At 37.9% G+C, this 72,089-nt stretch overlaps 2 protein-coding genes across 3 annotated transcripts in view; one reads left to right on the top strand and one right to left on the bottom strand.

Annotated features, from left to right (window-relative positions):
- JCHAIN (joining chain of multimeric IgA and IgM) overlaps positions 1-29,372 on the top strand; it is a 37,437-nt gene extending 8,065 nt beyond the window's left edge. The window contains exons 1-4 of one of the 2 annotated variants that reach the window (XM_052642194.1): positions 19,889-19,952; positions 23,279-23,405; positions 27,879-27,959; positions 28,809-29,372. In XM_052642194.1, coding sequence (XP_052498154.1) covers positions 19,889-19,952; positions 23,279-23,405; positions 27,879-27,959; positions 28,809-29,013 — 477 coding nt within the window. In that variant the 3' untranslated portion in view covers positions 29,014-29,372. Of the gene's footprint in view, positions 1-19,888; positions 19,953-23,278; positions 23,406-27,878; positions 27,960-28,808 lie in introns of those variants that run through there. The other variant, XM_052642195.1, reaches the window with a different exon arrangement.
- Positions 29,373-38,776: 9,404 nt separating this feature from the next.
- On the bottom strand, positions 38,777-56,489 carry ENAM (enamelin). Its single transcript, XM_052642358.1, has 8 exons — positions 56,439-56,489; positions 52,237-52,305; positions 52,069-52,119; positions 50,871-50,912; positions 48,794-49,072; positions 47,677-47,739; positions 46,205-46,255; positions 38,777-41,674 (listed from the first exon to the last, which is right to left on the bottom strand). The coding sequence occupies exons 1-8, from the start codon at positions 56,487-56,489 to the stop codon at positions 38,777-38,779; spliced, it is 3,504 nt and encodes a 1,167-aa protein (XP_052498318.1).
- Positions 56,490-72,089: the final 15,600 nt, after the last annotated feature.

Raw genomic sequence — 72,089 nt, 5'->3', positions numbered from 1 at the left:
TATATATACACATACTCCAAGGCTTTCCTGGTGGCTCAGAAGATAAAAGAATCTGCCTGCAATGCAGGAGACCTGAGTTCCATCTCTGGGTTGGGAAAATCTCCTGGAGAAGGGAATGGCTACCCACTCCAGTATTCTTGCCTGGAAGATTCCATGGACAGAGGAGCATGGTGGGCTGCAGTCTCTGGGATTGCAAAAAGTTGGACACAACTGAGTGGACAGACACAGCTAAGCAGACTAACACAATGCATGTCTGTCATATCTTCCCAAGTCAGTTGTCTGTCGATGGGCATTTGGGTTGTTTCCATGTCTTGGCTATTGTAAATAGTGCTGGTATGAACACTGAGGTGCGTGTATCTTTTTTTTTTTTAATGTGTATTTTTGAATTAAAGTGTTCATCTTTTCTGTATGAACATATGCCCAGGAGTGTGATTGCTGGATCATAAGATACCTCTATTTTTAGTTTTTTTTTAGGAACCTCCATACCATTTTCCTTGGTGGTTACACCAATTTGCATCGTCACTTATAGTGTAAGAGGGTTCTCTTTTCTCCACACCTTCTCCAGCATTTATTATTTGTAGACTTTTTGATGATAGTCATTCTGGTGTGAGGTAACATCTGATTGTGCTTTTGATTCCCATTTCTCTAATAATTAGCAATATTGAAAATCCTTTCATATATCTGTTGGCCATATATCTTTGAAAAAAATGTCTATTTAGGTCCTATTTGGGGATTTTAAAGTATTTTCTCCCTTGTGTTAAGACTTTATATACTTATGGTTCTCCCAGATATATCACCATGCATCTCTGTCACTTTTATAATATCTAGTATAGTTACATACACATACTAGGTACCAATAAATAGCTAATCAAATACAGAGTTAAATTGAGTTCTGTTAAATTTCAGTAAAGTATTAGAAGTTAATAAAAATAACTTAAGAATTTGAGTTGAAAAATGTGACATTGATCTGTGTCTTTTTGATATTAAGAGATAAACAGACTTTATGCTAGGATCAAGGGGAACCATTGGAAGGTTTTAAACAGCGTAAGACTAGAGAATTGATGGGAAAAGGTAAGATTATAGAGGTTAGTATGACGCTGCTACAGTCATCTAGGTGATGAATTTTAGTGTCTAAACTAGGACCTGGAAATAAAGATATGAAAAATACACAGTTTAACAGCTATTTAAGAGATGGTTTTATAGGACTTAGTGTCTGATTAAGAATGAGGGGGTGAGGAGTTATAGTAACTCACAGATTTTCTTGTACAGTTGAGTGGATAATGGTACCCTCCACTAAGATAGAAAAGTCAGCAGGAAAGAGGTTAGCAGGGGCCAGTAAACAAGGGAAAATAAGTTTTGGACATGCTGCATTTGAGATTGTCTGTGAAGAGGTTTAAGTGTCTAATCTCTTTTGGACAGTACGATATATGCTTTTGAAGCTTGGGAGAAAAATATGAACTAGAGCAAGAGATTTGGGTGTCTTCAACATGAAAAAATACTAAAAACAACAATACATCTGAATAAAGCTTCTGTGTGTGCTCAGCTCACATTTTTATCATGCCCCGAAGTTTTAATCCCTGTCTGGACCTGGATTCTCCACTTGGTATTGTCAGTAACATTGAATATTTGGAGTGATACTAATTATGTATCAGGTACTCTGCAAAGCATTTTAAGTATATTATCTTATTGAATTCTTATATCTATGATAAGGGTGCCATTAGTATCCTCTTTTCACAGATGCAGCTCAGAGATGTGAAGTAATTTGCTTGAGATTGTCTAACTGGTAGTTAAACCCAAGCCTGTCTCATTGTGAAGTTAGTTTTCATGACTATTTTATTATACTGTCTCTTAGTCTACATTTTATCTCAGTGAAAAACTTATAGAGTCTAGACACATGTATTTCTGTTTCAATATATCCTGAAAATACTTGAACCCTCAGATTTATAGACTAAGATTACTCAGAGATATGGTATCAATTTCAACCTATACAATGGCAGAAAAATGGGAAAATCAGGAGGCATCAGCCATATTATATCTCTATTTTGGGGCCTGGGAAAGCATGTTTAGTAGATACATTCATAGTACTGGGAAATATGGTCAAATTATAATTAGAGGATATCATTCAGAGATTGATCTATTTTTCATTATTTTGTGGTAGGTTTATTCTGTTTTTGTATTCTGTGATTTTAGTAAAATTGTTTATTTACTGTAGATTGCTTTATTTCAGTTTATTTTTGTTTCTACTAATTGCCATATCAGAGTACTACTTCACATTGTGATTACTAACTATTGCAATTAATGTTTTATTATACTATATTTAAAATAACAATGAACTCATTTATTTTTCATGTAACTGTAAATCACTGATAATATTGTGTTGTTATATTTGGAAACTTGTTTCATGTTGCTTAAGAACAGAATTGAATGAAGATATTTAATAATCAAATGTTATATAATTATCTATACAAAGTCATTACTCTACAAGCATATCTTATAATAATGCTAAATTTACATCCATGTAAACTATTTTAATTTTGCTCAGCATACAGCACTGTACTAGGTGCTTAAGGGTAGGTATGTTGAATCGTATATAATATATGGTCTCTGGACTCATACTGCCGTATTGAACTTTCATTTCCTCCAATAGTTATGTTTTCTCTCAGCTCCAAATTGTTGACATTTTATTTTTTCTTAGACCATCAGTCAGTCAGTTCAGTCACTCAGTTGTGTCCAACTCTTTGCGACCCCATGGACTGCATCATGCCAGGCTTCCCTGTCCATCATCAACTCCTGGAGCTTACTCAAACTCATGTCCATCAAGTCGGTGATGCCATCCAACCATCTCATCCTCTGTCATTCCCTTCTCCTCCAGCCTTCAATCTTTCCCAGTGTCAGGGTCTTTTCCAATGAGTCATTCTTCATATCAGGTGGCCAAAGTATTGGAGTTTCAGCTCTAGTATCAGTCCTACCAATGAATATTCAGGACTGATTTCCTTTAGGAAGGACTGGTTGGATCTCCTTGCAGTTCAAGGGACTCTCAAGTGTCTTCTCCAACACCACAGTTCAGAAGCATCAACTCTTAAGCACTCAGCTTTCTTTACAGTCCCAACTCTCACATTTGTAGATGACTACTGGAAAAACCATAGCTTTGACTAGATGGACCTTCGTTGGCAAGGTAATGTCTCTGATTTTTAATATGCTGTCTAGGTTGGTCATGGTTTTTCTTCCAAGGAGCAAGCATCTTTTAATTTGTGGCTGCAGTCACCATCTGCAGTGATTTTGGAGCCCCCCAAAATAAAGTCAGCCACTGTTTCCATTGTTTCTGCATTTATTTGCCATGAAATGATGGGAGTGGCTGCCATGATCTTCATTTTCTGAATGTTGAGTTTTAAGCCAACTTTTTCACTCTCCTCTTTCACTTTCATCAGGAGGCTCTTTAGTTCTTTGCTTTCTGCCATCAGATGGTGTCATCTGCATATCTGAGGTTATTGATATTTCTCCCGGCAGTCTTGATTCCAGTTTGTGCTTCATCCAGCCTGGCATTTTGCATGATGTACTCTGCATGTAAGTTAAATAAGCAGGGTGATAATACACAGCCTTGGTGTACTCCTTTCCCGATTTGGAGCCAGTCTGTTGTTCCATGTCCAATTCTAACTGTTGCTTCTTGACCTGCATACAGATTTTTCAGGAGGCAGGTCAGGTAGTCTGGTATTCCCATCTCTTTAAGAATTTTCCACAGTTTGTTGTGATCCACATAGTCAAAGGCTTTGGCATAGTCAATAAAGCAGAAATGGATGTTTTTCTGGAACTCTCTTGCTTTTGTGATGATCCAGCAGAGGTTGGCAATTTGATCTCTGGTTCCTCTGCCTTTTGTAGAACCAACTTGAACATCTGGACGTTCACAGTTCACATACTGTTGAAGCCTGGCTTGGAGAATTTTGAGCATTACTAGACCATAGTCCTCCCCTTTTTGTCCATTTTGACCATTCCTAGACCATAGTCCTCCCTTTTTTGTCTGACTTCTACTCATCTTTCAATCTCAGCATAGATAGTACTTCCTCTGGGAAGCTTTCCTTTGACCCTGACTACCTCTCTCTCAACATCTGTGCTCCTGTGGCACTTTGTACTTGACTCATGTAAACTTGTTTGATCAATGGTCCTACCTATTTTGTTCACTTGTATCCCTACCATGTAGAGTAGATGCCAAAAGATACTTGTTGAGAGAAAGAATAAATGAATGAACGATCATTTGAATTAGGGGCCAGGTAGGCAGCATTGGGCTTCCCTGGTGGCTCAGATGGTAAAGTGTCTGCCTGCAGTGTGGGAAACCCAGGTTTGATCCCTGCATCAGGAAGATTCCCTGGAGAAGGAAATGGCAACCCACTCCAGTACTCTTGCCTGGAAAATTCCGTGGATGGAGAAGCCTGGTAGGCTATAGTTAATGGGGTCACAAATAGTTGGATACTACTAAGCGACTTCACTTTCTTCTTTCTTTCTTAGGCAGCATTAGCCTTGCAGACCACATATGCATATTCGCTATAATGGCAACTCAATTGCAGTGTCATGGAGAGAAAATAAATTTAAATTTTATTTTAAAAATTTAAAATATGTGGTTCTTTCCAATTATATGAGAAATTATGAGCCAAAACGATAGCTATATTAATTTCCTGTTTGTACTGTAATAAATGTTGGTGCTATAAAAATGTTATTTGGGAAATAATTATTGCACACCTTTTGGATGAAAGCAACTTATTTGAAACTCTGAGAGAGATTCAAAAGAATTATATAATAGTCTTGAAAGACTATTTAAATCAGACATTAAAAAATTTTTTTTGACTAGATATTCCTCATCATGAATTTATGCTTTCTCCTTGTTATTGAGGGAAACACACTTAGTACAGCATTTACATATGATGTAAAACCTCTGAGTAGAAGAGCTAGAATATGAAAAAATTCATTTTCTCAAACATTTTCCTAACTGAGCCTCTATAGTTCCTTTTGGTGCTTTCTTATATCCTTTTATGGGGGTCCAATTGCTACCGCTCTTTATTAACCCTCTTTGCATCTAGAAAGTGTTAATTTAGTATGAGATAAATTGTACACAAATGAAGAAGAGTGATAACAATGCAAAGTAACATGCCAATTTGTGTAAAATGATAAAAAATTTATTAGCAATGAAGAAACAGTAGTGGAGTGAACAGAATGGGATGACATTAAGCAGGGAAGACTTATAAAATTAGTTTTAAAGATTTTAAAATTTTCTACAAAGATTGACAGGAAGAAAATCTAAATTTTTGGTGAGGAAAAACAGAGTGAAAAAAGATTCTGAAAGAGGAATTAGCAAATCATATATAGGGAAAAGGAAAGCAGACATATTTGACTAGATCAGAGGCCCCCCGTGAAAATAAATTAGACTTTCCTTAAAGCAGTGAGGGACCAGACCACTGGAGTTAATGGATTAGAAGGAGCATATTGTTTGAGGGGTTTCCTGGAAACCCTGTTTATTATTGCATCTCTAAAATTATCATGAAATCTAAACCATTTTTTTCAAATGACTTTTTGGAGTTAGGCTGTTTGTAAATCAGGACCAGGCCAGAAGGTAGTGTGGTGAGGAGGAAGTGTTCTGTATTTGGTCAAATATCTGACATGTAGTATCCCAAATAGCAGTTCTGTGAAAAGCAACTGCAGGTGCGAGTTTATTTTAAAACAGACCACATCACAGGTGCAATTTTCTTTACAAACATTTAACCACAAACCACCACCCTAAAAGTCTATGTGGAAAGATTGGGAAAAAAATTTTGTTTGTTTTAATTTTTAAAAGAGTTGAGGATGAAATTTCTTACTCATATTTTGAATTCTTTTTAAATTTAGTTTTTGCCTCTGATATCTAAAATGTAAATTTTTCATATGCTGTGATTGGACAAAGATCACAATATTTGAAGAAATTCTGTATGCAAGAACCAAAAAAATGTCAATTAGAAGAAATTTCTCCATATAGTTGTAAAAAAAATACTATTGATGACTTTTGGTTTTGTGGGAAGTGAAAGAGACTGGAAGTTAAGAGGCTTAATGCTCCACCACCATTAGCTTTAGAATGACTAAGATTGATTCAAAAATTCAAAATAGATTCTAAACTTGTACAATTGAAGTAGGAAAAAGTTACTCATGTAAGGAAGTGTATGATGTCGTTACTATGGTTCTCTCCTTCACTTTGCTATGGCTCCGGGGGCCTTTTTTCTGCTATTTGTCCTGTGCAGCCCAAGCTCTTTTCTATCCTAGGCCTTTTGCCTACTGTTCCTTTCTTCTTGGAGTAGTGTGTGTCTGAGTCTGTGGAAGGCAGAATAAGGTCCCCTTAAAAATGTGCATGCCCTAATCCCTAGCACTTGTGAATCTGTTACCTATTACGTAGCATGTGTGCTGTGCTCAGTCGCTTCAGTGGCGTCTGAAGCTTTGTGACCCTGTGGACTGTAGCCTGCCAGGCTCCTCTGTCCTTGGAATTCTCCAGGCAAGAATACTGGAGTGGGTTGCCACGCCCTCCTCCAGGGGATCTTCCCAACCCAGAGACTGAATCTGCCTCTCTTGCCTCTCCTGCATTGGCAGGCGGATTCTTTACCACTAGAGCCTCATGGAAAGCCCATTACATAGCAAAGGGGCTTCCCTGGTGGTTCAGGCAAGCAGATTCTTTACCACTAGCACCACATGGGAAGCCTATTACATAGCAAAAGAGACCTACAAACGTGATTAAAAGTATGGGCCTTACAATGGGGAGACTATCCTCAGTTATCTGGGATGGGCCCAAGGTAATCACAGGAAGCCCCTAAAAGCAGAGAACTTCCCCTAGCTGGAAGCAGGAAGGCTATGGGCAAAGCAGAGGTCAGAGACGTTTTGAAGCACGAGAAGGAGTTGACCCGCTGTTGCTAACTTTGAAGATCCAGGGGACCACTCGTCAGGGAGTGCTGTCAGCATCTAGAAGCTGTGAACAACCTCAGGCTGACAGCAGGCAAGGTTCTGGGGACTTGAGCTCTAAAAGTGCAAAGGACTGAATTCAGCCAACAACCTGAATGAATTTGGCAGTAGATTCTCTACCAGCACCTCAAGTTAAGAGTTGGGCTGGCTGACCCATAATAGGTTTCCACATTGTGAAACCAGAGCAGAGGAGTTAGCTTACCCAGACTTCTGACTTACAGAACTGTGAGATCATTCATTTGTGTGTGTTTTTTTTTTATGTGTGTTTTTTAAGCCACTCAATTTGTGATAAGTTGTTAATAGCAGCATAGAAAATTAGTACAGGCTCCTTCTCACTTGTTCCTGTTTCAGCCTAGATGTGACCTCTTCAAGAGAGCCCTTTCCAGACTGTCTCTTCTAAAGCAGGCTACCTCAGCCCTCCACCAGGTTCTGTCACACTACCGTTGTCCTTCAGTATCCATGGGGGGTTAGTTCCAGGACCCCTTGGGGATACCAAAATCTGCAGATGCTCAAGTCCCTTATGTAAAATGGGACTTATATAAAATGAGTCTGTGAATTGCAGATGTGGAACCTGTGGATATGGGTTGTACTTTGGTTATCTGCTTCACTGCATTTATCACAAGCTGTGATTATTTCATTTATTTTCCTTAGCTGTCTTCTCCACTACAGTATAATCCCTGGAAGGCAGGGCCAAGTCAGCTATATTTTAACACCAAGGATGCAGCATACTGGATACATATTACATTGGCCACATACATTTTTAAAAAAAATTGTTTTTGGTGTATAGGCATGCCTTGTTTTATCATATTTTGCTTTATAGTGTTTTATTGTGTTTTCTACAAATTAAAGGTTTGTGGCCACCCTGCACTGAGAAAATCTATTGGTGTCATTTTTCCAATGTTTATTCATTTTATGTCTTTGTGTTACGTTTTGTTAATTCTCTCAATATTTCAGACTCTCCACCAGTAAAAAGATTACAATTTGCTGAAGGCTCAAATGCTGGTTAGTACTTTTTTTTTAAGCAATAAAGTACTATTAAAAAAAATTTATTTTGGCTGCACCATGCAGCATGTGGGATCTTAGTTCCCTGATCAGAGATCAAGCCTGCATTCCCTGCCTGCAGTAGAAGCTCAGAGTCTTAACCACTGGACTGCCAGGAAGTCCCTAAAGTACTTTTAAATTAACGTTAGTACTTTTTTAAAAGACATAATGCTATTGAACACTTAATAGACTAAATGATAGTGTAAACATAACATATTTATTGGGAAACCAAGGCATTCATGTGACTCACATTTTTGCTGTGGTCTGGGACCAAAGCTGCAATGTCTCTGAAGCATGCCTATAATAGGAAACGAAGTAATTCCAGTGCAGTAGTAGAGAATTTGTGACAAACTATAATATATCAACGTGATGGAATATTTCATAACTACTTCAAAGGTTAACATGTATTCTATATCAATTTTTTGGAAATTGGTATATGAAATCGTCAAGTGACAAAGAGGTACACAAAATAGTTTGCACAAATGTTTGGTCATATAAAAGTGAGTTCATATAAGCTTTTAAAAATTAGAAGTTAATTTTGGAAATAAAGTTTAGTATTCTTAATTCTGTCCTTAATTCTAAGTATTTGCTTAACCTCACATTAAGCAAAATGTGAAGCCATTATTTAATTCTTAATCTGCAAAGTAGATCCAGCATTAAGATTCTGAAAGGGAAGAGATGAGCATGCACTGTTTGGAGTGATAATTGGTCTTTCTTTGGCAGTGAAAATATTTTAAATTTAATAGGAATATATAAGTTTTCAAGGATAATATAAAAAACACACAGATACTACTACTTATTCAAGAAGTAAAGCATTGCAAATACAATTGTGGTTGCTTGTTTACTTCTTGCCATTAATAAGCATATCTTTAAAATTTCATTGATAACGATTCTCAGTAAGTTACAGTTGCTTTTGTAGAAGTGCTCTGCAAGTGTTCTGGGAAGTCGAGAACAACCCAGCTTGAAAGGCTTTCACCTTCCATGGGAGAAACAGACGACAGTGGATCAAGGGCTTTAGCTTGCATTTGTCATAGAAAAACTCCCTCTTTAATCTTTATGAGTAACTTTATATACAATGAATTTATGAAATCTTGAGTGACTATGGGATGTTTTGGGACTTCTCAGATGTTTAAAATTAAGGTGACAACAATTATATATTTATTATTTATAAATACACAAAGAATTTTCCACTTTTGAATGCTTTATCCTGCTTTGCTTCTCTTAGAGATAATTTTTGTAGTCACAGTTAGTGATTCTTGGATCTTTCCTTCAGGGATAATAGGATCTTCCCTCAGTTTAGTTTCCTATGTTGATTCAAAAGTTACTTTGGTATTGTCTAGTGTCTCAAAGGTAAAGAAGGTAGATATGCAATATATAGAGAGAAGGTATAAAGACTGTGTTGCTGATAACTATAACATATTTTAGAAGTTATGTTTTTGGAGCTGATTGGGCAGTACTATTCATAACCAAGACTTGTTCTTCAAGTTCAAGGACAAATGGGAACAATGAATTGTTACACTGAATGCAGAATTCAATCCTTTAAAAGGAAAATCAAGAGAGTTCAGCCACTTCTTGGGTTTAAAGCCAAGAAGCCTATTAAAAAATACCATCATCCTTTTAAATGTTTAACTGGAAAAATGCCAGGATATCAAGGCTCCTTTTATGTTATGGAAGACTTTCAAGGAGAAAATATTAAAGTTAGAGGCAAAGGAGAGATAGATTACTTATGGTAAGTATTCATGCTGTCCTTGCGCTTCCCAGGTGGCACAAGTAGTAAAGAATCTGCCTGCCAGTGCAGGAGATTCAAGAGATGTGGGTTTGATCCCTGGGTCAGGAAGGTCCCTTGGAGGAGGAAATGGCAACCCACTCCAGTATTCTTGCCTGAAAAATTCCATGGACAGAGAAGCCTGGTGGGCTACAGTCCATGGTGTCACAGAGTCAGACATGACCGAACGATTGAGCACTGTGTTATCCTTATGGATGAAATGGAGAATTATAGTTCGTGTGATAGTATGGTGTAACTTGATGGTATGAGTTAACTTGAAATTAACTACTATACCCACAATGTGTTTATTAATGGATTCTTGTAAGCTTGGAAGTGGGACTTTAGGTGTAAGCCATAGAAATTTTTTTAGCAGTATGCCATTGTACGTTTTTATTAATGACTTAAATGAGGATTCTGATGGTGTATGTATCAAGTTTGTAGATGCTGTGAAGCTGAGAGAAATAATAGATGTGCTAGGTTTCAAAACCTGGATGCAAGAAGAATCTAGTTGGTTGTAATGTTGGTTTGAGTTTAGTAAGAGAAAACTTAGGGACTAGCGCCAAATCTCATACCCAAATCCCAGCTGTTTAAATGTGAAGAAGTCATTACTTTACAGAAACACTGAAAACACTTTTTTAAAAGATTTTAGTTGATTGTACTGGTTAATAGAAGCCAATAGTGTAACATAGTTGTCAAGAAAGAGATACTGTAATCTTAAGTAGCACTTATTGAAAAATGTTATAGTCCTTCTATGTTTTGTACTTGGTCAAATAACACTTGGACAATTGTATACATTTCTGGAAATCACAATTTAAAAAGTGACATTACAATAGAGTCTGTCCTAAAAGAGACTAATAGTAGGAGAAGACTTAAAATTAGACACAGTTTTCAACACCTTATGAAGATGTTCTCCATTCATCCTTTGTTCAGTTAATATATTTTAGGCATTTGTGCTTAGTTCTTGGAAGTGAGCAAGACAATGCAGTTCTCAAGGAGCTTTTATTCTAATGAGGAGGAGACAGATGCTAAGTAAACTAAATAAGATTTTGAACAATGATAAATTCTATGAAGAAAATAGAGTAATATGACAGTGACTAGTAATTAGGATGATTAGCAATCAGGGAGATTCTTTCTAAGGCAATGACATTTGACTTGAGACTTGACTGGTAATGAGGGGCCAAACATGCAAGGATATGGCAAGTGTTTACTGCAGAGAGACCAGAGTACAAAGGTCCTGACCAGGAGTGACTGGAGGGTGATGGGTAGAAGGGAGAGTTATGGGCAATCGAGGGAGATAATGAGTTTGAATTTATTCTAACTGTAATGAGAAGCCAGTAAAGGGTTTTAAGTCATATATATCTCATTTACCTTTTAAAAAGGTCACTGCTCAGTGGACAATGAGTTATGGCGGTAAGACAATGTAGAGAAAAGTTTCGGGCTATAAATAGTTTAATGAGTTATAAACATGAAATCACTTTTTTCTCCCAAATCATTGCTTCCAGTTACCATAATTAAATTTTCTTTGCCTTACAAGGTTTTAAGAAGATTCAATAAATTTGATCATTTTCTATTATTAAATGTGTAGTTAGTTTGCTGTGAAACTAAAACAGCTCTAAAATGCAGTCTATTAAAAAAAGTTTGTGCATGCATGCTCAGTCACTTTATTATGTCTGACTCTTTGTGACCCTTTGGATTCTAGCCTGCCAGGCTCTGCTGTCCACAGGATTTTTCAGGCAAGAATTCTAGAGTGGGTTGCCATTTCCTTCTTCAGGGGATCTTCCCAACCAAAGGATTGAACCCATGTCTCCTGCATTTCCTGTACTGCAGGCAGATTCTTTACAGGTAAACCATTGGGTTAAGTCTAAAAACTTACATCTCATACTTTACAGAAATCCATATTTTTTACAAGAGGATGTTAGTTGGCTGTACAATTATTAGAAGCCAATAGTGTAACATAGCTGCCGAAAAAGGATACTATAATTTTAAGTGGAATTTATTGAAAAATATTATAGGCCTGTTGTTCAGTCACTAAGTTGTTGTCTAACTCTTTGCAGCCCCATGCACTACAGCTTGCCGTGCTTCCCTGTCCTTCACTATCTCCTGGAGTTTGCTCAAATTCTTGTCCGTTGAATCAGTGATGCCATCCAACCATCTCATCCTCTGTCATCCCCTTCTTCTCCTGCCTTCAGTCTTTCCCAGCATCAGGATCTTTCCCACTGAGTCAGCTCTTTGCATCAGGTGGCTAAAGTATTGGAGCTTCAGCATCAGTCTTTCCAATGAAAATTTAGGGTTGATTTCCTTTAGGATTGACTGGCTTGATCTCCTTGCTGTCCAAGGGACTCTCAAGAGTCTTCTCTAGCCCCACAATTCAGTTCTTTGATGCTCAGCCTTCTTTATGATCCAGCTCTCATATTTGTATATGACTGCTGGAAAAACCATAGCTTTGACTAGATGGACTTTTGTTGGCAAAATGATATCTGTCTCTGCTTTTTAGTCTAGGTTTGTCATAGCTTTCTTTCCAAGGAGCAAGCATCTTTTAATTTCATGGCTGCAGTCACCATTTGTAGTGATTTTGGAGCCCAAAAAAATAAAATTTGTCACTGCTTCCACTTTTTTCCTTTCTGTTTGCCATGAAGTGATAGGGCGGGATGCCATGATCTTAGTTTTTTGAATGTTGAGTTTCAAGCCAGCTTTTCCACCCTCCTCTTTCACCCTCTTCAACAAACTCTTTAGTTCCTCTTCACTTTTTTCCATTAGAGTGCCATTATCTGCATATTTGAGGTTGTTGATATTTCTCCCAGCAGTCTTGATTGATTCCAGCTTGTGATTCATCCAGCCTGGCATTTTGCATGATGTTAAATAAGCACAGAAGTTAAATAAGCAGGGTGACTGTATACAGCCTTGATGTACTCCTTTCTCAATTTGGAACCAGTCTAGTGTTCCATGTCCGGTTCTAACTATTGCTTCTTGACCTGCATACAAGTTTCTCAGGAGACAGGACTCTGAGGTAATAGGCTGGTCCTCTATCTCTTTAAGAATTTTCCAGTTTGTTGTGATCCACAGTCAAAGGCTTTAGTCAGTGAAGCAAAAGTAGATGTTTTTCTGGACCTCCCTTGCTCTCTCCATGATCCAATGAATGTTGGCAATTTGATCTCTGGTTTATCTGCCTTTTCCAAACCCAGCTTGTACAGCTGAAAGTTCTTGGTTCACAAACTGCTGAAGCCTAATTTGAAGGATTTTTAGCATAACCTTGCTAGCATGTGAAATGAGCACAATTGTATGATAGTATGAACATTCTTTGACATTTCCTTTCTTTGGGATTGGAATGAAAACTGACCTTTTCCAGGCCTGTGGTCACTGCTGAGTTTTCCAAATTTGCTGTTATTGAGTTCAGCCTTTTAACAGCACCATCTTCTAGGATTATAAATAGCTCAGCTGAAATTCTATCATCTTCACTAGCTTTGTTTGTAGTAATGCTTCCGAAGGCTCACTTGACCTCACAGTCTAGGATGTCCTGCTGTAGGTGAGTGACCATGTTTTCTCAGAACCCTTCAAAATGACCTATCTGCCTTGATTAGCCCTGTGGTATGGCATGGCTCATAGCTTCATTGAGTTATGCAAGTTCTTTCACCACGGCAAGTCTATAGTCCATGAAGGGGGTTATAGGCCTGCTTTTTTGTTAATTTCAAGTCTTTGACATCTAATTCAAACAAAATGGAATAGTAGAGACCAGATTTATCCTCCTGCTTGGAACAGCTGACAAAATCTATGAAAGTGATTTTTAAGACATTGGCCATTAGGCCACAAAGGACAGTGATCTCTGAGAAATAGAAAACAGATGAGGAGACCTTTGCAGTTGCCCCAGCTTGCTTTCATGAGAGAATTTCTAGACCATGGCTTCATTGGTGAAATCTGCCTAACATAGGGAAAATATTGCTAATTCTATAAACCCTTCCAGAAAATTGAGAGGAGGAAATACTTCTAAACTTATTCTGTTGGGCCAGCATTATCCTGATAAAACCAGGCAAAGACATTATAAGAAAAGAACATTTCAGACTAATATCCATTACGAACATAAAAATGGAAATTCTAAGCAAAATGTTAGTGAGTTGAGCTCATCAGTTTATAAGAAGGATATTACATCATAATTAAGAGGGTTTTATACCAAGAATGCAAGTTTAGTTTAAACTGTCAAAATCAGTGCAGTTTACCACACTAACAAACTAACAAACGAAAATCATATGGTCATCCAACAGAGAAAAAGCACTTGAAAAAAATACATTATACGTTTCTGATAAAGAAGAAAAGTCTCAGCAAACTGGGAACAGAAAGGAACTTCATCACCTTGGTAAAGGGCATTCAAGGAAAGCCTAACATCATACTTAATGTAGCAACAGCTCATTCACATTTGTTTTAAAGCTGCATTCACAGGCAGTTTTAAAAATAGACATTTAGTTTGCTTCCAGTTTTAGGCTATTACAAGTAAAACACTTTTCCCAAGTGTCTTCTGCCTCCTCCTCCAAGTCCGAAAAACTCTAGATATATATTCTTTTCTTCCTTCTGGCTTCACTGAGAAATAATTGGCATATAATGTTGTGTAAGTTTAATATATTTATCACATTTCTTTATCTATTTGTCTGTGTGTGGACACTTAGATCATTTCCATGTCTTGGCTATTATGAATAATGCTTCAGTGGACACGGGTGTGTAGATGTCTTTGAGATCATTGTTCAATTTCCTTTGGATATATACCCAGAAGTAGGCTTACTAGATCAAATGATAGTTTTATTTTTAATTATTTAAAAATCTTCATATTGTTTTCCATAGCCATTGTATCAGTTTACATTCTCAGCAGCAGAACACCAGGGTTTTCCTTTTCTTCACATCCTTACCAGCATTTGTATCTCTTATCTTTTTGATAATAGCCATATTTAGCAGTTATGAGGTGATATCTCATGGTTTTGATTTACATTTCCCAGGTGATTAGCAATCTTGAGCACCTTTTCATGTACTTGTTGGACATTTATATGCCTTCTTTAGAGAAATGTGTATTTAAATCTTCTGCCCATTTAAAAATCATATTTTTTTTGCCATTTAGTTGTATGAGTTCCTTCTTTATTTTATATGTATTAACGTTTTATGAAATACATGGTTTGTAAATATTTCGTCCCGTTCATTAAGTTGCATTTTCATTTTGCTAATTGTTTCTTTTGCTGTGCAGAAACTCTTTAGTTTGATGGTCCATGTTTGTTTTTTTCTTTTTTTTTTTTGCTTGTGCTTTTGGTGTAATATCCAAAATACTATTGCCAAGAACAATTATAAGGAGTTCTTTTCTGTATGTTTTATTCTAGGAGTTTTAAGGTTTAAGTCTTACATTTAAGTCCTTAATCCATTTAAAATTAATTTTATGAGTGGTTTAATACAACAGGTCCAGTTTCATTATTTTGCATATGAGTACCCAGTTTTCCCAACACTATTTATTGAAGAGACTAGTGTTTCTCCATTGAGACTTACTGTCTCTTTTGTCAAATATTAGTTGACCATATACGTATGGATTTATTTCTGGGTTCTCCCTTCTGTTCCAGTAGTCTCTGTGTTTCTTTTCATGCCAGTGCCCTACTGTTTTGATTACTCCTATAGATTTGTTGGATATTTTCATGCATACCGTATAAGGGTCATGTAACCGAAGCCCATATCAGTTTCCATGTTCCTACATGCCTGCAACCCCAAGGGGATGTGTCAGACTCTCCCAGGAGGGTTTTCCTTAAATTTCATTGCAGTCAATAGCCCCAAGTTCAATTTGCATTTTCTTCAACCCAGCAAGTAGTGACCAACATAGTGCTGGTGATAATGGTTATGATGATGATAATAATCACTAGTACCTATATAGCACTAAAAAGCAGAGACATTTACTTTGCTGACAAAGGTCCATCTAATCAAAGCTATGGTTTTTCCTGTAGTCCTGTACAAATGTGAGAGTTGGATCATAAAGAAAGCTGAGTGCCGAAGAATTGATGCTTTTGAACTGTGGTGTTGGAGAAGACTCTTGAGAGTCCCTTGGACTGCAAGGAGATCCAACCAGTCGATCATAAAGGAAATCAGTCCTGAATATTCATTGGAAGGACTGATGCTGAAGCTGAAACTCCAATACTTTGGCCACCTGATGTGAAGAACTGACTCATTTGAAAAGACCCTGACACTGGGAAAGATTGAAGGCAGGAGGAGAAGGGATGACAGAGGATGAGATGGTTGGATGGCATCACTGACTCGATGGACATGAGTTTGAGTAAGCTCTGGGAGTTGGTGATGGACAGGGAAGCCTGGTGTGCTGCAGTCCATGGGGTTGCAAAGAGTTGGACATGACTGAGTGACTGAACTGAACTGAACTGATATAGCACTTAGCAGATGCCAAGATCTGACTTCTTTATATGTGGCAGTATATGTTAAGTCTCACAACAATTCTGTGAAATATGTGTTATGAATTATTATTGTCCCCATTTTATAGAGAGAGGAAATGAAACATAGAAGTTGAGCAATTTGACCAAGGGTTGCCTCGTGTCACACAACTACTAAGTGGTGGATTGTGTGGTGAACCCAAGCAGTTAGATTCAGAAGCTTTTCTCTGAATTGTTATATGTATTGTTTCTCAATTTCCCCTTCTTGCAGGGTCCCTGATTTCATTATTTTCTTGATCCTCTCCCTCACTTTACTTTGGGGAGAAAAGAAAACCTTATCCTGCCCTCTCTCAAAAGTAAAAGGAGGAAAGTCTCTTACCACAAACCATGCTATTTCCATAAGCTTTTTTGATAGCATTCCTCTTTTCCCTCCAAAGTTCTCTAAGGACTGGAGGAGGTAGCTGGGAGTACTGGGGGCAGTGATAGCAGTAAGTTGAGTTCTGTTGCTTCTTGTTAAGTCTTGGAGGAAGCATCTAACTCCCTCTAGAATTTAAGGTACTTTAGCCTTTTAGCTGTGAGCCCTCATTGCCAATTCTGGGGCAAAGGGAAAAAAATAACTTTTTATTACAAGGCTATTTTAATACTTTTAGGAAACAGGATGGAGGCTTGAACTAGGGTGGCAGTGAAAACGGAGAGAATTAGATAAATTTGGGATGTATTTTGGAAATAAAACCAAGTAAGACATGGTGGCAAATTGAATGTGAGGGAGAAGAACAGAAACGAATTAAAGAAGAGGATTTTGTCTTGAGCAACCTAGATGGAGGTGGGAGATGGAGGTGCTATTTACAGAGATGAGGAAGAGCAGAGACAGAAAGGCTTCCCTGGTAGCTCGGAGGTTAAAGCGTCTGCCTGCACAGAAAGAGATTGGAGTGGAAGTGTGAGGGTGGCTTGGTCATCAAGAGTACTGTTTTGCCTGGTGAAGTTTTAGATACCTGTTAGACTGCCCAGTGAAGAAAATTGGATACAGGAGTTTGCAGCTCAGTGGGCAAGATAAAGTCTACAGTCACACATCTGAAGATCACAGCATGTCATTTCAAAGCCATGGGGTAAGATAAAATCAGTTAAGGAGAGGCTAAGAGAAAAGAGAAGGCTGAGGATCAACCTTAAGACTCAAAGGAAAATTCAGCAAGATCCTGAACAGGAGTTGTCAATGAGATAGTAAGACAAGAAGAAGTGTGTATTTTCTGTCTCAAGAGAATCAAGTGTTTTTTCACGATATGAGTATCCTAAATATAAAAAGCTATGAACAGAGGAAGTGAAGCCTTGACCTTTTTCAGATGGTTTTCTAAACTCAGCCTGTCTGCTGTATAGGAAATTGAAACAAAACTTGAGCTGGATGAGAGAAGGTGGAACTAAATTACCATAATATCTCTTTCATTCAAATGAATCTATCACTGAAAATCTTACTGTAAGAATTTTATATATAAATGTGGAAAAATAAACCATTTTTGGTGAAAAATTGAGAACATTGAGCCAAGCTCCCAATTATTTAACTTACTTGAATGAAACTAGTTACATTTTTTCAGTGGGAAGAACAAAACCAGAGATGAAGTAGTTTAAAAATTAAACCAGACCTACTGAAAAGGTTATGAGACAATTCACCTGTAAAACATAGATACAGATAAATAGAAGCCTCAGCTAAGTGATTTTCAATGTAAGCCCATTTGTTACAAAGAAAATACCTTTATTAACTTCTTGCTCTTCCATAGTTAATGCTGCTAGTTGCTCTCCTCCTCCACAGGCTTCTTAGTCTACCAATTTTCAAATTTTAGTGTACATCCAAATCAGCTGGAAGGCTTTTTAAAAATACACATTTCAAGGCCACATCTCTGAAAATTCTGGTTGGGTGTAGCCAGAAAGTATGTATTTTGACTAATACTTCAAGTGATCCTATACCACACTTGACAGAACACTTGTCCTGACCCTAGATTACATGTGTAACTCTTGACTGGTGGCAAAAGTGCTACTTGGCACTGTCCACACTTTTTAAAAATAATTTCTTATAGATGCATGGTTTATATAATAGAATTACAAAGCTATCAGTTTGAAAGAATAAAAATATTAAATACAGAGTGCCTCTTTAGTTTAGTAATTATATGTCAATATTTGCTCTTATAAAAAATACGTTTCTGGTGGTGGGGGGGAGGGTTTAATTTGTCTCCAGGGATTTATCCAACTTCCTTTGGGAAGGCAGTCTACCTGAGTTTATTTTTCAAGGAAATAATGGCTTAAAAACGTATCCAGCTAACTTCTATTTACTGTGTATTTTTTTGTGTGTGTTATAATAAATCAATTATTTAGATGCCAGCACAATTATCAACCACTTAAGACTTTTAAGTGGTTGATAGTTATTTTGACATCCTGACCATGCACTAAAATAATGAGCTTTCATATGTTTCTTTTTCTAACAGATATAATTATTCATATGAATTTGGTATATTTTTCTTAACCCTGAATAGTTTCTAAGTCTTATGCAGGTAGAAACTAAGATGAGAGTAAGGTTTGACAGTACAATAATATTGTGTACTCTAGTGCTTGGCACTTTGTTCTTTCTAGTCGTTTAGTACGTGTTAATTAAAGGAGTACAGTTGTGTGCTAGCTTTTAATAGCATTCATTCTGCTAGTTTTTTACTTCTAGCTCTTAAATCCACTTGCCTACTTCTGGCCCTGAAGTATTTCTTTAGTAACTCTCAAAATTCTAGGAGATCCTTAAAAAATCAGAGAGCTGAAAGTCAAAAGTAACATAGATTTGATATTGTATATAAACATAACCAGCATGTTCTTGGAACCGACCCTGCCCAAGAGGCATTATTCTAGGCTGTTGGGGTAGGAGGTAGGGAGATGCCCTATATGAAAGATCACAGTTTTTATTTTTCAACATTAATTAATGAAAAAAATTATAAGAAATACTGCAGTGATTCAGTTTTCTGTTGAGACATCTCAAATGAGCGTTTTTTCATGGGTTTACAATTCTGAAAGGTATGATTGGGTAAGCAAATACAGGGTCTGCTTTAATACTGTCAAATTGAAACATGGCAACAGATATCCAGCATCCAACAGTTTCTAACTGCCAGTTTGAATTTGTGAAATAACTGAAAGTAATGAGATAATGTATATATTATAGATATAATCTGTAAGTTATATGTTAAACCTGGTAGTTCTGTTAAGTAAGGACTGAAAGAAAAAGTTGACATAAAATACAATTGGAACCTTAAAGGGCTTTAATTATTTCCTTTTCCCTTCTCTCTGCTTCATTAATTTTTCCAGGTACAACAAACACCGTATTATATATCATTTGAATATGTTATTATCTAGGTAATAACGTTGAGAATCCCTGTTTGAACATTCTTAATGGACTCATGCTTTGAAATGATTAATCTTTTGATTTAATTATATAGAATAAATGTAAAATAAAAAGTGATTGCACCAGAACATGGCTTTGGGGGATATTTTGGAAGAAACTACATAAATCTGAGCCATAGTATCTTTCCAGTGCAGCATTTAAATTACAGAGTTCAACCGCAGTTGTGATCTTAGTTTGTTAGCTGCCTGGAGTGTTATTTTAAGAAAGCAGAAGCCCCATCATTTGCACACTCCTTATAGATCACACACCTTAACCCTGACTTCTTAGCTCCAGTTTTTCAAAAGAAGTGAAGTCAAGATGAAGAATTGTTTGCTTTTTGGGGGAGTCCTGGCCATTTTTGTTAAGGCTGTTCTTGTGACAGGTATGTGGTATTTTGAGCATGAACCCAGATAAAAGAAAAATAGAATACAGATCTGTTCTTCAGATTAAACATTTATGTTTGTGTTTTGGTTGGACAGCTAGCTGGCTATGTTCTTCTAACATGTCTTAATCTTTGTATGGGCAGTGGTCTTTAACATGGACAAGACTCACTGTAATTCTTTTCATTCTTTTTTCTCTTATATGTCTGCCTATTAAAACCTAGAAAATAAGAAAATAGATAATTTTTACATAAGTATAGATAGTTATACTATACAAATACCCATATTGAATCTTGAAAATCAGAATTCTCTCCTTGAGTGTCTCAAATTAATAGTCTGGAGAAATGAAGTAATAATTGTTGTAAATACAGTATAGAGTGCATTGGGATTTTATTTCCCCAAAGAGGCTGGTATTAGTTCTAACAACTTTCCTGGATCCAAGCCTACAAATTTATTATGACCCTTTAACAATGTTTAATGTTGTATAAATTTCCTGGAACTTGATGGCTGAACTTCAGTTATCTTGTTTATTAACTTTTCAAACTTTTGTAGAAAATGGATTATTTTCTGAATATAAAAGTATAGTTTTAATAATTTTCATCTAGAAAGGTATGTGAATTAGAAATGATATAACTTGATATATGTTGTTTTAAGACTTACTGAGTTTATTCCTTTTTTGTTTTGAGCTTATTTTTCTTTCAGGACAGTATGATGTAATTAAGAATAGTAATTTTACATATACTTTTCACTGATTTAGTATTAAAAATAAAAGATAGCAGTAGTAAACCATGTATAATATATGTACCTATATATAAAAATACATGTGTTTATGAACATATTTATATACCTATAAACATATACATGGAACATATATAGCCATTTATATATAAAAGAGCTGTAACTTATTGAGCACATACTATAGTTTAGACATTATGCTAACTGCTTTACATATTCTATTCCATTTAATTCTCACAGTAACCATTTGAGGGTAAGTACTATCATTATTTCTGACATATCCTTGAGCCCATTTAAGTTTAAAGAGGTGAAGTAACTTAGCTCAGGTCACACAACAAGCAATGTGGTAGGTGGAACTCAGGCCATCTGACACCATAGCCCACACTCCTATCTAGTCTCCTATTCTGCCTGTATAAGAGAATCACCTTTTTGGTAAACTCATTACATTCATAACTAGTATGTGTTAAGTCTATTTTCTTACTTGAACTGAATTAAGTTGCTTAACAAATACTTATTGAGCCACCTCTTCTGTCTCAGGTGCTCTTGGAATAAAGTAAGGCATAGTCTATAATAACAGGTGTATTAGGAAAAATATTTCCTGTTGATGAAACAGAAGTTAGACTCTTAATTAAAAGTCTTGGTGAATTAAATGTATTTTTAGATTTTCCTGGTAGGTATCTTAGGCTACCTAGTATTCTTATATAATAACAGTAGAGATACTTTCCCACTAGGTTTCTGGCAAGAAAATATAATATGTGCCATAAACAAAACATATGTATTTTCTATTTAAGACTTAATAGTTATCACATACTCAACTCCACCTATAGTTTTGGTCAGGTATTGCCTGCTTATTTGTATTTTAATGAGAAAAGCATTTAAAAGTCACTAATACAGGAGTAGGGAAGAGGACACCTTTTAAATCATCTTACTCTTTTCCAAAAATTAAAAATTATATCATTATCTTACATTGGCTTCATAATGGTTTTTCTCCAATACTGTAAGACTTTTATCAGAAGATTTATCAAGGACTTATGAATAAGGACATAATAATGCATTATAAAGTACTTAAAACAATTATAAGTACAATAACAATGATCTTAAATTGTTTTTGTAATGACTGTATCATTAAGACTGAAATACTGCAGTTAGGTCCTTTCTGCTCTGAGATCAGGAATAATTAGATGTCCAGTTACAATTTATTTCCTTATCATTTAACCTGTATAACTTGAATTAATGTGCTGTCTTTTTTTTAAATTGAGATTTGATGGAAGGAAATTTTAAAGGTCACTTAGCTAAAATTATAGGAATAAAAAAGATATTTAACATCATTATTATTGTTTAATTATCACTGTCAAATAAAGCTATTTATTGTTACTTCCTCAAATATCTGTTAGTTGATCTAAGTACAGATAATAAGAAATTTTGTTAATTCTTTGCAGCACTTACCAACATTTTATCTAATATTCATGTTGGACAGTAAATGTTGACATTTACAGTTATGGCTTTAATAGTTATTTGTGTATTCGCTCATTTGTTATTTTTTTCTGTACACATGCATATTATATTAAATAGAACTTGTACCTAACAACATATTCTAGACTGTTTTAGCAAGTTTATAGCACTTTATGTCTATAGATACTATATCTTTAAATATAAGTCTTATAAGAAATATTAATAAATATTGCACTTAATGGATTAAATCATTATGCCATGATAACCTGATTGTTATTATGAAAAGAAAGAATATAATTAAGTTTAGGGAAATTTTAATGGAGAATTTTAAAGTCTTACAAAATAAGGTTATCTTGGGGAAAATGTTCATGTTCTTAGCATAGGGAAAAAAAGTATGAATGGGTGTTTAGGAAGGGTGTTTTTATTATAAAAAACTGGTTTATTTGTTCACTTTTGAATAAATTTCTCTAGTCTGAGAGAAATTTAGTCTAAATGTTTGTTTTCTCTCTCATTTTGGCATTTGGCACTAATTTTTTTTACAAAGCTCTATCATTCAGAGGGTTGTGCCTCCATTAAAAGCATTTGGTTAAAACCAGAATTCTTTCAGTTCCAGGTTCCCATAGACTGGTCCAAGGGAAAATGAGAAACTTCCTTTTGGAGTTCATTTGTATTTCCTTCACTATGCTGTACGATTCCACTTAGCTACTTTAGGTTGCTGCTGCTACTAAGTCGCTTCAGTCGTGTCCGACTCTGTGTGACCCCATAGATGGAAGCCTACCAGGCTCCCCCGTCCCTGGGATTCTCCAGGCAAGAACACTGGAGTGGGTTGCCATTTCCTTCTCCAATGCATGAAAGTGAAAAGTGAAAGTGAAGCCACTCAGTTGTGTCCGACCCTCAGCGACCCCATGGACTGCAGCCTTCCAGGCTCCTCCGTCCATGGGATTTTCCAGGCAAGAGTACTGGAGTGGGGTGCCATTGCCTTCTCCGACTTTAGGTTAGGAAAGAGAACAAATGGAGAAAGCTGTAACTGATCAGCCAAAACACTTGAGTTTTCTGTTGGGGAGGGTGATAAATTAACTTGATACAAAATATGAAATTAGACTTTTGGTTACCTTTCTTCTTAAAATATTTATCTTTCAAGCCCAAGATGAAAATGAAAGGATTGTTCTTGTTGACAACAAATGTAAGTGTGCCCGGATTACTTCCAGGATCATCCCTTCTGCTGAAGATCCTAGTCAAGACATTGTGGAGAGAAACATCAGAATTATGTATGTGGTATTTCATGCTTCATATTTTCATTTTGTGAGCAGATACTTTCTGATATTAGTGGTTGTTTGCATGTGATACCTATATCTTTGCTCCTCTTTCTGGTGGGTAACACCTTGGTGGTAGTTGTTTAGTTGCTAAGTCATTTCTAACTCTTGTGACCCCATGGACTGTAGCCTGTCAGGCTCCTCTGTTCATGGGATTCTCCATGCAAGAATGCTGGAGTGGGTTGCCATTTCCTCTTCCAGGGGATCTTCCCGACCCAGAGATAGAACCCAAGTCTCTTGTGTCTCCTGCATTGACAGGTGGGTTCTTTACCACTAGCACCATCTGGGAAGCCTAAGAGTATAACAGCTTAAGTGAAGTCACTCAGTCGTGTCCGACTCTTTGTGACCCTGTGGACTGTAGGCTCCTGCGTCCATGGGATTTCCCAGGCAAGAATACTGGAGTGGGTTGCCATTTCCTTCTCCAGGGGATCTTCCTGACCCAGGGATCGAACCTGAGTCTCCTGCATTGCAGGCAGACCGCTTTAACCTCTGAGCCACCAGGGAAGCCCGTATAACAGCTTACATGAGATTAAACCTGGGTAATGGACTTAAGCCAATTATGTAGTTGGGAGCAGAGACAGAGGTCTCCAGGCAACCTAAAACCAGTCAGCTACATCAAATAACTGAAGGTTCGGATCTAGTCATCAACATGCCCTGTTTGTATGGAGTTATTTCAGTTTGAATCAGAACTTATAGTTGCCCTTGATCAGTTCAAAGTGAAACTTGAGGTAATTATAAAAGGTTTGTTTTGCACCATATATGGACCACGAAGTACTTCACCTTGTATTCAACTTCATCTGTCTGCATAAAAGTATGGTAGACTAATTAAATTTACTACATTGATTTCATCTCTACTTGTATGTTGGACTTCAGCTACTCATTTCATTTCACACATAGTCTTAAGTTATAAGCTATGAGTCTTATTCAACAGCAAGAACATTAATAATATTTAAGAACTGAGATTTCTATTGGTCCAGTCATTAATGTCTCCCTTGTGAAGTACTTCTACTACTTTAAATAGTTTCCCTCCTGAATCAAATACCTCTTATTGAAACAGAACATAGCATTCAATCCCATGTAATCAATAGGAGAAGTATAATATACTTAAGAATTTGTTTTGAGTTCTGGCTGTCACTAAATATTAGTAGCTATGTGCTATGGTATGCTAGTTACTTAACCCTTCTAAACTTGAACTTTCTCATCTCTAAATATTAATAGGAAAATAATGTGTATCCGTTGGGTTATTGTAAAGATAAATTGAGATCTATTCCTTTGAAAGACTATGTAGTTCTTGGCACATTTTCAAAAAATACTTACTGTTATTTATCCATCTAACCTATGTGCCAGTTATCATTATGCCGCTACCCTTCCTAAAATGCTTTTGCTGGTTCCCCCAATGTTGTTACTGGGATAAATTACGAATGTTTCAGCCTAACCTACAGTGCTCAGCATAACTCTTAAGCTCTTCCATGGCCACTTCTTTTTCATCTTAGGTTTAAAAATTCAGTATGTTGCAGTACCTTTCTTCCTCTTCTGTTTTTGCACAATCTAGTTCCTTTCCTTGAAGGACTCTTTCTTGCACCCCTCTCAGCCTGGTTAACTGTTCAGCCTGCATGTCTCAGCTTAGACATCACTTCCTTGAGCAACTTTTCTTTGACCACTCAAGTCTATACCACTTAGTCCCCTCTTAAGTAAGTAAGTATTAGTCACTCAGTCGTGCTCAACTCTTTGTGACCCCATGGACTGCAGCCCACCAGGCTCCTCTGTCCAGGGGATTTTCCAGGCAAGGATACTGGAGTGGGTTGCCATTTCCTTCTCCAGGGGATCTTCCCAGCCCAGGGATTGAGCCTGGGTCTCCTGCACTGCAGGCAGATTCTTTATTGACTGAGCTACAAGGGAAGCCCCAGTTCCCTGTTAAGGATAGAATAATTGGAGAAGCGTGTATCTTAAGAGAATGGCATGAATGACACTGGCACCTAATGACACTAATGGCATCAAGGACACTGGCAACACTCTTCACAGTGTTGAAGAGGAGTATCTCTCTTAAATTTAAATCTCCAAGGGTAGATTTAAAATGGTACTCCAGGATTCTCTGATTTATCTTTTTTTTTAATGACATGATCCTTTTTATGATATTTTATTTTTCTGAAATCAGGCAGTTCAGTAACTTCATGCCATTTCCCTGATGTATATTGATGCTTCTTTTATCTTCTTTCTAAAAGTTCTATTATCATTGCTGTGTCATTATGGCATTATCCCCAACTCCATCACTTAATGATGTTATGACTTTGGGCAAGTTACTTAACTAATTTGAGCCTGTTCCCTAAACTGAAAAAAAAAAAAGGGATATGTATAGGTATGTATATATACACATATACTTCATAGGGTTGTGAGGATTAAATGTGATAATATATAAAAGCACTCAGAACAGTAGTCCCCAGTGAAACTCTCCTATGTGTCTGTTCTCTTACCTTTCTCATTATTTAAAGCATTTTCTGATATTACTAGAGATTTTGTAATATAATAAAGAATAGATATGTTCATTCATTCATTTATTAGTTTGAGAAATATTTATTGAGTGTTTCTGAAAGCCACTGAGGATTGGAGCTGGGGATAGAATAATTTATATAAAACACAGCCTGTGCAATCAAAGAATTTACAGTCTAGTGGGAAACTATAAATAACGGAAAAGGCGATTACAATGCAATATTGTAAATGCAGTGACAGGAATAGGTGTAGGATGTTACAGGAGCACAAAGAGGGGCACCAAGGCCAGTCCCTGGGGAAAGTGGAGAGAGGCAGGGGGAGGAAGGAGAGGGTATTTGGAGTAAGTGGTAGAGATGTGTGTGGGTGATGACAGGGTTGATAGGGGAAGCAGATTATTCCAAGAAAAGGAATCAGGGTTTCTGTGACAATTGTATGAGATCATGAGGTTAACATGTTCACCATAGTACCAGGCAGACTATAAGTTTTTGGTAAATGTTAGGGCTATTACTGTTTTAGTTATCTTTAACACTTAGAGATGAGAAAATCCTGGTTAGTTTTGTACCATAGCAAACAGTTGTTTCCATCTGGCACATGGTGTAATGAGGGTGGTGTGGTGAGGTTTCCATCTGGCACATGGTGTAACGAGGGTGGTGTGGTGAGGTTTCCATCTGGCACATGGTGTAACGAGGGTGGTGTGGTGAGGTTTCCATCTGGCACATGGTGTAACGAGGGTGGTGTGGTGAGGTTTCCATCTGGCACATGGTGTAACGAGGGTGGTGTGGTGAGAGGTGAGGCTGGAGAGTGAGAGGTAGGTCATGCGGTGCCTTCTATGCCATCTTGATGATTACCTTGTTTTCTGTGGGGAGACACTGTAGGCTTTAGGCAGAGAAGGAAGTTAGGCTTGTAGTTTAAAAAGACTATTTTGGCAATGATGTGGCCAACGCATGGGAGGGGTCAAGACTGAAGGAAGGTATTGCTACAAATTAGGAGAGAAGGGTGGTGTCCTGAATCAAGTTCAAAGATGCAAAGTATTAGAGCCAGTTGAACTGTGAGACGGATTTAGACCTAGGTGGTGACAGAGAGAGAAGACTGAGGGACAGAATCCAACTTTTTAGCTTGGATACATATGTGGATAATGTTGCTAAATACTGAGTTAGGAAAACCTGAGGTTTGGGGGGATCTTTTGGTAGGGAGCAGTGCATGTGAAGAGGAATGATGACATAGATGAAAAAAATGTAAAAGTTAATGAAATCACCTGAACTAGTCGATATGTTATTTAATTTTTCATGGAAAACCTCCAAATCAAAAGGTCTGGATTCCAGTTCCAGCTTTACTACTTAGTACTTGTGTGAATTTGGATAGGTCACCAACCCCTCTGATTTGTAATTACTACATTTCTAAAATGTGATCTTTAGTATCTGTCTGTCCATTCATTCACAAATATTGGACATATTCCATATGACACACCTATAGCAAGGCACTGGGATGTGTAAGTGTTTTTGGCTCAAGGAATTTATAGAATCTAGAAACAGCTATTCTGTAGGTAAGCAACTATAATATGGCAGTATAGTAAAGGTATATGAAACATTAATGAGACTACAGATGAGAAGTTTATTGAGGGGTGGAAATGAGATCGAGGTAAAAATCACAGAGAAAGTAAAACTTGAGCTTATTTTTAAAGGAAAAGGAGGGATTTACCAAGTTATAAAAGATAATTGACAGAGGAGTTGTTGTGAGGTTTATTTTGAATGCAGTTGTTTAAAATGTAGCAATTACTGTGAAATGTGAGTAATAGTGTTACTGAAGAGTGTTTATAGAGTGCTAAATGTCCTAAATGTCTGAATGAAATAGTAAGTACTGTCCTAGCAATATACCTATTACCAAAAACAGCAGTATCTGCTAATTTCATTATTCTTCGTTTTCTTTTTTTCTTTTTTCTAGTGTGCCTCTGAACAGCAGGGAGAATATCTCTGATCCTACCTCACCAATGAGAACCAAATTTGTGTACCATTTGTCTGACCTGTAAGAGATTTTCCTTCACACTAATAAAGATACCTAAGTCAATAACTTTTCATTAAGCTTGTCAGTAAGAATGTTTTTGAAAACATATTGGGGTATAAACATTTACCAATATCATTTGAACTTTTGAATACATTAATTCATATGTTAATTATTGCTGTGCTGTCCTGTCCTTAGTCACTCAGTTGTGTCCGACTCTGCAACCCCATGGACAGTAGCCTGCCAGGGCCCTCTGTCCATGGGGATTCTCCAGGCAAGAATCCTGGAGCGGGTTGCCATGCTATCTTCCAGGGGATCTTCCCAACCCCGGAACTGAATCCAGGTCTCCTGCACTGCCGTCGGATTCTTTACTGTCTGAGCCACCAGGGAAGCCCATGTTAATTATTAGGCATCATAAATGCATAAAATTTTATAAATAAAGGTTAGCTCTAAATTTATTCTAAAGACAAAATTATTTTCATTAGTACAAGAAGGACCAATTTGTCTTTTTAGTTCAATAATTCAGACCCGTTAACATGCAGTTGTTTCTTTGGAAACCATAGAATCCAAAATTTGAAAAAACAGCTTCCTTCATTACTGTAAATAATTAATTTCACCCTGCAATACAGTTGGGAATAAATTTAACAGAGTGGAAGTGACGGAATAGTGTACACAATCATATATACTAATTCTATTGCTTACTTTCAGTTAAAGGTGGAAAAATTACATAAATGATTCTGGATTATAGAGAAGTCGGTCTGAAAGGAGTCCTGCTTTGCCAGAACTAACTGATTTTGGATAGCAATGTATAGTCGCTCGGATTCTGAGACAGCACTTGATGGGGAGTGTCTAACGCGTGTATTTGTTTTTCAGGTGCAAAAAATGTGACACTAGAGAAGTGGAGCTGGAAGATCAAGTAGTTACTGCCAGCCAGAGCAATATCTGTGATAGAGACACTGAGACCTGTTACACCTATGATAGAAACAAGTGCTACACAAACAGGGTCAAACTCAACTATCATGGTCAGACCAAAATGGTGGAAACAGCTCTGACCCCGGATTCCTGCTATCCTGACTAATTCAGGTCATGCTCACTGCACAGCTGCTTATCTTGAAGGGCTCTCCATTTTGATCCCAGGTAGTTAGTATATTTACTCCTGATGAATTTGAAACCATGATTTTTTGGGGGTGGGGATAATATAAAATTAACTACCGCACCCCTATCACTGGCAAATAATTGAAATAGTAACACTGTTAATGTTTTGAAGGTAAATTTCTAGCATTTAAAAAAATAGACAAGGGGAGAAAATAAAATTCAAAAAGTAAAAAAATCAGGAGGCATAATTAAATTTTGCTCTTTTTTTTTTGGCTTTGCCCTGGAGAGCCTGAGCTTTTGCACTTTCCTTACTATTCTCTTTAAAAAAATATCACTGTGCAGAGAATATTTATATATAAATATAGGTCAATTATTGGTCTTCACTAGAAAAATAATATTTGCAAAACATGTTTTGGAAATATTCATAAAATAATTTAAAATCAGATCTCTAATATTTATGAAATAAATTAGCTGAAAGTGACATAATTAAATGTATAATTCAAAAATACACTTTGACATAACAGATTTGGGAGCAAATGATAAAAGTTTTTTTGATAAGTAGGACAGTATAAGAAATTCCCATTGAAATCACCTCTGTTGTAACTAAATCTAACAAATTATGTACTCCAAAATATGTATTCTCTAGCACAGTTTGAACAATTAAATAGATTCATAAGCATATACCTGCGTGAAATAATTTATTGGTAAAAAGTTTGCTTGTGTTAACTTTGCTGTATGTAAGTTAAAATATCATTTATTGCTGAGAAACAGGTTATAAGTATGATCTAATTATGCATTAATCACTAAGTTCAAACATGATATTTGAGATAGCTTTGTCATTTTATACCTAAAATTAAATAAAAAGACAAAGTCCCTTCTGACAAATGTGTTTATCATGGCACATATACTTTATGTCAGAAAGTCAAGACCAGTTGGCATAAATATGTAAGGGTACTATGGAAAGTAAATGGCTGACTCTGAGTTTAAAATAATGAGAGGCTGATTAGTAAATCAGTTTCTTGAAGAGACATTGTTATGTTTTCTTTTTTTCCCCCAAGGGTAATAGTCATTTTTAATAACTTCCACTGTACTCGTACTGATTAGTGTTTTCTTTTAGGGATAAGGCTCTGACACTGGTGCTTCAGTAGGAATCATAGTTTTGACATGCTAAAGACAAATCATTCTTGTCCAGTCTTCAATTTGGTATGTTGTTTTAGATAAGACCTTGAACTTTATTTAATCAGCACACAATTATTGATTATTTACCACATGCAGGGAACTCTGCTAGATTTTTGGTGATTGAGCTGTGATAGTCACTATCACCACTCACCTTCTAGAACTCTGCTCAGTTGGACCCCAGTTCCTTTTGGTAATGATTTTCTCCATGAAATTCATCCTGACCACTTAAAAAAAATTGTGAGCCCTATTCCCTTATCTTGGTTTATTCCACCCCTTGGGCTTATCACCCTCTGGCAGACTACATAATTTACTTATATATTATGTTTATGCTGTCTACCCTAACAACTACATAAGCTCCACAAAGACAGCTATTTTTATTTTGCCCATTGATATGTCCCCAGCACTGGGAAGGGCGGAAGGGTGTCTGGTGTGTAATGGAGCTCAATAAATATTTGTTGAATGAATGAATGTGAATACAGCTTAGATGAGGAAAAAAGACATGTACATAATTACAGTCACTTGGCAGAATTGCATAAATCAAAGAAATAGGTTTCAGAATGTTCTGAGAATTTATGGGAGACTTCTCCCCCAGTTTTATTGAGATATAAGTTTTAAGGTATACAACAGAAGGACTTCACGTACTTACCTATTGTGAAATGGTTACCATGATAAGTTTAGTTAATATCCAGGAGAAGGCAATGGCACCCCACTCCAGTACTCTTGCCTGGAAAATCCAATGGGCAGAGGAGCCTGGTAGGCTGCAGTCCATGGGGTTATGAAGAGTCAGACACGACTGAGCGACTTCACTTTCACTTTTCACTTTCATGCATTGGAGAAGGAAATGGCAACCCACTCCAGTGTTCTTGCCTGGAGAATCCCAGGGACGGGGGAGCCTGGTGGGCTGCCGTCTATGGGGTCGCACAGAGTCGGACATGACTGAAGTGACTTAGCAGCAGCATCACCTCATAGAGTTACAGTTTTTTTCCTTATGATGCAAACTTTTAGAGGAAGACTGTTTCTGAAGAGGCTTCTCTGTTTTATTTCCATCTTGGCCTTAGTTTCTCTGCATACCCAACAGAAAAAGTTTTTGGTGCCATGTTGAAGATTCTTATAGAAGAGATCTCTGTGCCAGTATAACTGCCTCATTAAATGCCAACTGGAAATCTTCCTTCTTTGTGAAATTTAATTATACTCTAGGATTGTCATATTAATAACAATTTCACACTTATGCCAACTGCTAGGTACTAGGCTAAGTGCTTTATTAAGAAATAACTCATTCAGTATAAATCTAGAGTAGTTGGTGACTCTTAAATGAAAGCTACTAAAGAGTGATTAAAGCCTTTTCTGTTTAGTTACTCAGTTGTGTCCAACTCTTTGCAACCCCATGGACTGCGGCACACCAGGCTTCCCTGTCCTTCACTATCTCAGAGTTTGCTCAAACTCATGTCCATTGAATTGTTGATGCCATTTAACCATCTCATCTTCTGTCGACCGCTTCTCCTGCCCTGAATCTTTCTCAGCATCAGGGTCTTTTCTAATGAGTCGGCTCTTCACATCAGGTGGCCAAATTATTGGAGTTTCAGCTTCAGCCCAAGTCCTTGTAATGAATATTCAGGATTGATTCCCTTTAGGATTGACTGGTTTGATCTCCTTGCAGTCCAATGGACTCCAAGAGTCTTCTCCAACACCACAGCTCAAAAGCATCCATTCTTTGGCATTCAGCCTTTTTGATGGTTCATGTCTCACGTGACTATAGGAAAAACCATAGCTTTGACTAGACGGAACTTTGTTGGCAAAGTAATGTCTCTGCTTTTTAATATGCTGTCTAGGTTGGTCATAGTTTTTCTTCCAAGGAGCAAGCATCTTAATTTCGTGGCTGCTGTCACCATCTGCAGTAATTTTGGAGCCCAAGAAAATAAAGTCTCTCATCGTTTCCATTGTTTCTCCATCTGTTTGCCATGAAGTGATGGGACCAGATGCTATGATCCTTGTTTTTTGAATGTTGAGTTTTAAGCCAACTTTTTCACTCTCCTGTTTCACCTTCATCAAAGCTCTTTAGTTCTTCTTCCCTTTCTGCCACAAGGGTGATGTCATCTGCATATGTGAGGTTATTGATATTTCTCCTGGCAATCTTGAGTCCAGCTTGTACTTCATCCAGTCCAGCATTTCGCTTGATGTACTCTGCATATGAGTTAAATAAGCAGGGTGATAATATACACCCTTGACACACTCCTTTTGCAGTTTGGAACCAGCCATTGTTCCATGTCTAGTTTTAACTGTTGCTTCTCTCCTGCATAAAGGAGGCAGCTAAGGTGGTCTGGTATTCCTATCTCTTTAAGAATTTTCCAAAGTTTGTTGTGATCCACACAGTCAAAGGCTTTAGCCTAGTCAATGAAGAAGAAGTAGATGTTTCTCTGGAATTTTCTTGCTTTCTCTATGATCCACCGGATGTTGGCAATTTGATTTCTGGTTCCTCTGGCTTTTCTAAATCCAGCTTAAACATCTGGAAGTTCTTGGTTCGTGTACTGTTGAAGCCTGATTAAGGGAATTTTGAGCATTACTTTGCTAGCATGTGAAATGAGTGGAATTGTGCAGTAGTTTGAATATTCTTTGGCATTGCCCTTCTTTGAGATTGGAATGAAAACAACCTTTTCACATCCGTACGTGACTATTGGAAAAACCATAGCTTTTACTATATGGACTTTTGTCAGCAAAGTGATGTCTCTGCTTTTAAATATGCTGTCTAGTAGTTTCATTCATACATTTAAGTGAGAAATTTAGCAGGAATTCATAAGGAGTCAATGCAGATGAAACAGCAGTGAAAGGAATCTCTGCTTTGTCTTTGCCTTTGTATGAGGTTCCATGGGCTGCTCCCAGTCATTGATGATTGAGTGTGGCAAGAATACCAGGCTTTGGGGGGTGGCAGTGTGGTATAGTGGGTAAATCCATGGCCTAGCGTAGAGTACTCTATGCTTAGAGTACTTAGAGAATAATAATAAGTCACTAACGGTCAAGTTTATTCAATGTAAGGTTGAAAAATGGAAGTAAAAATAGCTCTCTCATAAAATATCTCATAAGATAACTGTCTTATAAAAATAAGGATATATGCCATTGTATATGTTTATCATTAAGCACAGCTTTATATATCACTCACTAACCTTCTGTAAATTCTAGTTGGTATTGTGTGTTAATTGTCTTTTGGCTTTTCTCTGCCCAGGCAACAAATGAGAGAAAAATGTGGACATGTATTAATTCAATGATTCTCAAACTTTAGTGTGTGTGAGACTCACCTGGAGAACTCTTTAGGCCAGATCATTTAGCCCCACTCTCAGAGATGCTGATTAAGCAGTTCTCCGATACCACAGGAGAAATTAGAGGGTGCAGAAACTTCCCAAATGCTTCTGCTGCCTGGGAATTGCTTTAGAACCGCTCCTTTAGAATTATTAATATAAACCTTCATCTCCACCTAGTGGTTGATTTATGAAATACAATGTATATGCATTTTATTACATTTCATTTAATCCTTGTAAGTGCCTTGTGAAATAAGTACTCTCTTCATTTACAAATCATGAAACTAAGATGCAAAGAGATAAAGTGATTTTATTAAAGTCTGACAAATAGTACATGAAAAACTTATCATTGGATCCAGATTGTGAGGCTCCAAAGCGGAAGCTCTCTTTCAGTTTGTTATGTCTAAAATACATTTTCCAGATCACTTCCTCCAGTAATTCCACTTCTGAGGAAGTAATCAGAAATATGGACAAAGAGGCATAAAGATATTTATCACAACATTATTTATTATACTGAAAATTCGTAAGAAACTTTAAGTCCATCATTGAAGGGAATGATAATATAGTATATACTTCAGAATATTTTACAGACAACAAAAATGAAGCTTTAAATATTTTTAATTGTATGGAAATTTCTTGCATAATGTCAAGAGGGAAATGTTGGCTAATTCATAAAATAATTACTTCAAAATCTTCCCTCCTATATACATATAAAAGAGAAAATAGGCCAAAATATTAACATTGGGAGTGAAATTATGTGTTATTTTTATTTGTTTACCTTTTCATTATTTGCCAAGTAGTCTATGTTGAGAAAGTATCTTGGTAGTTAGAAAAATTGTTATTTTAAATCAATAACATTAAAATTTGGGAAATTCTAAATTTCTATCCATTTACATGTAAAGGAAAAGTGACATTTATTTAGCATCTGCTCTGTGCTCAGCAAAATGCCAGTTATTGTGAGGGATAGTTACATGAGATGAATAAGAATTGAGTCTCACTTTCTCTCTTCTATAGGTAGAACTAACAGGGAAAAACCAGCACATGATATAAAACAGTGAGGGATTAAATATAAAAACTATGTGCTGTGAGCCTTAAGGGAAGCAGTATTAACAGAGTAGGGCCTTCATGGATAAAAGTAGAACTTTTTAGAGTAGAACTACATGAGCCAAGCAAAGAGACAGGAAGAAGCATAACATACTTGTAAGAATAGAGACAGGATTGGCCTGCCCCTCTTTCTTTGTGTTCTCTTTTTGAGCCTGTCACTTGCATGCTTCATTTATACAAACCCCCTCAAATTGGTAATATTCTGTTTTTTCAGTGATCAACACCTTTCTGTTTCTTTTCTGGTGAGTGTTCAGTTATCCCTTAATTATAGGAAATAGCCTAGGACGTTGCCACTCCAACTTTGATCTATTGATACCAACTGGCTGATTTATTATCACCTAGGAGTATTTTCATAATATAGAATTGCAGGCCCCTCCCCAGATCACAGAATCAAAGCCTGCATTTTAAAAAGATCCATGTGCACATCAATGCCTAAGAAACTCTGGGGTAGCATGTAACACTGTCAAAAGCAGCTTGAATCCTAGGTAAAGGAGGCAATTGCCAACATGGTTTAATAGCTGAGGGACTGACAAGGTCCTGACCAAACAAAGGTTTCTACCGATATCCTTCTCTAAATATGCCGTGATTTGACTCACTCTTTAAGGGCATGACTACATGTTAACCAACACTGGACAAGGAATGTTTTTGCCAGGTTAACCACAGCAAATACCTGCTTTATACAGTGCAGAAAGGAATGAGGCACAGTTATTTGATTAAGTGCAGAGGAAATTACTGTCCCATTTTGATGCAGCACAGACATGGAGGATGTGTGTCCTAAGGGAGATGACATGGAGCGCTATGATGGCAGAGGATCTTTGACTGGGGAGGTGATGGGGCACTGAGGGTAGCTTCATCTGTTTCACAGTTATGTCTGTGTTGACCAACAGTTTAGTTTCCTCCTTGCTCCTTTATTTGAAGAGTTCTGCTCCATCAGCATGGTATTCTGTTTGTTACCTGTTTATTCGTGGTGAATGCAGAGAGAAGAAGATCCAGTGATTGATGTTTTTGGGCTAGGGATTAGGTGCAGAGGCATGGAAGAACAGGTGGACAAACCAAGAACTATAACTCATTGTGAAATGATGATTACCTGTTTTCTACCAAGTACAGTTCTTCTGAGTTTTAGCTGGATACTTGGCCTGAGTCACAGTGAAACCTTTGAGGTTTTGTGAAGGAGAGACAGCTGTTGATTTCAAGTCCTTTATTTCTAGTTCCCTTTTGGGTTTTTAGAAATAAAGTTTGGTTTCCTGAGGGCAAGATGAATCTTCTTTACAGTCCTCAGAGTCACGACTGAGGGAGACCAGTTAAGTGAGGCCAGAGACGTGTCAAAACAAATGATAAAAGTAACTCACATGTCATGTCTTGTAAATTTCTTTTAAGATGTATAAAGTTAAGACTGATGTTAGTTCAGGGAATCCAAAAAGCCAAGGAATAATCTCTGTGATAATGGCTACTAGGCTGAGGTTTAAGAGGTGGTTCGACCCTATATTTCATCATCCTATTTTGCTTTTTGCTCAAAGTAAAAAAAAATATATGTCTTTCTCTAGCCAACTGGCTCAGTGCCCAGGTACCCCTAGAGAAATCTATTATAGGCTATGAGACAGAAAAGCTTATAAGGCAAGTGTTTGTTAGCCTTGCTGAATTATTCCTAAGTTTGTTATCCTCAGATATTATTTTCTTCTTCTTTAATTTATCATTGAGTCATCACCAGGATATATCTAGTTATTTTAGAATCAGTAGGTAACGACCACTAGACATAGGAACTCAACACAGAAATTGGGCCATGGTGGTGGGATGGAGGCATTCAAGACAAGAGGGTGTCAATTTTAAGGCCTGCCATCCCCACTGTGTGAACCTTCATCTTAGAGCTGGTATTTTGCTTAGCAAGGGCACACAAAATAATTTCTTTACTGTAAGAAACTCAGCCCTGGTGTCCGGGTTTATGGAAGAATACCTGTGGTAGTAGAGATGATGGTGGTGAGATGAAGAGTCGTCTTCTACAGAGATGTTCCCTCCCCGCTTTTCTCACTCTGCATTCTCAAATTCAGTAGATGTTTTTGTTCCACTGTGCTTTTACATTTTATGTTACAGAGGTCTCAGATGATAAATTAAAGCTGTGGTGCCTCATAGATAAAGATCAGTCAACATATCTGCAAAAAATATATGATCTATGCATTTTGAGGAAATACTGAAGTGAATGAATGTTTTACAGTGAAGGTATTTGTGTCTAGATTAAAGAAGTCATTTGAAAAGAAGTAGTGAAACATAACAATGTAGTTTTATTTTGATGAGGATAATTCTTGAGAGACAGTTTTATATAGAATAAGTTAATAATTTTTCAACATGTGATTAAAATCTGGTGGTGGTGCTGGTGGATTTAAGCAACTAGTGGATTGACCTAGATAATCTACCTCTAAACCCTGAGATTCTACAATGCAAATGTTGCTGAGTATATAGAACTATGGAGTATGGCGGCTCATTTAGCATCCCAGATGGTATACCCACAGGACAAGCTTACTGTGGTATTTTCATGGGAGCTTTCAAAGCTGTTTAAAAACCAATCAATAAATATTTATTGGCTATCTACTATGTGCAAGACACTGTACCAGGCACTCGAGAAGACTCAAAGGGAAAGATTCCTTTCTCAGGAAGTTTTCAGTGTATTTTCCCAAGTGTCTGAGATCTTATGAAATCTGTCCCAGGAAACTTTCTCCTAATAAACTCCTAAGAGCCAACAGGTAACTTTCTGGATAATTTGGATAATTCTTCCTCTCTGGGAAGGAATATACAGAGAGTAGGCCAAAGTGCCCTTAATAAAAACAAAGCAAAACACCTAGATGTATTCTAAGCAAGGCAGTATAGAAATACCTACTTCACAAAATAATTTACAGTATTTAATCAAGATACAAAGAGAATGTGTCTGTGAATAATTCTACCAGGGCATGAAGAATAAGTCTATGTTAGTAGCAGAATGCACTGGTAGGACCACTTATACGGTACTACTAAAGAAATTAACCTTTGAGTGTTTCTCTTGTTAGGATAGTGTTACCCTAAAGATATTCTCTAGATCCTGCAGATTATGAGTTGATGATGGGGTATGGCAAGTCCTACTTTTTTTATCTGGATGCTCAGTTGAAGAGAGGGAGTCCTTCCCTCTTTACCTTCTTAAGTCTTGTTCCCAGGCTACTAGGTCTGGGTAAATATCCTCTTTTCCCTTATTCTTCTTTTTGAATGTGTTCCTCTCACTGAGCTGTGTCTACTTGGTAAAGACCATACGAAAATTAAAAATAAAAATAGGTATCAGTGTCTACTATTTCCAAAATATGTTCTGCAATGATGGTTAGGCTGGGCCAAGAAAAAAATCAGTATGGAATTTAGAGTAAAGATAAGGAGGGAGTGAGATGTGCATGCAGTCTTAAGTTATGCAAATGATATAGCAGAGAAAAAGATGAAAGGAAGAAAGGAGTCAGAGAAGAAAGAGATGACAAGTGATACACTGGGAAACAGAACAGAAAGCTGAGAAGAAAAGAAAAAATTGAGAAATTGGATATAAAGACTAGTGATAGTTAAAGGTACCTTAGTACGTAAAAAGAGAGAGTGAAAGATGGGGAAGGAAAAATAAAAAGCTAAACACAGAGTGGTTGATAGAAATAAAGAAGGAGGATTAAAAAAGGAAATGATAAAGGTGAAGAAAGAGGTAGTGGAAGAAAAATTCCAAAAGAGAATATTAATCAGGAAAAAGACCAACACAAGGAAGTAAAAAGTACAGTGCATTAGGATTATATTGATGTATAGATCTCCATACATAAAATGGCAAGTTCATCTGCTTTCCTGTCTTGCAAATGCAGACAATTTTGCAAGTATGGAACTTTGAGAGGAAAAGGAAGAATCAGCAAGCACAAAGAAACTAATCCAGACAAGTGAATTACAAGTTTCAGGGCAATGGTGGTCAGAGCCTTCCTTTTTTTTTTTTTTTTTTAAGTCTGTGCTAATTAGTGACAATACTGACTCTAGCAAACCCCAGAGGCCCAGCCTCCTGTGCTGGAGTGGGGAAAAACTTAAGGATCACCAAGAAAGTGAGATACTTAATCAAGTCTTGGGGGAGAAAATGTCTGGAAACCACTGAAGAATAGCAGGTATTTTCCTTCCCCAGAGAATACTTGCTGGAGATGATTCCTAGGCCTGAAGTAGTAAGCAGTCTTGAACCTGGTCCTGTGGATTGGTCCCTATTTGAAGAGGATCAAATGGAGTGTGATCATCTGCATTAAGTGGGTCTAGATTTATATTCTGAAACTGTGCCCCAGTGGCTGACTCAGCCAATGAGTTAGGAATTTCAGTAGGCATAATTGGATCCCCATCAAATGAGCCTTGCCTTCCAAGACTAGATGGAGTCCCAGTGCTGGAGGTGTAATACTTTGTTAATTTGGAGTCAAAACATGGTAACTGTAGGATGGTAGATGGTCTTTGTTGCCGCCTTTTGCCCTCATTTCCTTGCACTTCACTTGGAATTCCTTCTGGCTTGGGACCTTCGTCAGGTGTATCCATAATAAGCTGCTCAGGAGTAAGATCAACAGGTCTTTCACTGAGCTGGTTGCCTTCTAATGTTTGTTCCAAAACATGGTTTCTATCTCCTCCAAGATCACTTTTGAGGCAAGGTATATTCTTTGATTGAAGGGAACTGGCTTCAGGAAGGGGCCTAATTCCCCTTTGGCTCAATTGATTATTTATAGAACATGGTGTGTTCCTCCTCAGAGTGGACACGTCATCTCTGAAAGGACTTGGGTCTTTACTTTCTCCAGGAAGTCTTTTTTCTGAGCTGTTTCTTTGGCCAGGTAGGATGCTTGTTGGAGATATAGTATATCTTTCATGCTTAGTATGACTGTCTTCTGTATAGAGAGGGCTGGTGTCTTGGTTTTCCCCTGGTGCAAGACCAAAAGATGGAGTGTAGTCTTGTAGAGCAAGTGGATTGTCCTTGGGCCCTGTGGAGCCACCAGCACAGCAAGGGCCTCCCTGGCTTAGGTGAAATAGACGTGTTTCTTTTTGATTTCCTGGGTAATGTGGAGGAATCAAGTCTGGAAAAGCCAAATGTCCTCCCTCTGGTGAATTTAACCTAGTGATTTGCATGCCATAATTCAAATTCTCACCTTCATGCCATGTTGGATTTTTCTGAAGCCCAGTTGGGGAGTTACTGAAATAAGGCTGACTCTCCTTGTGGTAGGGTGGACTAGCAGGGGTTTTGGGTAGATTCGTTGGCTGACCCCAGAAGGTTCTGGTAAAATATGGCCTCCTTTCTTTCTGCCCTTGGATTTGAACCATGTGGTCCCAGGAATTCCAAGAAGGAAACATAGTGTTTTCTTCTTGTTCAACAGCATTATTAGGATAATAGCCCCTGTTTTCCACAAGCAGTGGTATAGTGGGAGCAGTATTATATGATGGAAAATTCTCATCTGGGCTCCAGGGGTAAAATTCACCATAAGGAAAATACTCCCTGGGTTTTGGTAGATTATCTAAGGAATAGGGAGAGTATTCCTTTGGTTGGTTTGAGGTTCCTCTGGTTGGTTTTTGGTTCCTCTGGTTTGAGGTATATTGCTTGCCTTCATACCTAGCTGTTGGGGCTGTCTTAAAGTTTGACTTCTCCATACCCCATCTTGTTTGTCCTGGGAAAGGTTCATCTCCAGTTGGATCATTTGGGTCTTTTTCATTATAAGGGATTGTCTCTTTTGGATCTGGAGTATTCATGGGATAGTGTGGATTTTCAGGTTGTCCCATTGTATTGTGAGGATCATTTCTTTCATCCCAGGTATTACTTCTAAGGTATGGTGGGTTTTCCCTGCGATCATAGGGGTTGTAGTCAGGGTAGTAAATACGTCCTCTAGAGCCATGGGAAGGATGAGGTAAGTGTTCTTCCTTCCTTCCAGGATCTTCCTTAAAAGGTGGAGAGATTTTTTGTTGGTTCCAAGTATTTCTTCCAGCGGGAAAACGTTCCCTTGCAGGGGAAGGAGATCCCTCAGGGTACACTGGCGGATGTGTACTCTGCCTTATTTCTGGCTGATTAATTTGTGATTCATATGGAATTCTTCTTGGTTCTAAAATAATCCCTTTGGGTAAATTCTGGCTTTGGGTTTGTCCATTAGAATTTGGGGTTCCTCTGGAATCTCCTCTAGGGTAATAAGAGTTTTCTCGTTGATCAATAGAATTAAAATTTGGGACTAGAATGTTACCCTCAGGGTGAGGCAGTTTATAGTTTGATTTACTAACTCCATAGTCTTGAGAGTTTCTCCTGGGGCCATTTGGATCCCTTGTAGGAATGACTGTTCTTTCTTTTTGACTTACTGGCTTCTCTTTTGGATTTTGGATGTTTTCACTGTGGCCAGTAGTACCATGTTTGGGACCCAGAGGGGCAATGGTTCCCGCAGGTTGTTTACTGGGCCCCTCAGGCTTTCTTCTGAAATTTACTGGATTTCCTGCATAATTGGGATAATTGCTCCTTGCGGTGGAGGCATAAGCTCTGCGATATATTGGATATCCTGGACGAATTGCTTGTTTGCCTTCCAAAACAAAAGAGTTCCACCGAGGACCCCTTTGAATTTGATTTCGGTAAAAAGGCCCATTACGTCTGTGCCCCATAAAGGTACCAGTAGGATGCCATTGTCTTCCTGCAGGAAAATTTCGGATGTTAGGATGTGGATAATTTTCATGATTATTTGTCTGACTTGGTCTCCATGGGGTCTGACTTGGTCTCCATGGGGTCTGACTTCTTGGAACTCCTTGGCCAGTAACATTTACTACAGGGTTGTTTTGAACTGTAGGGTTGCTCACAGTGTTAGGGCCCTGACCGTTGTTTCCTGCTGGGCTGGTGTCATTTCCGCCTTGACCTGCTCTGGGACTGGGTGCATTTGGCTGGGTAGAGTTAATCTCAGGAACTGTTGAATTAACAGAAGGATCAGTGGCTGGAGTCTCTGTTTTAGGAGGATCTTCTTCTTTTGGCTTTTCAAAATCTTCAAACATCTCTTCTGAATAATAAGGAGGACGGCCCCCAAATCCATGATATCCAAAATATCCAAAGAAAGGGTTCTGTAGGAAGAAGATGGAAATAATAATTGCTCTCTGTTTCCCACTGTGGTGCTGCTTGGAATTTTTTTGAAGGAATAGAAAAATCTATTAGTGATATACTTTTAAAATCACCACTGGTTATGCTCTCTTTCTTAGAAATTTGATTCTTCCTTGGTTTCCATTACCTTTCTTCCTTCTGGTACTCTTACTTTCTGAGCAGTACTTAGTTTTCTCTTCTTAGGCCTGGATTCTAAATATAAGTTTTGTTTTTTTTTTAAGAAATCCATCCTCTATCCACCCTATTCTGTTCTTATTTAACACACCTGCTTTGAGCAATCTATTACAGGCCAGTTTTTCAATATGGATACATGCCAGTGACTCATAAAGCCATAATTCTGGTGCATGACTTTCTCCTGAGGTTGAGACAGCAAGACTGCTACACTAAAGATCTTATGAGTACCTCTAACTGTATGTACCCAGAGTAGACTCATTTCCCCCACACCTCATTCTCCAGTGTTCTATATGTAATAAGCATTCACCACTATCTACCCAGTTTCCTAAGTTTCCACTCTGTTTCCCCCAGACAATTAATGACCAAATCTATAAAATCTGAGCTTCCCTGAGTGGCTCAGCTAGTAAAGAATATGTCTTCAAAGTAGAGATCAGGTTCAATCCCTGGATCCGGAAGATCCCTTGGAATCCGAAGGAAATAGCAACCCACTCCACTGTTCTTGCCTGGGAACTCCCATGGACAGAGGAGCCCAGAAGGCCTCAGTCCATGGGGTTGCAAAAGAGTTGAACAGGACTTAGCGACTAAATAACAAACAGCAACCCAGTTTCCCAAGTTTCCACTCTGTCTCCCCTAGACAGTTAATGACCAAATCTATAAAATCTAAACCTTTGCCCCTCCCCCTTTATCCCCAATAGCCCTGTGCTATTGCAACAAGTTTCTCACTGGTTACTCTGGATATAATTTTACTTTCCTCTAATCTTGCCTCTCAGTTGCCATCAGAGTAGTAGAGGTTGGGGGGTGGGTGTTTGGGAAAGTTCTGTCACTTTCCTCAAATACTAACTAAAATTGCCCTTACCTTACAGGATAAACTCTAAACTCATAGCATAACATACAAACCATGGTGCTAAAGAGTGGGGCTCTAGACAGATATAGGTTAAAATCTCTATGCCACCAGTCCTAATAGTATGACTCTGGGCTAACCTCAGTTTTTCATTTGTAAAAGGGAAATAATAAAATAATATCTACCTCATAGATTATCATGAGCATTAAGTGAGGTCAGGCACTTAAATGTTGTACTATATATTATTATATTAAGCAGTATACTATATAATATAGTTATATATAGTTTTATATATATATATATATATATATATGAAACACTTGTCAGGCACTTACTAAGTACTAGGCACTGAGTTTTATATATGTTACCTCACTCAATGCTCATAATAAACCATGAGCTCCACAGGTTCTATGAAGACCTATATGACCTTCTAGAACTAACACCAAAAAAAGATGTCCTTTTCATCATAGGGGACTAGATTGCAAAAGTAGAAAGTCAAGAGATGCCTGGAGTAACAGGCAAGTTTGGCCTCAGAGTGCAAAATGAAGCAGGGCAAAGGCTCACAGAGTTTTGCCAAGAGAATGCACTGGTCATAGCAAACACCCTCTTGCAACAACACAAGAGACAGCTCTACAACACATGGACATCACCAGATGGTCAATGCCAATAATCAATGCCAGACTGATTATATTCTTTGCACCTGAAGATGGAGAAGCTCTATACAGTCAGTAAAAACAAGACTGGGAGCTGACTGTGGCTCAGATGATGAACTGCTCATTGTCAAATTCAGACTTAAATCGAAGAAAGTAGGGAAAACCACTAGGCCATTCAGGTATGACCTAAATCAAATCTGGCATAATTATACAGTGGAAGTGACAAATAGATTCAAGAGTTTAGATCAGATAGAGTGCCTGAAGAACTGTGGAGGGAGGTTTGTAACATTATACAGGAGGTGATGATCAAAACCATCCCCAAGAAAAACATAGAAAGGCAAAATGGTTGTCTGAAGAGGATTTACAAATAGCTGGAGAAAAGAGAGAAGTGAAAGGCAAAAGAGAAAAGGAAGGATATACCCATCTGAATGCAGAGTTCCAAAGAATAGCAAGGAGAAATAAGAAAGCCTTCATAAGTGATTAATGCAAAGAAATAGAGGAAAACAATAGAGTAGGAAAGACTAGAGATCTCTTCAAGAAAATTAGAGATACCAAGGAAACATTTCATGCAAAGATGGGCACAATAAAGGACAGAAACAGTCTGGACCTAACAGAAGCAGAAGATATTAAGAAGAGGTGGCAAGAATACACAGAAGAACTGTACAAAAGAGAGCTTCATGACCCAGATAACCACGATGGTGTGATCACTCATCTAGAGCCAGACATCCTGGAATGTGAAGTCCAGGTGGGCCTTAGGAAGTATCACTACGTACAAAGCTAGAGGAGGTGATGGAATTCCAGCTGAGCTATTTCAAATCCTAAAAGATGATGCTGTGAAAGTGCTGCACTCAATATGCCAGCAAATGTGGAAAACTCAGCAGTGGCCACAGGACTGAAAAAGGTCAGTTTCCATTCCAATCCCAAAGGAAGGAAATGCCAAAGAATGCTCAGACTATCGCACAATTGCACTCATCTCACATGCTGGTAAAGTAATGCTCAAAATTCTCCAAACTTGGCTTCAACAATACGTGAACCATGAACTTCCAGATATTCCAGCTGGTTTTAGAAAAGACAGAGGAACCAGAGACCAAATTGCCAACATACACTGAATCACCGAAAAAGCAAGAGATTCCAGAAAAGCATCTACTTCATTGATTTTACACTAAAACATTTGTGTATATCACAACAAACTGGAAAATTATTAAAGAGATGGGAATACCAGGCCATCTTACATAACTCCTGAGAAACCTGTTTACAGGTCAAGAAGAAACAGTTAGAACCAGATACGGAACAATGACTGGTTCCAAACTAGGAAAGGAGTACATCAAGGCTGTAAATTGTCATCCTGCTTATTTAACTTATATCCAGAGTACATCATGTGAAATGCTGGGCTTAATGAAGCACAAGCCAGAATCAAGATTTCCAGGAGAAATATCAGTAACCTCAGATATGCAGATAATGCCACCCTTGTGGCATAAAGAGAAGAACTAAAGAGCCTCTTGATGAAGGTGAAAGAGGACAGTGATAAAGTTGGCTTAAAACTCAACATTCAGAAAACAAAGATCATGGCATCCAGTCCCATCACTTCATGACAAATAGATGGGGAAACAATGGAAACAGTGAGAGACTATTTTCTTGGGCTCCAAAATCACTGCAGATGGTGACTGCAGCCACAAAATTAAAGGACAGTTGCTCCTTGGAAGAAAAGCTATGACAACCCCCTAGACAGAATATTAAAAAGCAGATACTGGACATTTGGAACTTTCCTGGAGATTTTTGCCTTTCAACGCAAGGTGTGCAGTTTCTAATCCCTCATCAAGGAGCTAAGATCCCACTGCCCAAGTAAACCAAAACCTAAAACAGAAGCAATACTGTAAAGAGTTCATCATGGAAAAATAAACTTGAAAGCTTAAAAGAAAAAAAAAAGCAGAGATATTACTTTGCCATCAGAGGTCCATCTAGTCAAGACTATGGTTTTTCCAGTAGTCATGTATGGATGTGAGGGCTGAACTATCAAGAAGGCTGAGTGCCAAAGAATTGATGCTTTTGAACTCTGGTGTTGGAGAAGACTCTTGAGAGTCTCTTGGACTGCAAGGAGATCCAACCAGTCAATCCTAAAGAAAATCAATCCTGAATATTCACTGGAAGAACTGATGCTGAAGCTGAAACTCCAATACTTTGGCCACCTGATGCAAAGAGCCAACTCATTAGAAAAGACCCTGATGCTGGGAAAGACTGAAGGCTGGAGGAGAAGGGGACGCCAGAGGATAAGATGGTTTGATGGCATCACTGACTTAATGGATATAAGTTTGAGCAAGCTCTGGAATTTGGTGAAGAACAGGGAAGCCTGGCATGCTATGGTCCGTGGCATAGCAAAGAGTCGGACACAACTGAGTGACTGAAGAACAGCGACAAAGCTTCAGTTTATTTGTACAATGAGAGTATTAGATGATCACTTAATTGCCTTCTGAGTATAACATTCTAAGATAATTTTTCTTCATTCCTGTTGACTAGTTGTTCCATCACTGTTCACAGTCCAAATCAACTTTGAACAAAGGTTATTAGGCTTGCTTTTTAGAGAGGCGGCAGAGAGAGAGGAAGAGAGAGAGAGGAATAGAGAGATTGGTTTCAATACATGTAGAGGAGAAATGATACATCACATTTATTTTAGGTTACTTGGTTAGTTTCACTTTTTAAAAAATCATGGGTGCTTGAGCTACAGATTCATGTGTTGGATTTTAACTTTCTTGTTAGATAGGGATCAAAAAAGCAGAGACTTTCAGAATGTAATACTCAGTGAAGAATGTAGCTTTATTTGTACTTACCCCGCCTTCTTCATTGCTACCTGGTGGACGTCCAAAACCTGGTGGTATCCTCTGAAAGGTGAAAACCATAATAAACATAGAGAAAACCACTTTTTATGCTGCCATTTGATTGTAAATACCAAGATGTTTTAAAAATAGTTTGTCAGTGTTAACACTGTTGCTGGCTTTTAGTTTCTGAGTCATTTGCTCTTACAGTCTAGCTATTAATAATTATGACATAACCATCAATGAATTTTTGTAAATACAAAGACCTTAACTGGATCCTTGGTTATGTTACTCAAAATACCATGTGTGGCTGCATGTCTTAGCAGTTGTCCTGTCCCATCACCAACACACACATACACACACGCACACACACACGCACACACACACACAGAAGGGAGAGAGAGATTTGAGTGCTGTGAGGATCCAAATATCCACATTAGAATATCTAATAATGGAGATTAAATAATGATGTTATTTTAAAAATGTTTACATTTAAGTTGACAAACTGACAACCCATCCTGGATTATTACTATAGTATTTTTATACTCAAAACCAAGGTTATTTTCCTAATCAAACTTGGAGATTGAGTTTCTGCACATGGGAGGGTTTGAAAAAGCAATTCAACCCCCACAGAAGTTTTATGTAGATGAGATTAAAAGCTATTTCAGCCAGAGAATCATGTTTATCTGCTTTTTCAATCTTTACCTGGTACTGCCTTCGTTTTCTTAGTTCATTATTGCCAGTAAAAAGAATGTCACTCTTACAGGGAAAAAAAAAAAAGTAAGGAAGTTTTACTCCTTGAAATTTTTCCTTGGTGATAAGAAGCCTTCTTGGTTGTTGAGTTGTAGACAAGAAAAAATGATGCCATAGTGGAATGAAGCATCACCAAATATTTATTATTGTTGTTTTTGTTAGTTCAGTTGCAACTGACCTTTAATGTTTCTTTAGTTTAGATAGTTTATTTTGCAATTCATATTTTTAAATGCTTGTCATGCAATTTCATTATTTTGCTTTATTTTGATGATTTTACACTTTAAACGATTCTTATTATTTTGCAAGATTCCTTATAATGAAATGTCTGGCTAGAAATAAGAAGATATTATGGAAAGATCTTAGACTAGTCATTGTTTTAAACTCTATTTGTCATAATTTCCCTGTGACATTGAATGAGGATAATCTTTGTATTTTCTAATCTCTTGGGTGAGGAATAGTAGTGAAGGGGCACAGCCCTTTGAAATGAATTCATTAACTAAGTTATTAGTAGTGTTGGATTATTTAGGCTCTGTTTATGTCACCAATTTGAGTAAAAGATCCATTTAAAAATTCTTCTTTTTCCAATAATGCATTATTACTGATGTGATGATTTTGTGTCATATTCTCTACTCATTGGTATTTGGCATTCTATTTAGAATGTATGAACTGAAATTAGCTTGAGATACAACATGATAATATTATTTTCAATTCTAATTTAAGGGAAAAACACTCACATGTGGAATATGCCACGGTGGCTGTTGATAGGGAAATAGCCCATTGCCGAATGGTGGGAATGCCTAGAACAAAGGAATCAGAGTGACGTGGAAATGAGATAAACGAAAAGTGAAACAAACCTGTTAAAGACAATTGTTTGGAACTTGGAGGTCTACATCTTCCTTTGCATTAAACTGTGAAATTTTAAAGGGCAGAGATGATAATAATAATAACACTTAGTATTATTGAACACTTATGTTCTAGGTAATGTGTTGAGAATTTTATATTGGTAAGCTCATTTAATCCTCACATACCAATGTAATAATGTGCTGTCATTATTCTCATTTCACTTAAGATTCTGAGGTTCAGAGAAATTGAGTCACTTGCCCCAAATCTCATAGCTGATAAATGATTGAAGCCAGGATTCCAACCCAGGAGTGTCTTTTCATTCAACTTTGTATTCTCTACATCTATAATAGGTCTGATTATGAAAGTTAATCAACTCAAGACAATATTTTATAAGCGCTACACTGGATGAGATCTTGAGAAACCATCTGCACATCTTCTTGCTTTAAGTCAGGGCTACACTTATGCTATCCTGAAGTCCTGGAAGCAGTGTTAACTTTCAGGGCAATGTTTTAGATCATTGAAGAATAGATCTGTAAGGGACTTGGAGAACATTTCATTTACTTGTGATGAACGTGGAGTCTAGAAGGCAAAATGACTTGCTCAGAATCATACAACTAATAAGGGCCAACTAATATGTGTTCCCTGATCCTCTGTTGGTGCCCTGATCCTCTGTTGGTGCCCATACAACTAATAAGGGCCAACTAATATGTGTTCCCTGATCCTCTGTTGGTGCCCTTGTTCATACCATGTTTCCTCTGTAGTTTAATAGGAGCCTCTTTAGGGCAACAGAACATGATTCTATTTTGTACATCAGTTCAGTTCAGTCGCTCAGTCATGTCCAAGTCTTTGCGACCCCGTGGACTGCAGCACACCAGGCTTATTTTGTGCATAGTGGTACCCATATTGGGGAGCACTGGAGAAAGTGTGTTTGTGGGGATGGCATTGTTCTCCCAATCCCTCTGAGATCATTTATGACTCTGGTTTGGAATTTTGCTGGGCGAGCCTCACCTGAGGTGTCTGGGTTTCCTCCTCTTGTGGCGGAGCCGTCGTGGGTGATGGCTGCTTTAAATGCTGGTTTGGTGGGGAATCGCTTGGTTGAGGCTGGTTGGGACTCGGGGTCTCAGGGGCTTGATCTGTCTTGCTTTGGTGTTTGGGTGCTGAGGGAGATGAAGGCTTCTGTGGGTGTTTCTTGTTGGGTGGTGGCTGAGGCCACATGGGCATCTGGTACTGTGGGAAGAGCTGAGGGAGCTGTATACCATTTCCATAAAAGGGACTCAGGTGTGCCAACTGTAGGGTAGTAAATAACAGTGAGGTCACATGAGGGCTGAGATTCCAGCTCTCCCCGCCCTCTTCAGTTGGTCTCTAAAACTCAGCCCAGGAAACTTAAGTCAACAATGGAAGCTTTAAGCTCTTTAGCTGGAATTTCTTTACACATTTTCTTACAGAAGTGAATTTCAGTCTTTCAGAAAACCAACCAAAGCAAAAGGCACAACTGGGTGAAAAACTTCAGTTAAAGAATGTGGCTTATAATTTTCTAACGTTGAAGCCCTGACTCAGGTAAGAAATGTATAAGTCAGGTTACGGAGGAGTTGATATCAAGTTCAAAATTCCTGTGACTTGTTACAAAAAGGAGACAGAAAGGAGAAAGAACAAAAAAGAAGACAAAGGCAGTGAGAGTGTTAAAAAAAAAAAACAAAAGAAGGAGAAAGAGAGAAAGAATAAAAATGTTATGTGTGGAAACATCCTTATATGGGGCTATGCTTCTTGATTACTGGTGAATTCTTGTAATTCTGTTTTCACAATGAAAATCTCCACAGTTACAAGGTGGCTGCTTCTAAAGGAAATCAACCCTGGATATTCATTGGAAGGACTGATGCTGATGTTGAAGCTCCAATACTTTAGCCACCTGATGAGAAGAGCTGATGTACTAGGAAAGACCCTGATGCTGGGAAAGATTGAAGGCAAAAGGAGAAGGGAACAGCAGAGGATGAGATGGTTAGACAGCTTCACCGACTCAATAGACATGAATCTGAGCAAACTCTGGGAGATAGTGGACAGAGGAAACTGACATGCTGCAGTACATGGAGTCACAGAGAGTTGAACATGACTTAGTGTGAACATCAATAACAAGAGGGACGCAAAAGTAGTTATAATCCGAAAATAGTAATGTATGAATTAACCTCTTACAACAGGAGTTCCCATTCAAACATTCCCTCTCTGATATATCACCAGTCTCTGTCTCCAGTCTTCATTAATCAGTCTTTCACTGTCTATGGTTGACATACACACAATAGTGTGCAAATGCCATGTGGATTAATGGAAGGTGAAATTGCAACCTTGCATTAAGACGTGAGATTTTATGATTAATTAAGTTGGTAAAATTTCAAACCCCTGGCAAAGTTGCTAAAACTGAGATTGAGAGTTTGAAAAGTTGGGTTTCCCAATAGATAAAGAAGAAAAATTGACAGTGATGATAATTTTAGGTGAGGGACTTTAAAAGAGAATGACTTGAATGAAAAAGATGAAGGTAAAATTGAAGTCGATTTTTTTCCCCTGCAGCGGGTCTCATGATCATGTCATAAAAGTTGAAAGTAACATATAGGATTATTGTACTATCATAAAATCGTTTCAGAAAAATTATGCCAAAATTTTTTATTCTAAATTAATAATGGATTCATTATTAATTAGTTATGAGTTAGCACATAGTGGGAAGTATAATCTAAATTTTAAAAATTGGATAAAAATTAATTTCATAATTTTAGTGTTATCTTTCAAGATAATCCACATAAAATTTCACCCTCCCCCCCAGCATTTACCTATGTTATTTTTTTGTTCTCATTATTTGTAAATATATCTTGTGTAGTCTTAGAACCAACTTCTCTCAGATATAAAGAGGCAGTATAATTAATAAATGATTTTTATCTACATGAAAGTACAATAGATGCAATGATTTTTCTTCCTTGAAATTCTTATAATGATTATTAAAACGTGAATAATGACTGGTATCTTTATTCGCTGAGACAAACCATATAATTATCTGTATATGAACAGGAAATCATAAGAATTAATATAAAGTGGAACTTACATGCGGGAAGTTCATAAAGTTGAAGTGACCATAGCGCATCATCTGTGACCAAAGGAATTCATTAATGTGGCAGAAAGTGAAAATTTTATTCAATGAAATCACAAGAAATAAGTTAATTTTCTGATTTTTAGGTACAACTGTCATAATGTCTTTTACTAATTATGCATGACTTTAAAATAAGTGTGCAGTTCAGACTTTTCTGGTGGTACAGTAGATAAGAATCTGCCTGCCAATGCAGGGGACATGGATTCAGTTCCTGGTCTGGGAAGATTCCACCTGCCATGGGGCAACTAAGCCCATGTGCCACAACTACCGAGCTCACATGCCCTAGAGTCTGCATGCTGCAGTTAACTGAAGTTCGTGCACCTAGAGGCTGTGCTCTACAATAAGAGAAGCCACTGCAATGAGAAGCCCATGCACTGCAATGAAAAGTAGCCCCTGCTCTCTGCAACTAGAGAAAGCCTGCATGCAGGACGAAGACTCACTGCAACCAATAAGTAAATAAAAATGTTTTAAAAATTACCTAAAAAAAAAAATATATATATATATATATATATATATATATATATGCAACTGAAAAAAACTTCTGTGGCACTTTATTTTTAAGTCAGATTTTATTGTGACAGGAATCAGTATAGAATAATAGAGGATAAAAATAGTGTCTACTTTGAAGTTTTTTAATGTTCTGCTCTCCTCTTTTGGCCTTCAGGACTTAGGAATTTGATATTCTATGAAAAGATGAAATGTATTTATATACTTAAGTGACTGCCTTCTAACAACCCCTGGTAGAAATGGCTACCTTTGTCAGCTTGAAAACTTAACAAGGAAACTAACATCAACTATAACAAAAATTCACATTTACCTTGAAAAGGAGAAGCACATAGATGGGATAATGCTAGGGAAATAACTCACTTTGTCTTGATTTGAGAGTTTAAGAGGTAGAGTCTCTCTACATCTTTTACAAGAAATTTTATATATTGGAAAGTTTCCCAATAGTCTCCTTTTTAATTTTTATTATTTCCCGCGCTACGCAGCTTGCAGGATCTCAGTTTCCTGGCCAGGGATTGAACCAGGCCCAGCGTTGAAAGCCCAGAATCCTAACCAGTAGGCCACCAGGGAACTCCTTAGTATCCTCCTTTTCAAATGAACTCTAGGAAGGGCTCTGGAAAATGTCTCTCCTGAGACTGAACATACATACCTCCTCACTTTTACTGCTAAATCCAGGTATTCGGGGCATATGCATTTGCAACTGGAAGTGAGAGAATATGTGTGACAAGTTCAGAACATCGATTGAAATAAGTCCAAGAACTGTCCTCAAGCTGTGCAACAGCAGAATGTAAAGTCCTAACATTTTTAAAATACTCACTGGCATAGCAATGGAATAACCAAGCAGGCTTAGAAAGACCAGGAGAGTCTTCATTTTTCCACTTGGTACCTGGAATGCAAAACTGGATTTTATTTTTGAATTGTGAAGTAACAATGCTGGGGTTACCTAAGCATTAGATAAGCACTTGGTGCTTATCTAAGCACTAGCCTATCTATTTTTCAAGGAGAGTATAGATAAACACAATCTCAGGGGCCTCTGCTGCCGTGTTTATTTTGCATTAAGAAACTATTAGACAGTTATTACCTGGTAGTGTTCTAATTTGCTTAAAAAGGAAAGATAAAAGCCAGAGAGGCAGAGACAGAGAATACACTGATGCTTGAGAAAATGGTTCATAGCACTGGAATGTGGAAATTAGAAATTAGGAGTTTATCTTGAAAAATATAAATATTGGTGATTTTAAATTTCTAGTTGCTAGGCTAGTTTAGAAAGGCATAGTAGTGTCTGACTATATTCACCGTTGAGGATAATCTCAATTTGAATGATAGTACAATCCAAAATCAGTATTTTGAACATTCTATATTTAAAATGAATAACCAACAAAGACCTAGTGTATAGCACATGGAACTTTGCTCAATGTTATGTGGCAGCCTGGATGGGAGGGGAGTTTGGAGGAGGATGGATACATGTATATGTATGACTAAGTCCTTTTGCTGCTTACCTGAAACTATCACAACATTGCTAATCGGCTATATGCTGCTGCTGCTGCTGCTAAGTTGCTTCAGTCGTGTCCGACCCTGTGCGACCCCATAGACGGCAGCCCACCAGGCTCCCCCGTCCCTGGGATTCTCCAGGCAAGAACACTGGAGTGAGTTGCCATTTCCTTCTCCAATGCATGAAAGTGAGAAGTGAAAGTGAAGTCGCTCAGTCGTGTTGGACTCTTAGCGACCCCATGGACTGCAGCCTACCAGGCTCCTCTGTCCATGGGATTTTCCAGGCAAGAATACTGGAGTGGGTTGCCAAAATAAAAAATTTAAAAAAAAACGCAGGAGAACAAAATCAGTACTTTGAGCTATGTTCTAAGGTGCTGTAGACCACATTCCATTATAAAAAGGCTAGTTATATAAACAGGAATATTCTAGAATCTATGCTTTTCTTCTTTCTGCTATTGTTTCTGTTATTACTGTTATTTCTATTATTTTATCTTTTTGCAAATATTCAAGAGCTGGTAAAAGAAACAGGAGAAAAAGGCAAAACTATAGATGTGTCTCTTTGTTAGACACTGATTAAACACAGAGGAAGTTTGATACTATAGACTTATATGTGAAGTTTGGAGATTGTTTTCATGGATTTTATTTACCCCACTCTAGTTAATTATGCAAGGCTTGTATAATTAATTCTTGTATTTACATCTTTGAACGAGATTTATTCTAAAGGTAATTCCTTAAGAAACTCTACCATTTGCAACAAAACAGAGAGCCCAGAGATAAATCCATATACCTATGGGACACCTTATCTTTGACAAAGGAGGCAAGAATATACAATGGAGAAAAGACAATCTCCTTAATGAGTGGTGCTGGGAAAACTGGTCAACCACTTGTAAAAGAATGAAAATAGAACACTTTCTAACACCATACACCAAAATACACTCAAAATGGATTAAAGATCTCTAAGACCAGAAACTATAAAACTCCTAGAGGAAAACATAGGCAAACACTCTCTGACATAAATCACAGCAAGATCCTCTATGACCCACCTCCCAGAGTAATGGAAATAAAAGCAAAAATAAACAAATGGGACATAATTAAAAGCTTTTACACAACGAAGGAAACTATAAGCAAGGTGAAAAGACAGCCTTCAGGATGGGAGAAAATAATAGCAAATGAAGCAACTGACAAAGAATTAATCTCAAAAATATATAAGCAGCTCCTACAGCTCAATTTCAGAAAAATAAAAAACCCAATCAAAAAATGGGCCAAAGAACTAAACAGACATTTCTCCAAAGAAGACATACAGATGGTTAACAAATTCATGAAAAGATGCTCAACATCACTCATTATCAGAGAAATGAAAATCAAAACCACAATGAGGTACCATCTCATGCCAATCAGAATGGCTGCTATCAAAAAGTCTACAAACAATAAATGCTGGAGAGGGTGCGGAGAAAAAGGAGCCCTCTTACACTGTTGGTGGGAATGCAAACTAGTACAGCCACTATGGATAACAGTGTGGAGATTCCTTAAAAAACTGGAAATAGAACTGTCATACGACCCAGCAATCCTACTGCTGGGCATACACACCAGGGAGACCAAAGTTGAAAGAGACACGTGTACCCCAATGTTCATTGCACCACTGTTTACAATAGCCAGGACATGGAAGCAACCTAGATGTCCATCAGCAGACAAATGGATAAGAAAGCAGTGGTACATATACACAATGGAGTATTGCTCAGCCATTAAAAAGGATGCATTTGATTCAGTTCTAATGAGGTGGATGAAACTGGAACCTATTATACAGAGTGAAATAAGCCAGAAAGAAAAGCACCAATACAGTATACTAACGTATATATATGTGGAATTTAGAAAGATGGTAACAATGACCCTATATGTGAGACAGCAAAAGAGACACAGATGTAAAGAACAGTCTTTTGGACTCTGGGAGAAGGCGAGGGTGGGATGATTTGAGAGGGTAGCATTGAAATGTGTATATTATATGTGAAGCAGATCGCTGGTCAGGTTTGATGCATGAGACAGGGTGCTCAGGGCTGGTGCACTGGGATGACCCTGGCGGATGGGATGGGGAGGGAGGTGAGATGGCAGTTCTGGGTGGGGAATGCCTATGTGCCCGTGGCTGATTCATGTCGATGTTTGGCAAAACCCACTACAATATTGTAAAGTAATTAGCCTCCAATTAAAATTAATTAAAAAAAAAGAAATGTAAAGGGCTTCACATAGTGTCTGATGTATACTGACTATGTATACTACTATACTATTGTTTTGTATTCAGCAAAAAAAAAAATAGAAACTGTTCATTTGCATATACAATAGACAAAAATAAAGGTTTTAATCAGAATGATATATTTTCATGATTTAGTAGATGCAAGACGATTCCTAGCATATTAATCAGGATATAGACTCCAGTATTTGTTCATTCCTTTTGTTTCTTCTGTTGGGTTGGCCATGAAGTTCATTCATGTTTTTCCATAAGATGTTGTAGAAAAACCCTGAATGAACTTTGTGGCCAACCCAGTATTTTCTGGGCATGAAATGATCTAGAAGTGACTTGAGCCAGTTTTCACCCTTCTGCTTGCTTGTCTAGAAGCACTATAATTAGAGAACACTTCATCATTTTCCTAAGCAGTAGGTGTAATCAATTACCTTTTATATATCAGAGAAATTGGAAGAGTGCAGTTAAACAAAGGAAGGAAGTAGTATGTGAGTGCCTTTCCTACTAAATAAAGATTTAGAATCATAACATTGTGGAGAATTAAAAATAACTGAAGTTAATGTGTTTAATATAGTCTATAGCAACACAAAGAAGTTAATAAGGAGAATATTGGTAAATCCTTTCCTAAATCTTACTTTCTAAGATTATGGCCCAAGATTTTGGGGGAACTTTTGTATGTCTACAGTGTGGGAGACCAGGGTTTGATCCCTGGATTAGGAAGATCCCCTGGAGAAGGAAATGGCAATCCACTCCAGTACTATTGCCTGGAAAATTCCATGGACAGAGGAGCCTGGTAGGCTACAGTCCATGGGGTTGCAAAGAGTCGGACACGACAGAGCAGCTTCACTCACTTTGTATGTTTAATTTCTCTCTTGCTGAATTATCTATCTGATTTCTATGGTAGCAGTCACTGAGATTCTTGATAACATTATATACTCATATGGGAATATGTGATCTTTTATTTTGTAAGTACAAAATGTCACTTGTTTTCTCTTTTTATAAAATTAACATATTATGTTAGATGACTTTTAAGATTCATTCTGTGTCTAAAAGTTCATGATCAGATGAAAGTCTATACTTAGCTGTTTTTTCAAAAAAGTATTTTTAATTACTGTGATTGCTGTGGGATACAATGACTATGTAAGTTCTTAGCTCTAGTTCTAACATTCCATCTGTCAACTCAGATCTCTTTTTTTTTGAAATGTTTAAATAGTTTTATCTTCTCAAATGTACTTCTGACAATATTTAGTTTGATATGTGATCTGTTTGTATTAGGAAAAATAAATGAAAATACTCACCAAGTAATCTAGCTTAGGAGAAGAGGCTTCATGCCTACACTGCAGCAGCATTTTTTCACCAAAATTTTCATAAGCCTTTAAGAAAAGTATAGATTTTGCATGAGAAGAAACCTAAATATAGAACTGAAGCAAATAAATGAAGGAACTAGTAGAAAAGCTTCAGATCTACCTTTATTAAAGAGTCTTCAAAATCAAGCTTAATCTTCAGTTCCTTTAAGAGTAGGGTGAAAGCTAAATCAGAAAATGACCCAGGCACCGTACTTTGAGATACCTTTAGTGACAAAAGTTGACAAAGTTGACAAAACTTGATTGCTCAGTGGGGATGTGTACATTAGCCCAATGTTAAATGAAATCTAAGTAGTTTGGAAGAAAGCTTGTAAGAAAAATAAATATACCAACTAAACCAAGCAGTTTGAAGTTTTATCAGAAGATTAGGCTACATAAAAATAATTATCAGCCAACATCAAAGAATGCAATTAGGAAGTCAATCAACATTATGAATTAAGCTCATTATTTGAAACTGTATTATTTATGTTGATAATCTCTAATACTCACCCAATGCCAGTTAGATGCTCCAGTATATAAAAAATAACTTTTACCTGAACTTTGCTAACCTGTCTTTGAAATATATTCTTAATAGTCTACATTGAAAAAAACTACAAGTTGCTAAAGCCAGGGAGATCTCAGGAGCTAGTCACATTTATTTCTTAATGATGAAACAAAAATTCTTCATAAATATGTCATGTTCTGTACCAAAAAGACTTAAAATAAAAAGATTCCTCCTTGTCAGAAAGCTTGGGTCACATTTAAGCACTGTTGTAGACCTGCACAACCAATCAGCTTTGAGAAAGATGGTTTTGCCATCTCAAGTGTTTAAGGTGAAAAAACACATCCAATGTGAAATTTATAATGTGTTATTATAGAAGCTGTCAAATGAAGTCTCTCATTATGTATAATAACAGTCCAGGAAAATGAGCTTACAGCAGTAAGATTTAGAAGATGCTTTCCTTGATGAATTTGGGATTTTTCAAGTATAGAAACTTTTGTTTATACAAAGATATTTAGGGAACAAAGGTGAATATTAACCATGTGCTGTTGTCATAAATCATTGACCATCATCAAAAGGCAGGCCAAAATATGTAATTAATTTAATATACTTAGTATATATTTGTGTGTGTGTGTGTGTTCAGTTGTATCTGACTTTTTGTGACCCCATGGACTGTAGCCTGCCAGGCCCCTCTGTCCATGGAACTTTCCAGGTGAGAACATTGGAGTGGGTTGCCATTTCTTTCTTCAGTATACATTTAATATATAATTAAAATTAACTCATATTGCAACACCATGGACTATACAGTCCATTCTTCAGGCCAGAATACTGGAGTGGGTAGCCTTTCCCTTCTCCAGGGAGTCTTCCCAACCCAGGGATCGAACCCAGGTCTCCCGCATTGCAGGGTGATTCTTTACCAGCTGAGCCACAAGGGAAGCCCAGAATATTCACCTCAGTGACTTGATTTGATTTATATTACAGAATGTTTCCAGGACATAGTGTTCTTTTTTGAAGTCAAATACATGTCAGTTACTGGGGATTCAAAGTTATTGAAGAGAAAAGCAAAATGATAAATTAGCTCTCAGCTATTCATGATAATACAACCTCACAAAGATCTGAGTTGAGAAATTTACTGAAGGGATTATGTTATGGATGTTTTTAGAAGTTTGATTTTCCATAATAAAGATTTCACTGCTAAATAAACAAATAAACACGACAGTTATTCTTTTCTATGATAAGAGCAAGATTAGTTATTTTTGCTGAATTTAGGTTCCCCTGTCCTCTGTGGCTCCATTTGTGGTGGTGATATTTGCTGCTTATTTTTAGGTTGGCATTAATTAGTAAGAATTTTTGAATTTGATGCCCAAAGCTGTTTCCTAATTGGTCAGACTGTGCACATCAGATCACCCAGGTGTTGTACAAGGTGCTGTTCTCTAAGGCCTGAGAGGTGTCGTGTTCTTCCCCTTGGGCCAAATAACACTGAATTTTTTTTTTTTTAGCCCTTCAGCTCCATGAATTTAGTACTACAAAAAACAACATTGTACCAGAATAGTTAACTTTAAATTAATCTCTAAATATCTATCCAAATATCTAAGTATCTTTTTAGATTGTGTGTGTCCAAGAAGGTATGCAAGTTTATATCTGCTCCAAGTGTCTGACTGTCTTTATCTGATTTTGTAGAAACTGAGTAGGAATTACAATACCATGTGTATGCTGACATTAGTTTGCAAGTGGTAGGACACCTAGAGGACAGTGTATTCACAGAGATACAATGGGAATTGTGATGCTGGATGCCCCTGGTTTCTGTTTGTACCCTTCACATAGAGGCTACGGTTTTGATACCAACCTTAGCCATAGAGGTTGTTGGGAGTTGCCACTAAACCTCACCTGACTGCTTCTCCATTTACCCTTGTGCTGTGCTTAGTTACTCAGCAGTGTCCGACTCTTTGTGATGCCACAGACTGCAGGCCACCAGGCTCCTTTGTCCATGGGGATTCTCCAGGCAAGAGTGCTGGAGTGGGTTGCTATGCCATTCTCCAGGGCATCTTCCTAACCCAGGGATCGAACCCAGGTCTCATGCATTGCAGGCAGATTCTCTACTGTCTGAGCCACCAGGGAAGTCCCCATTTACCCTTTTCTCTGCCATAGGCTGGTTAGTAGTCATGGAATAATCCATGTTTTAAAAACCCAGCTAAGCTACTGAATGAATTTTCTACAGTTTGTTGACATAGCCAAAGGTTTTAGCATAGTCAATAAAGCAGAAATAGATGTTTTTCTGGAACTCTCTTGCTTTTTCAATGATCCAGTGGATGTTGGCAATTTGATCTCTGGTTCCTCTGTCTTTTCTAAAACCAGCTTGAGCATCTGGAAGTTCATGGTTCACGTATAGTTGAAGCCTGGCTTGGAGAGTTTTGAGCATTACTTTATTAGTGTATGAGATGAGTGCAATTGTGCGGTAGTTTGAGCATTCTTTGGCATTGCCTTTCTTTGGGATTGGAATGAAAACTGACCTTTTTCAGTCCTGTGGCCACTGCTGAGTTTTCCACATTTGCTGACATATTGAGGGCAGCACTTTCACAGCATCATCTTTTAGGATTTGAAATAGCTCAACTGGAATTCCATCATCTCCTCTAGCTTTGTTCATAGTGATACTTCCTAAGGCCCACTTGACTTCACATTCCAGGATATCTGGCTCTAGGTGAGTGATCACACCATTATGGTTATCTGGGTCATGAAGATCTTTTTTTGTACAGTTCTTTTGTGTATTCTTGCCACCTTTTCTTAATATCTTCTGCTTCTGTTAGGTCCATACCATTTCTGTCCTTTACTGTGCCCATCTTTGCATGAAATGTTCCCTTGGTATCTCTAATTTTCTTGAAGAGATCTCTAGTCTTTCCTATTCTATTGTTTTCCTCTATTTCTTTGCACTGATGACTGAGGAAGGCTTTCTTGTCTCTCCTTGATATTTTTTGGAACTCTCCATTCAAATGGGTATATCTTTCCTTTTCTCATTTGCTTTTCACTTCTTTTCTTCTCACAGCTATTTGTAAGGCCTCCTCAGACAGCCATTTTGCTTGTTTGCATTTCTTTATCTTGGGGATGGTCTTGATCCCTGTCTCCTGTAAATGTCATGAACCTCCATCCATAGTTCATCAGGCACTCTATCATATCTAATTCCTTGAATCTATTTCTTACTTCCACTGTATAATCATGAGAGATTTGATTTAGGTCATACATGAATGTCTAATGGTTTTGCCTACTTTTTTCAATTTAAGTCTGAATTTGGCAATAAGGAGCTCATGCCACAGTCAGCTCCCATTCTTTTTTTGGTTGACTGTATAGAGCTTCTCCACCTTCAGGTACAAAGAATATAATCAATATGATTTTGGTATTGACATCTGGTGATGTCCATGTGTAGAGTCTTCTCTTGTGTTGCTGGAAGAGGGTGTTTGCTATGACCAGTGCATTCTCTTGGCAAAATTCTATTAGCCTTTGCCTTCCTTCATTCTGTACTCCAAGGCTAAATTTGCCTGTTACTCCAGGTGTTTCTTGACTTCCTGCTTTTGCATTCCAGTCCCCTATAATGAAAAGCACATCTTTTTTGGGTGTTAGTTCTAGAATGTCTTGTAGGTCTTCCTAGAACCATTCAGCTTCAGCCTCTTCAGCATTACTGGTCGGGGCATAGACCTGTATTACTGTGATATTGAATGGTGAGCCTTGGAAACGAACAGAGATCATTCTGTCGTTTTTGAGGTTGCATCCAAGTACTGCATTTTGGACTCTTTTGTTGACTATGATGGCTACTCCATTTCTTCTAAGGGATTCTTGCCCACAGTAGTAGATATAATGTTCATTCTTGCCTGGAGAATCCCAGGGATGGAGGAGCCTGGTGGGCTGCCGTCTATGGGGTCGCACAGAGTCGGACATGACTGAAGCGACTTAGCAGCAGCAGGAGAATTAAAGTCACCCATTCCAGTCCATTTTAGTTCTCTGATTCCTAAAATGTCGATGTTCACTCTTGCCATCTCCTATTTGACCACTTCCAATTTGCCTTGATTCATGGACCTAGCATTCCAGGTTCCTATGCAATATTGCTCTTTACAACATCAGACCTTGCTTCCATTACCAGTCACATCTACAACTGGGTGTTGTTTTTGCTTTGGCTCCATCTCTTCATTCTTTCTGGAGTTATTTCTCCACTGATCTCCAGTAGCATATTGGGTACCTACTGACCTGGGGAGTTCATCTTTCTGTGTCCCATCTTTTTGCCTTTTCATACTGTTCATTGGGTTCTCAAGGCAAGAATAGTGAAGTGGTTTGCCATTGCCTTCTCCAGTGGACCACATTTTGTCAGAACTCTCCACCATGACCCGTCCATCTTGGGTGGCCCTACACGTCATGGCTCATAGTTTCATCGAGTTAGACAAGGCTGTGGTCCATGTGATTAGATTGGTTAGTTTTCTGTAATTGTGGTTTCAGTCTGTCTGCCCTCTGATACCCTCTGTCAGTACCTACCATCTTACTGGGGTTTCTCTGACCTTGGATGTGCGGTATCTCCTCTCGGCTGCTCGCCACTCCAGCGCTGCTCAGCCACCACTCTCTGTTCCAGTGCCACACAGCTGCCGCTCACTGCTGCTCCACAAAAAACTATGGAAAATTCTGAGAGATGGGAATACCAGACCACCTGACCTGCCTCTTGAGAAAATTGTATGCAGGTCAGAAAGCAACAGTTAGAACTGGACATTGAACAGCAGACTGGTTTCAAATAGGAAACGGAGTATGTCAAGGCTGTATATTGTCACCCTGTTTATTTAACTTATATGCAGAGTACATCATGGGAGATGCTGGGCTGGATGAAGCACAAGCTGGAATCAAGATTGCCGGGAGAAATATCAATAACCTCAGATATGCAGATGATACCACCCTTATAGGCACAAAGTGAAGAAGAACTAAAGAGCCTCCTGATGAAAGTGAAAGAGGAGAGTGAAAAAGTTGGCTTAAAACTCAATATTCAGAAGACTATGATCATGGCATCCAGTCCCATCACTTCATGGCAAATAGATGGGGAAACAATGGAAACAGTGACAGACTTTACTTTTTTTGGGCTCCAAAATCAGATGGTGACTGTAGCCATGGAATTAAAAGATGCTTACTCCTTGGAAGAAAAGTTATGACCAACCTAGATAGCATATTAAAAAGCAGAGACAGTACTTTGCCAACAAAGATCTGTCTAGTCAAAGCTATGGTTTTTCTAGTAGTCATGTGTGGATGTAAGAGTTGGACTATAAAGAAAGCTGAGTGCCGAAGAATTGATGTTTTTGAACTGTGGTGTTGGAGAAGATGCTTGAGAGTCCCTTGGACTGCAAGGACATCCAACCAGTCCATCCTAGAGGAGATCAGTCCTGGGTGTTCACTGGAAGGACTGATGTTGAAGCTAGAACTCCAGTACTTTGGCCACTTGATGCGAAGAGCTGACTCATTTGAAATAGCCTGATGCTGGGAAAGATTGAAGATGGGAGGAAAAGTGGACTACAGAGGATGAGACGGTTGGATGGCATCACCAAATCAATGGACAGGAGTTTACTCCCAGGTAAACTCCAGGAGTTGGTGATGGATAGGGAGGCCTGACGTGCTGCAGTCCATGGGGTCACAAAGAGTTGGACACGACTGAGCAACTGAACTGAACTGAACTGAAGGTACTGAATGAGTGGACTCTTAGTGGTGGATTGGATTGAGAAAAACAACCAAGCATCATTTTTTCTTTAAAAACACGAGACAAGTGCTTAATTCCATAGACTGTTTAAAACTAATCCTTTGTGACTTTTTCTCCTTTACTCCAATTATCTTTACTTTATAAATACTGTTTCCCTCCAAACTATTAGAGCAGTTTTTGAATATATTTGTGATTTGTCTTTTAAAATTTTTAGAATTTGTCTCTTTCTATTTCCCTCTGTGTTTCCCTTTTTGTCCATAAAACAAGGCTGCTTATTAAGGCTCCAAAACCCCATGAAATTTTAAGAATTTGTGTGTTTGTATGTGGATGCATTTTTTTTTTTTTTGCCCCCGAAGGAGAACCTATATCCTCAAAAGTCTGTGACTTTCCTTCTCTCTAACATGATCTTATTGCCCTAGATTTTAAGTCACCAGGAACAGAAAAATCTTTTGATTTTTATGGGTGGAAAGGGGCTGGCTTTGGAGTTGCCAAACCTGAGTTAAAACTTGCCATATATTTTCCAACTGTTAAATTTCCTGTTCCATAAAATGGGGGTAATAAGTTTCTTTTAGGAACTAATTTAAATAATGTATGTAAAGTATCTGGCACCTAACAGGCACTGAATGATGATCAGTATCTGATCAATACATTAAAGTACTTCTGTGGTTCCACATTACACTTCATAATTAAGGACTTAAGAGTAATAACTGCAGTGATAATTCTCATTTCCTAAGCATGACTATCATGCTGAAGCTCTACTAATAATAATCCACTCAAGTTCTGTGGATTATTACTTGTAGAACTCTCCAGCAATTCAAGATTACTGAATTTGGGACACTTGAGATAAAGTAGAGTCTTTGGAATCCACCATTAGGTGGCCAAATAGTATATAAGCATCCACAGTCTTGATTTCTGTCTGGTTAGCTTCAGGCCCTAAGTATGAGAAGCTTTCCTTCATAAGGGAAGAGGAAGTGTATTTTAATCTCTCAAAGTTTAAATGGTTAATAATGTATTATTCTACAGACATTTCCCAAGCAGCCTCTTTATGTAAATCCCCAGGTGAGGTTCCCACCCATCCTGTATAAGCTATTGGGATAGAAATTTTTCCAAGTCAGAGCTTAGTAGTTGGTTTGAATTCTGGTTCCTGCAACTTAATTGTTTCAAAATTTCAGTCAAGTGACTTAAAGTCCGTAAGGTTTAGTTTCTTTGTTTGTAAAATGGAGGATAATAATAGTATTTCCTTCATTGGTTTGTTGAGAATTTAATGAGTTAATTTGTTTAAAGTCTTTATAGTACATAGCTGAAATAAATGCCATAAATAGATATGTAAATATTACCTGGGGTTGTGATTAGAGCTTGCTCAGTAACTGTTTTGTTACTGACCACTGACAGATTTCATTAAGAGTTTAAAGGATGTTTCACCTTGTTGTGCTTAGTGATGAAAAAAGAGCAAAAAGACAGAAAGCAAACCAAAAAACCTCTCAAGGAGCAATGAAACATCCATAGGATATAGGAAAAAACTGGATAATAAAGTTTATCAGATTTATTCAGTTTAAGTGTAGCTTTTGATCTACAAATGCAGAAATTACTCCATGATGCCAGTGAGTTACTGCTGGCAGGTGGTTGTTTATTTGGACCACCCTCACAGGTAGTGTTTATATGTACTGAAGGTCAGCTTAACAATGCCTGAGAATCTAAGAAGGTTAGCTTGTTCTCCACCTTCTCCATCTTCTTCAGTCTGAGAAGAAAACGCAACCCAACAGTTAAGAACATAGGCCTTGAGTTTCGAAATACTGAGTCATGTATACCCTGCACTTAGAATAGTGCCTAGCTCATAGTAAGTGCTTCATAGAGTTAGGTGGTTTTCTACTTTTTATACCTCATGGAGGCTGGTTGTGATGTTATCTCACCATGGAAATAATATATAAATTGACCATTTATTGTATGCATTGGATGCAGCTCTAAGCACTTTTCATGGCTTTATTCTCACTAATGCTCACAACAACCCTATGAAATAGTGTCTATTATTATATACATTTTATTATAAGGAAATCAACACGCAGAAAGATTAAGTAGCTTGTTTAGTTACATAGTCAGTAAGTGGCTAAAGCCAGACACTCTGACTCCAGGATCCCTGTTCTGTTTTCTACTCCATGCTGTCTCGGCCTGGATTGAAGCAGTGATGTTAAAGGACAGCTTATTTAGCTTCTCTTTGATAACAGTGACTGCCATTGTCCCTATTTGAGTATCTTGGAGTTAACTGGAGGTGAAAATCACAGGGATTCAGAATGTCTAGTTCCTAGTTCTTGATTGATCTCTCACCAACCCTGAGACTTCAGGACTGTCCTTAGCCTTCACTGCTTTTTGGTTTCCTTAACAAGAATCTGCCTATTTGTTTCCCAAAGCCTGTGATATTGTCCTTCATCAGCAGAGTAGAGTCCTAGTAGTCTGGACTTGCATGCTAAGGAGAAAATTAAAATATTTGCAGTTCAGTTCTGCTGAAATGCCTGGTTGAGAGAAATGGATTTGGGAATAGAGCTATAGAACCACCTTCCTGGGAATTCCTAGATCTGTGTCCAGGTCAGGTCATACCATTGGTAGCTTGTACCCTTACATTAGCTTAGCTTCTTTAAAGAATCACCTTAATTAGGTTCATTACTACAACTCACAAATGAGAGAAAGATGTAGGAAGTCTTCCTAGAAAGTGCCCAGCATGTGCTGGATACAGTGCAAGTGTGTGATATTTTGATTGGGAACACCATGGAAAGAGTCTGTACCTTCATGGAGCTGTTTATTAAATAGCAGATCTAGACTTTGAGGTGTAGGATATAATGCTGTGTAGTAAGAAATAAGACTGGAGCAGTTCAGAGCGTGTAGGAGGGACTTTAAAGAAGGTGTCCCAGAGGAAGTGAGATACAAGCTGTAACCTGACTTCTGAGTTAAAGGTAGCCAGAAAAACACAGAAACATGTTCAAGGCAGAGAATAGCATTATTGTGAAGTCTGGAGGAAGAATGGACAAGGTGAATTCTAACAACTTAGAGAACTCTAGAATGGCTGCAAAAGAACTCCAGGACTGAGAGGGGTGAGACATATGGCTAGAAAAGGTGAGCAGGGCTACTCAAACAGAATCTCAAGTTTAGTGAAGGACTTTCCCATAAAATATGGTTGAAAGCTGTACTATATCACTTAAATATGCATTATATAAAACTCTGCAGAGGAAATTTCTGCTAGAATTTTATTTCAGGAAGAATCTTGCTGTTCTTGACATCTAATAACTTATTTTTCTGGAGTTACATTGTTAGTGGAGTATCTAGACCAGTGTCTTTACCTTCTACACCTCATTTTAGGAATATCAATCACTTTTGTTACAACTATCATCATGATTTATTTCCTCCTTTGCCATAACAAGAAATATGTAACATTCTGTATTTCCCTCTCACTCTGGTTACTTGGAGAAGGAAATGGCACTCCAGTCCAGTATCCTTGCCTGGAAAATCCCATGCACAGAGGAGCCTGGCAGGCTGCAGTCCATGGGGTTGCTAAGCTAAATTTGGTGGCTTAATTAACAGTGGATCCAGGTTATGTGAGGCCTTAGTTACTATAATTTTGGAGGCTTTTTCTTTAAGAAAAACAACACAAAATTTAGGTAAGAAAAAATATTTGTTTAGATAAAAGAAATTGCAAACAAATTTCATATTTTAAAGAGTTGACAAATAGTACAGGCATTACAAAGTCTGGAAAAACAATGCTTTTTTACTAACTGCCTGACCTCTATTATAGCATCCATACATTTAAAGCCCAATTTCTCCTCTCCTCACATGTTGCCAGGTCAGCTTCCAAGACATGTCCATATCACAGTATTTTCTCTGGTCTGACACCTTTAGGTCACATATAGAATGAGTAGGTATTGAGAGTTAGGCATGGGAAGAAGGGATATTCTTGGAAATCATTCCAACAAGAGAACATTTTAACTACATATAAAAGTTTATTGTGGATCACATAAAATACGTAACACTAAACCCAAACTAAATGTCTCCTACCTCAGCTTCTCAGGATGTCCAGGGCTATTCCAATGCCATTTGAATTTAGGAGAAGCATGTTGAAGGGACTATGGGAATGGGAAGATACAGCAGTCTCAGCCACTTGTAGGAAACTGACTCAGCCTCTGACCCTGTATTGAGCCTGTGAATGTCCTTTATATCTACCATCTAATGTTACCAACCTTATTACTATTTTTTTTTGGAGTTTTTTCTTTCTTTTTTATGTACTTTTAAAATTGAAGTATAGCTAATTTACAATGCTATGTTAGTTTTAAGTGTGCAGCAAAATGATTTAGTTATATATACAGACTCTTTTCCAAATTTTATATTATTATTACAAGATAGTATAGTTCACTGTACTATATAGTAGGTCCTTGCTGTTTAGCTATTTTATATATAGTAGTGTGTATATGTTAATCTCAAACTCCTAATTTATCTCCCTCCTTCATTTTTACTATTTTATGCTATGAACTAAAATAGTGTCTGAGAGGAGATATAAAAAATTTAATTAATAAAATAAAATAGTAACAATAAACCCTGCCTAATTATCATTTCTTTATAGTAATATTACCTTAAAATATATAACAATAAATAACTTCATTGACTGCATGGTGGGCCCTGGGCTAAGTTCTCTAGATGATTTATCTTACTGAATATTGACACAAACCCTATGCAGTAGGCACTGTGATCCATCCAGCAATATTTTACTGTTGAAAACATGGAATCTTAATGAAGTTTAAGAACTTGCCAAAGGCTAAGTGGTAGGATAGGAAGTTGAACCCAGGTCTGCCTGCAGTCAACAATTTCCCTTTAAATAGTGTAGACACATATGGTATGTATGTTTTCACCAGTGGCTTCAGGACACTGGGACCAAGTTTCTTTTTTAAAAAATATTTATTTATTTGGCAGCATTGGGTTTTAGTTGCAGCATGTGGAAACTTTGTTGTGTCGTACGGGACATTTTGTTGTGGTGCATGGACTCTCTAGTTGTGGTGTTGGTCCACTGCAGATGGGATCTTCATTCCCCAACCAGGGATTGAACCCATGTTCCCTGCATTGCAAGGCATATTCTTAACCACTGGACCACCAAGGAAGTCCCTCCAACTTTCTATAAAAGGCTTTTTTTTTTTTTTTTTTTTGTAAAAATAAAGTGGGATGCGAACTTATATAAAATGGGTTTTTGAAGTTTCAATTCCAAATACTAATATGAATTATGATTATTTTAAAGTCCAGTTGCATGGAAAGTAAAAGAAAAATAAGTCTTGCTTTTCTTGAAAACAGGAAGCTGTCTCTTGGTATTTGGAGTGTAGGGCATACTGGGCAAGATGAATCAACTTCTAAATAAACAGTTAGAGCAGACTGGATAATTGAGTAAGTGGAAGCTTGTTGAGTCTATCACCTCATTTCTTACCAGACATCATCTAATCATTTTTTTTTCAGAAATGCTAGCATTCAGACTACCCTTCTACACTGAGATGATACACACATTTCAAGCTCCTCTTCCTCAATGGCCTCATATACATGGGCTGTAGCCCTCTGTTTATGGCTTTTGTGTTGTATGGGTTCCCTTTCCTACCTGCCACCACTGACCTTCACCTCTCTATTCAGAGGGAGTTGGTCTCATAAAACTACCTTTGGGATGCTAGACCAATGTAAACTTGTATTCCGAGTTTCTACCACCCATTTGTTCAGCCTGAGATGTAGGGTTAGAGTTGTATACTTTGGATATGTTGTCCTTCCCTTGTAACTCTGAATGGTAGGTATTAATACTGGTAGATATTTAATATCTAGTGGAAACTTGGGGTGATTAATGAGCAGAATCTGAGGCGACCCAGAGCATGAGTTTGCACCACTGTCTGTTGCCTCAACTTTCCAGTTGCTACAATATCATCGTCACAAGGCTGGGCAAAAGTCTGCACTGTGCTGTGCTGTGCTTAGTCGCTCAGTCATGTCTGACTCTTTGTGACCCCATAGACTATAGCCCGCCAGGGTCCTCTGTCCATAAGGAGTCTCCAGGCAAGAGTACTGGAGTGGGTTGCCATGCCCTCCTCCAAGGGATCTTCCCAACCCAGGAATTGAACCAGGGTCTCCTGCATTGCAGGAGATTCTTTATCAGCTGAGCTACCAGGGAACATCAGCACAAGGGCTACCCTTTATCTGGAGCCATCAGCGTTAGTAAGTCAAAGTGTTGACCCCAGGGGATTTCTCTCTGTATCTCGCCTGGGGTCCGTCTTGGTTCTTCTGCTTTCCTTTGATGACAAGATCGTTCTGGGCTCACCAGCAATTCAATACTCGCCTTATCCATAAGAAATGCAGGAATCCAGCCTAACTGAGTGTTCAAAAGGTAATTGGAAAAGATTGGTTTTTAAACCAATGAATATTTTTCTTTCTTTGTGTTTTTAAAAAGGTTTTTGTCATAGATTTTCCTTTATTGGGAAAGCTTTCTGAAGAGAGACAGTAATGTAAAAGGGATACCATATATGTTCAGTTTTTTAATAAACTAGTTTCTGAAAGAGTGAAAGATTCCACTCTGAAGCATAAATTTCTTCAAATCATAAAATCTCAGGGGCAGAAGCGACCTTCAATTCAGTTCGGTTGCTCAGTCATGTCCAACTCGTTGCGACCCCGTGAACCGCAGCATGCCAGGCCTCCCTGTCCATCACTAACTCCCAGAGTTCACTCAAACCCATGTCCATTGAGTCAGTGATGCCATCCAGCCATCTCATCCTCTGTCATCCCCCTCTCCTCCTGCCCTCAATCTTTTCTAGCATCAGGGTCTTTTCAAATGAGTTAGCTCTTCGCATCAGGTGGCAAAAGTATTGGAGTTTCAGCTTCAACATCAGTCCTTCCAGTGAACACCCGGGACTGATCTCCTTTAGGATGGACTGGTTGGATCTCCTTGCAGTCCAAGGGACTCTCAAGTGTCTTCTCCAACACCACAGTTCAAAAGCATCAGTTCTTTAGTGCTTAGCTTTCTTTATAGTCCAACTCTCACATCCACACAGGACTACTGGAAACACCATAGCCTTGACTAGACGGACCTTTGTTGACAAAGTAATGTCTCTGCTTTTGAATATGCTATCTAGGTTGGTCATAACTTTCCTTCCAAGGAGTAAGCGTCTTTTAATTTCATGGCTACAGTCACCATCTGCAGTGATTTTGGAGCCCCTCAAAATAAAGTCAGCCACTGTTTCCATTGTTTCCCCATCTATTTGCCATGAAGTGATGGGACCAGATGCCATGATCTTAGTTTTCTGAATGTTGAGTTTTAAGCCAACTTTTTCACTCTCCTCTTTCACTTTCATCAAGAGGCTTTTTAGTTCCTCTTCACTTTCTGCCATAAGGGTGGTGTCATCTGCATATCTGAGGTTATTGATATTTCTCCCGGCAATCTTGATTCCAGCTTGCGCTTCTTCCAGCATCATCTGAAGGGATGTGTCCCTGTCCTAGTCTCACAGACCCCAAACCTTGGGGTTATCCTTGACTCTTCCCCATTCCTTGGAAGATCCCGGCAGCTCTATCTGCAGAATAGATCCAGAATCAGACCACTTTGAACCTGTTCTGTTCACTCTTGCTGAGTCTTACCACCTTAGTGGTCTCTCTGTTTCTTCTTGGCTCCTTTTTAGTTTTTTCTCAAATTAGCAGCCAGAGTGATATGTTAAATATATATTTAAATATATGTAAGTCAGATCATGAACTTCTTCCAATGGGCTCAGCTCAGCCTGTGCCCTATGAGTTTGAACCCATCTTTCTGACAGCTTTCTCCTCCTACTTTGTCTCCCTGCTCGTCTCAGGCCACTCTGGCCTTCTTAATTTAACTTATTCATGCCAGATATGCTTCTGCCTCAGGGCCTTTGCCTAGGACACTCTTACCCAGAGTCTCCATGGCTTACTCCCTTGCCTCCTATAGGTCTTCACTCAAATTTCACCATCTCAGTGAGGTAAAACTGTAGCTCTGTCATCCTTGCTAATCCTCTCTCCTGCTTTTTTTTTCTTGATTGCGCTCATCATCAAATAATGTATATTTTCCTAACAGTTTTTGTCTATCTTCTTCTTTTGCAGTAAAGGCAAAGAATTTTATGTATTTTGTACATCAAATAATGATAATGGGAGAGGCAATGAACCAGAGGGAGATAGAGAGTGTGAGAGAAAGCAGAGAGCCAGAGGACTTGAAAGAGGGAGAGATGGAGTCACGCCCGTGTGCACACACACACACGCACACACACACACTCACACACACACAAGTCAGGGAGACAGAAAGGATAGACAGGAAAGAAGACTCAAAGGACAGAGACATTCATAACTGGATTCACTCCTCCAACCATTCCCTAATTCAAAGACACCCTCCAACCCACTTCCCTGCTGTCAGGATTAATTTTGCCCAAACCAGTTCCGGTCCCGTATCCTGCTTCTTTGGGAGGTACAGGACAAAATGTAAACTCCCTAATTTGGCATAAAGTCACCATCTGCCTCTTCTTGTTTTTCCTAACACACCACTGAATTTATTTCCTAACATCCTGACACTCTTGCCATATTGTTTTATTTCCCCTCCCCAGACTCTTCAGATCTTTCTAAATATTCGTCCATCTGCACTTGTGGTTTTCTGAGCCTAAAATTCTCTCTTTACTTCTTCCACTTAGAAAGCTCTGTATTTTTTCAGAGCCAGCTCAAAAATACCCTTCTCTGTACCACTTCCTCCTTTACTCCCCGCAGAGTCAGCTTTTCCTTTGAGTCCTCGTCTAAGTAGCAGCATTTACAGCAGCATCTGAGTGACCTACTCATCTTGGTATCATTGCGTCTCTAGTGGCTAGTGCAGTACCAGGGCCTAGTAGGTGCTCAAAATGTGTTGGCTGAATGAATGAAGTCCAATTGCAGAGGTTTAACTGAACTTGACTCTTGTGATAAGTAATTCTGGGTAGTATAAAGTAGGGGACCATATTGACATAGCTACTCATACAGAATGAGTTAGGCTATTGCTTACTTAAAGCCTTCTCTTGTGACAATAAATAGTGAGTCTAAATTAAGACTTATTAAGTAAAAATGTGCAACGGCAGTTTTTACTGGCAAGATTCTTACCAATTTTGCTTTCTTTTCCAAAATCTATAACAATTATGCATTTTAATTCATTAAGTCATTCAGTAAATATTTATCGAGTCCATATTCTGAGTCAGGTACCATTCGAGCATCTGGAGACACTGAAGTAAACAAGACAGATAGCCCTGTCATCAGAGAGCTTATGGGCTGGTGGGGGCAGACAGATCTTAAACAAATATTACACAAATAATTTGTTCATTACAATTGTAATTATAGGCAATGCTATACACATCAGTAGTTCTAAAAAGCACAGTAA

The sequence above is a fragment of the Budorcas taxicolor genome, chromosome 6, assembly GCF_023091745.1.
Source record: "Budorcas taxicolor isolate Tak-1 chromosome 6, Takin1.1, whole genome shotgun sequence".
Lineage (NCBI taxonomy): Eukaryota > Metazoa > Chordata > Mammalia > Artiodactyla > Bovidae > Budorcas > Budorcas taxicolor.
Note: the sequence above shows the minus strand (reverse complement) of the source record. Positions and strands in the feature narration are given on the sequence as shown.

What these genes read in the sequence shown, in the direction of transcription:
- ENAM (XM_052642358.1), bottom strand. Translation starts at nt 56,489, where the DNA reads ATGCTGCTGCAGTGTAGGCATGAAGCCTCTTCTCCTAAGCTAGATTAC. An exon ending in CTCCTAAGCTAGATTACTTG is followed by an intron (nt 52,306 to 56,438) that starts GTGAGTATTTTC and finishes TTTGCATTCCAG; the next exon opens with GTACCAAGTGGAAAAATGAA. An exon ending in TTAGCAGTAAAAGTGAGGAG is followed by an intron (nt 50,913 to 52,068) that starts GTATGTATGTTC and finishes CTTTGGTCACAG; the next exon opens with ATGATGCGCTATGGTCACTT.